Here is a 57,670-nt window from a genome sequence, read left to right as displayed (position 1 = left end):
AGACTTTTTTTGGTCTCAGGAACCCATTATACCCTTAAAAATCATTGAGGATTCCAAAAACTTTCCTTGGAAATACTTAGACACAAATACACAAATACTCCATAAGGCATCAAAATAATAGTATCAACATATGCCATGTAGCATATAGAAAGCTGATGTGCACTCATGAGAGAATTTAAGTGCAAAAAGCAAATAAACTATTAGTATTATTATGAAAATAGAAACAAACTTGAGGTCCTTCTGCAAGTGTTCCTTGGACCGCATTTCTACTAAAGCTAAATTAATACAAGCTTGAAAGCTCAAATATTCTTCTTTTATCCTCTGTGGGTCAAAAATAGTAGGGAGAGAAAATATAGAAAAAAGAAAAATGCAATCTAATTTAGTACTTGTTATTCTTCATTTAACAATTCTAGTTAGCAAAGAAATTATGAATAAAAATCTATTTACATTTTTAAAAAGAAATTTGTTTTTATTATTATGTCTTGATATATCTAAAAATATATGGATTTGAGACATAAAAGTTTTTCACATAAATCATCAGTTACCCCCAACATTTATTTATTGCTTATTAATAAGAAAAAAAATAGTTTAAGTGATATGTGAGCCATATGGTATAGTGCCTGACAGAGTAGTAAACTTTCAAAAAATAACAGCTTTTTCTATTTGTTGTTTGTTGATGCTGTTGTTACTGTTTTAAGTAGTAGTTGTTTCTATCAATCTTCTGTAAGAATTGAATACTAAGACATTAGAGAGAGCTAGCAGGATCATAAATTTTGTTACCTATGAATTTTCCATTTCTTTGAATATACTTTGAATGCACAATCCATTTTAATTAACTGATCTTTAACTGCATCCAGTGAACTTCCAAAAAGCAACAGATCCCACAACAGTCAGAATGCCCAGAAGGAAAGAGAGACACACACAGAATCCAAGGGGTGAAATAAACTGGAGGCTTAAGATCTTTAAGCACAACCACAAGTAATGCCTTTATACATTCCTTATGATGAGTCAGGTTAATCTACTGATGTTAATAATACTTTCTGCTCAAAGTAGCAAAGAGATCTGGAGAAAGTCAGGTGTTTTTCTTTTCTCAAAAAAGTTAGAAATTTCAAAAACTGTTTGAACAATGTGCTACTTAGAATTTAATTTAGAGGGTTTTATTCTTAGAAAGTGAATATAATAATATTATACAAAAAAGAACCTCCAGAAGGTATTTTGGGATATTTTCTGATATGATTCATAATAATTTTTAAAGAAATAATCAAAAGCTATCTGAAGAGGTAGCCCTCCCTATTCCTACATGTTGCCTCTCCTCTGTCCATCACCCCCTGAAATTGCTTTTAAGGCACTTATCAATGATCCACTGATTATTGATTCAAAGGATTTTAACTTCTTCTACCTGACGTCTTTAAGGAACTTGAAACTGTTGCTTCTTTCTCCCTCAAACTCTTCTGTTGGTTTCCATTGATTTTCTTTCACCATTGACTGCATTCCGTCTCTTTTATTAGGTTCTCTCCTTTGGCCCACTCCTAAATATGTGTTCCTCAGACTCCATCTGGGTTCTTGCTTCTCTATCCAACTCATCATCCTTCCTTGAAAAATTTGATTCACTCCTATTGATTTATCCATTGCTTATGGGAAGATAACTCCCAAATATGAATCCTATTCTAACTTTCTATGTTTTAAATCTGTATTTCCGGGGGACAAAAAATGGTGATGGAGGAGTAAGACATGAGGCTCACCTACTCCTACAAATACATTGAAAATACATCTATATGTGGAACTATTTGCACAGAAAATTTGCTGAAAGCTGACAAAAGACCCCAGAACTCTGATAGAGCAAGAAAAACCACAAAACTGGGTAGGACAAAAAAAAGAAAGGAAAAACAAGGATAGAAAAGGAGAAATGAAGTGGGTCAGGACCTGCCTGCCTAGGAGGGAGCTGGAAAGAGGAAAAACTCCCACACACTGGGGAGTTCCCCCAGTGAGACCAGCCAGGACAGATGAAGACTCTTGGAATATTGGAGGCTACATGGGAGAAACTAGAATTGGTAGCACTTAGCCTGGAGGGACTAGAATCTGGAGTGACCACATTTGAGGCTGTAAACTGAGGAAAACCTTGTTGGGCTTGGAGGATAGGCACCATTGTTAGGGGGTGCTGGAGGAAATGGGTGGGATCCATCACTATTATCTCCTGTTAGCGCTCTCAGGCTGCAAGACATCAATGGCTCCAACTCCAGGATCAACCCTCAAGTAGAGACTATTTAGCATGCTGGGGAGCAGCCCACCACCCTTAAGGCTACAGAGAAAGTGGAGCAAGTGGAGGGAACACTTGGAAGAGGCAGAGGGAATTCAGGAATAGCACAGGCCCCATGACCCCAGTCAACAGCCAGGTTGGGGGATATGCTGAAGCTATTGCTGAAACAGTATAAATGATCCTGGGAGTTGCAAGGTGTCTTCTGGGTAGGCAGAGAGCTGTGAAAAGCCCATTTAGTTGGCAAAATTATTTCTGAAACAGCATAAAAAGTGCCAGGAGTTGCAAAAGGCCTGGTGGGTGGGCGGAGAGCTGTAATCTGCCTAGGGGGTGAAAAGTGAATTTGGAAACAGCACAAAGGACCCTGGGAGTTGCAAAAGGCCTGGTGGGCAGGTGGAAAGCCGCAAAAGGCCCAGTAAAGGGGAACGATGAATTTGGAAACAGCATACACTGCCTGGGTGCCACAAAAAGCACAGAGGGTCAGTGGAGTGATCTCAAGAACAGCACAAACTCAGGATCCCTGCCAACCACCAAGCAGCAGACTCTGTGTACACTGCACAGCTAGCCAAAGAAGCTGAGAGGGGTCCACTGGTGCACGTGGTACTTCACAGCAACTACAGGGAGCACTCTGCAATCAGCATGGAAGGGGGAGGGACCACAAGAATGGTGCAGGTCCTATAGCTACAGAGAGAAACTTTCAGCAACAGATAGGGAGCAGCACCCCAACCCTTGGGGCTACAGGGAACATTCCCTAGACTAGCCAAACAAAGGGAGTGACTACAGAAAGGCACCTGCCCCTGCAGCTACAGAGAGCAGTCCTGAGAGCTTCTCTGACAAAGGGAGGGATGCAGGAACACCTGCTGACACTGCCAACAATGGAAAATTATCCTGAGAGCTACCTAGAAGCAGGAGGGGTTGCAGGAGCCAGTGCTGCCTCCCTGCCAAAAGCAATCCCAGGAACCATGAACCACTGTCAACTCTCTCACGGACCCCATTCCTAGCAACCACCCTGCTCCAGGGAAGGTAGCATAATATCACTGCTCCCATCACATGCTCTGAGTACATGCGAGGCACTACCACCCCTGAGAACTCCAAGACTAGGCACCAGCTGCTGCACCTACATACCTGCTGTCAAGGGCACAATAAACATAAAAAGTTAGACATCATGAGATGACAAAGAAATAGTTTTCAGGCAAAGGAATAAGACAATAACACATGAAAAAAACTAAATGAAGAGATATGTGATCTACCTGAAAAAGAATTCAGAGTGATGATAGTAAAGATGATCCAAGATCTTGGAGGCACAGACAGAGAAGTTACAAGAAATGTTTTACAAAGAGCTAGAAGACCTAAATAACAAGCAAACTCAGATGTATAATGCAATATCTAAAATGAAAAACACACTGGAAGGAATCAACAAGATAACAGAGGCAGAAAAATGAATAAGTGAGGTGGAAGACAGAGTGGTGGAAATCACAGACACAAGAAAAAAAAATAAAGGAAAAAAGAATGAAAAGAACTGAGGAGAGTCTAAGAGATCTCTGGGACAACATTAAACATACCAACGTTCAAATCATAGGGGTTCCAGAAGGATAAAAGAGAGAGAAAGGGCCAGAGAAAATAATTGGAAAGCTTACAGCTGAAACTTCCCTAATATGGAAAAGGAAACAGTCTCCTAGGACCCAGAGAATGGCAGAAAAGATTGCAGAATTGATCTGGAGGAGCAAATGGAGGATATTCCAACTCAAGATGCATCTTACAACAGAGAACATATCATGAGTAACTGGCAGAACTTCTTGTTTCTTACTGTTACATAATTAATATGCTACAAATTTGTATCATTCTTTTGTTTGATACAGCACAGGAACCTGTTCAAGGTTACACAATTATGAAACAGCTGTGGCAGAATTTGGACCCAGATAATCTGATTCTAGAGCCCTTGCCTTTAACCAACAAGTTCTATAAATAGATCCTTAATAAATATTCACAGATGAAACTTTTTTTTAAAAAATGTTAAACTTGAACTGGTTTTCCTGTTCTCATTTACAGCATCCCCAGGGTTGACACTTCTGGGGAAGAATAGAACTTCAGTGGGCAAAACTGTTGCAGGGAAGCCAGCTGCACAGATTTTTTGAGCTCCAAAAGGAGATCGCATCACCAAGAATGAATCTCAGGTTAACAGGACAGTGACTGTCCAAAGCACATGCCACTGGATGGGCAACAATATATCTTATGTGGCCTGCTTTGCCTTATATTTGTAGGGGACCAGCAGTCTAACCATAAGTAGGCAGACTTGCAGTAACTGATCTGATTATCAAAATTTCTTCCCAAACAAGAGCCATCATCTATTTATATACTCAGTTATCTCCTCAGGAAATTCTGATTGACTCAAGTTCCTCCGTGTGCTGTTTGTTTATTGCTGGGGCTCTGACTGATGTACATACCATTTTGGAGATGATTAAATGTGAAAAATTATCTGCAGCTGAGAAATAGTGAAACATGTCACTTAGCCTCTCTGTGGCTCAGTTTCATTTCTTGTAAATATGAATAATATCCCTCTTAGAATTATTATGATTAAATAATTGAATGCATGGTGAATACTTAGAAAAGTATCTCACATGTAGTAAGTGCTCAGTAAATATCCTCATTAGTATATTTGAAGCATTGTGATAGGTGCCATGAATAGCACAAAGGTGAATAAAAGACAAAGCACACTTCCAGGCATCTTGGTAATCTTAGTCACAGCTTTAAGTCTAAAGTCAGATATTTTAACCTAAAGCCCAGTATTCTTCTATCAAAACTTCCTTGGTAATCCAAAATATCTGAAAAGAAGACCACTGTACCTTACTGCAAAAGCACTCTTAAAACACTTTTTGAAAATAAATGAAGTATTATTAGTTTTAATTTTTACAGTAATGCAAACTAATAATTAAAATGCATTGTCAAAATGTACTAAGAATTAATAAAAGATAAAAATTAAAGTTGTCTTCAATGTAAAAATGGGAGTTATTCAGAAACAGATCATGGGCATGGAGGGAAGACTTGAGTTTGCCAGGGGGAGGGGGGAGAGGGGGAGGATGACAGGGAGTTGGGGGTTGGTAGGTGCAGACCATTATATTTAGAATGGATGGTTGATGGGCTCCTGCTGTACAGCCCAGGGAACTGTGTCTGGTCTCTTGGGTTAGGAAAAAAAAAAGAAATGGTGTGTATGGGTGGCTGGGTAACCTTGCTATACAGCAGAAATTGAAGGAACATTGTAAATCAACTATAATTTAAAAAAAGTTTTAAAATGGTAGTTATTTATAAATAAATAGATTCTTCAAAATATAAGATAGGGAAGAGATTAGAGAACTAATCTTTATTGAACATCCACTTGGTGAGATGCTAGATTGAGTACTCACAAACTCTTATCAGGGAGAAATGACTACACTCACTGTACAGATGAGGAATCTACCTCTGAAGGGACAGAGCAGAGATTTAAACCCAAAGATGCTATAGTTAACAGAGGGAGCACAGAGAACTATGCCTTTTCTATATCATGCTGCCTCCAGAATACTTTTTTTTAAAAATCCCCTAACATGGCTTAAATAGCACATACCCACTTATCAGGAAATTTACATTTATGTGTGAATTTGTTCTTAGACTCTTTTTTTTTTTCTTTTGCAAATGGTGCAAGAATGCAGTCTAAAAATTATCACAGGTGTCTGTTTTCAAAAAACAAGACTTCTTTAAAGACTTGCTACTCAAAGCACGATCACAGACGAGCAGCAACAGTATCACCTGGAAGCTTGATAGAGATACGTAACATGAAAGGACTATTCTAAAATTGTTAGCTAAGGAAACTAGAAATAAAATAATAAAATCGAGCACTTTAAAAGACACGGAAAATTCTGGTGGAAAGCAATCTAAAATACCCTTCTCATCATGGTTTCCTCTACTTTAGCCCAGTAGTTTTCATGCTTCCCTCCACCACTCCCAACAGACTTGCCAGCTATGAAAAGGAGAAAAATTGTGAACGTTATTCCACCAGCTGAAGACATATTCTGAAGGGAATCCTCTTTTTTTTTTTTTTTTTCCTGTCCTTACCTCTGTGTTTTTCTTCTACCATACCATATACCTAGCTCTGGTCTTTCCTTCCACTCTCTCCCATAAGCACTGTTGAGAAATCCCCTGCTTCTGTACTCTACTGTATTTCTCATGCATGAGGAATTAAAGAAAGATTTCCTGTTTGGAGAGTTGAGGTGATAATGACTGATAATGACTTCCTGGTTTGTGCTTTTATACATTTATTCCTCTCCTGAGAAGCATGTACATTTGGCCCACTATTCATATCAGATCTATTGAGAGTTATATTCCAAATAAGGTTAAAAATGATTCCTCTAAGGCACATAGCATTGTATTCATTTTTATAAATAAGGAAGTAGAGAGTCAGAGAAGTAACTTATTCTAACTTGGTTAATGACAGAGCTGTAGGACTGGGATAGAAATCAAGATCTTTTCATGGGTAGTTTTCCTTCCCCCCGCCCCCGTAAATTTTTTTAAAACTTTTATTGTGTTTGTATTTTGTTTTTTGGCTGCCCTGTAGCATATGGAGCTCCCAGGCCAGGAATTGGATCTGAGCCACAGCCTCGAACTAAGTCACAACTGTGGTAATGCCAGATATTTAACCCATTGTGCCAGGCCAGGGATCAAGCACATGTCCCAGTGCTCCCAAGATGATGCCAATCCCTTTGGGCCACAGCAGGAGCTAGTGTAAATTTTTAAAAATGTTTTTATTATAGTTGATTTACAATGTTCTATCAATTTCTGCTTTACAGCAAACTCGTTATATATATATATTACATATATACACACTCACATTCAGTTTTATACATATACATACATATGCACATACATTCTTTTTTTCACATTATCCTCCATCATGTTCCATCACAAGTGATCAGATATAGTTCCTTGGGCTATACAGCAGGACCTCATTTTTTAACCACTCCAAGTACAATAGTTTGCATCTGCTAACTCCAGACTCCCAGTCCATCCTATTCCCTCCCCCTCCTCCTTGGCAACCACAAGTATGTTCTCTATGTCCATGAGTTTGCTTCTGTTCTGTAGATAGATTAATTCATGCCATATTTTAGATTCCACATATAAGTGATATCGTATGGTATTTGTGTTTCTCTTTCTGACTTACTTCATTTAGTATGAGAGTCTCTAGTTTGACCCACGTTGCTTCAAATGGTATTAGTTTGTTCTTTTTATGGCTGAGTAGTATTCTGTTGTATATATGTACCACATCTTCTTAGCCCATTCATCTTAGATTGTTTCCATGTCTTAGCATTATGAGTAGTGCTGCAATGAACACAGGGGTGTATGTAACTTTTTCAATGAAAGTTTTGTCTGGATATATGCCCAGGAGTGGGATTGCTGGATCATATGTTAGTTCAATATGTAGTTTTCTGAGGTATTCCCATACTGTTTTCCATAGTGGTTTTATCAATTTACATTCCCACCAACAGTGTAAGAGGGTTCCCTTTTCTCCACACTGTCCAAGATTTATTATTGGTAGACTTATTAATGATAACCATTCTGACCAGTGTGAAGTGGTACCTCATTGTAGTTTTCATTTGCATTTCTCTAATAATTAGTGATACTGAGCATTTTTTTCATGTGCCTGTTGGCCAACTATATGTGTTCTTTGGTGAAATGTCTATTGAGATATTTTGACCATTTTTCAATTGGGTTTTTTGGGTTTTTTGCTGTTGTATGAGTTTTTTGTATATTTTAGAGGTTAAGCCCTCATCAGTTCCATCATTTGCAACTATTTCCTCCCATTCCATAGGTTGTCTTTTTTTTTAATGGTTTCTTTTGCTGCAAAAAATCTTGTAAATTTGATTAAGTCCTTCCTCTCTCTCTCTCCCCTTCCCTTTCATTGTATTGTGTGTGTGTGCATGTGTGTATCTATTTGGTTACTTGTGTGGCTTATGAGAGAAATCAAACGTTATCTCTACCTCTAGAAGTGTGCACATTAATTCAGAAAATACTGAGACAGAAAGTAATTAAAAGTAAACTATTGCCTTTGGAATGGATAAGCAATGAGATCTTGCTATGTAGCACTAGGAACTGTATCTAGTCCCTTATGATGGAGCATGATAATGTGAGAAAAAAGAATCTATACATGTATGTGTAACTGGGTCACCATGTTGTACAGTAGAAAATTGACAGAACACTGTAAACCAGCTATAATGATAAAAATAAAAATCATTATTAAAAAAGCGAAACATCCAAAAAGACTATAATACAAAATGGTTCTACTCATACAATTCCCTTCCAAGTATGAGGTTTGTACTGGGGCTAGAGGTCAGTCTGCAACCAGGAATTAAAGCCCAGTTGGGGGGATTTTACTTTGATCTCTGGTGCACACCCAACGTACAAGCCCTGTACCTCTATCTTCCTCCATAGATGGAAGGGGACCAGAGACCAGTTACCAAGATAATGCTGGCTGTTTCTTATCTAAACTTCACCTGACATTTCTCAGGCACCTTCAACCAGCTCCAGCACCACTGCCCCCTTGGTCTTTCTGAATATGGCCCTAGTGGAATATCATCCCTGCCACAGTCTAACAGTGAATGCTACTGCCCATTGCACAAGCCCAGATATTTTCTGGGCCATGCCAGGTCCTCCCTGCTTCCATCACATATGCTTACACACTCTAACACTTTTATACCCTGATGATGATGTTACTCTCTTCTACTTCATAATGTGTACTTAATTTCTTTTTTCCTCTTTATCGTTTGTTTCTGGCTAAGGCATTTTAGGATATGCTGTTTCTGCCACAAAATAGAGGGTAGAGGAGGGAGTAAGCAATCTGCATATTTGATACAGAGTTAACATGTATATTCTGTATGGATGGGGACAGTGAAGGCTGATGAAGTGGATTGGTGGGCAGAAGATTCTGCTTATAAATTCTCCTTACATCTTCTTGGGCAGACAATAATCCTTTCCTTTGAGTTTGTTCTATTAACAAGTGATTAACATTAATTTCAATTTGGTTATGCAAAAGGATGATTAATGAAAATTTCTTATGAAGAAAACATCAGGATCAGATTCTTGTCACCAGACGGGTTATTTCTCAACACATTTGAAGGTGAAAGTTAGATTTTTTTAATTGGTGAATTTTATTACCGTCAATATCCTGGTTGTGATATTATACTAATTTAGCATAATGTTATCATAGGGGTAAACTGGGAATTGTGCACAAGGATCTCTGTGTTATTTTGTACACTTGTATGTGAATCTATAATTATTTAAATAAAAGTTTCAATTAAAAAATTGAAAGTCAGGTCTATATCCTGAATCTTGAAGATGATAAATTTAGGATGATGAAAAGAAAGTTGGTTGCCAACTTAGAGAACTTACTGGACTGATTTCAGAAGCTTAAACACATGGATAGAATAAAATAATCTGAGATATTATTATATACATGATCTGTCTATTAGAAATACCTCTAAATAATTAGGATATTATGTATTTCATCACTACAACTAAATTTTAGGGGAATTCACACCCTTTCAAAAATGTTCTTTAGTGCCTCTTACAGAGATTTAACATTGTATTGGGAAATTAGTGATTGTCATTTCTAAAATCAGTCACTGGAAAAAAATTTTAACAAATCCATCACCTCACATGCTAACTGGTTTAAATTAGTGAACTTCAAGTATACAATACAGTATTAATTAACTATAATCATTGTGCTGTACATTAGATCATTAGATCCCAGAACCTACTCATAACTGAAGGCATGTGCCCTTTGACTAGAATCTCCCCGTTTTCCCCACATTTAAATCCCTGATAATCACCATTCTATTCTCTGTTTCTATAATTTTGACTTTTTTCCCCTTATATTCCACATATAACTGATACTGTGCAACATTCGCTTTTCTCTCTCTGTTCTATTTCACTTAGCATAATACCTTCCAGGTTCATCCCTATTGTCACAAGTGACAGTTATGTCCCCTCTTTTTAAGGCTGATTAATGTTACATTGCATGTATATATCATGTTTTCTTGATCCATTCATCCATTGACACACTCTTAGTTTTTTTCCATAGCTTGGCTATTGTGAATAATGCTTGTGAACATGAAAATACAGGTATCTCTTCAAGATAATAGTTTCATTTCCTTTGGATATATACTTAGGATTACTGATTCATGTGGTAGTTCTAGTTTTAATTTCTTGAGGAATCTTCATACTGTTTTCCATAATGGTTTTACTAGTTTACATTCCCACCAACAGTGTACAAAGCTTTCCTTTTCCCCATATCCTTGCCAGCATTCATTACCTCCTTTCTTTGATAATAGCCATCCTAATAGGTATGAGGTAATATTGTATCATGATTTTGACTTGCATATCCTTGATGATTACTAATATTGAGCACTTTTTACTTTTTATGTACTTGTTGGCCATTTGGACTTCTTTGGAAAGTTATCTATCATGTCCTTTGCCTATTTTTAAACTGGAGCATTTGGTTTGGGGTTTAGGGAGTATTTTTATTTGTTTGTGTGTGAGTGTATATATATATATATATATATATATATATATATATATATATATATTTGCTCTTGGGTTGTATGAGTTCCTTATATATTTTGAGTATTGAACTCTCTTAGATATGGTTTGGAAATATTTCCTTCCATTTCATAGGTTGCTTTTTCATCTTTTCATTGAGGTATAATTAACACATATAACATTTATTAGTTTCATGTTACGACATAATGATATGTTATTTGTCTGTATTATAAAATGATCATCACAACAAATTTAGTTAACACTCATCACCACACATGGTTACAAAATATTTTTCTTGTGATGAGAACTTTTAAGATTTACTCACTTAGCCACATTCAAATGTGCAATACTAGATTACTAACTATAGTCACTGTGCTCTACATTATATCCCCATGACTTATTTATTTTATAATTGTTAGTTTGTACCTTTGGACTCCCATCACCCATTTTATCCACCTCTTACCCCCTGACCACCTCTGGCAACCACTGATGTATTCTCTGTATCTGTGAGGTTGGTTTGGGTTTTGTTTTTGTTTTGTTTAGATTCTACATAAGTCAGTTCATATGGTATTTGTCTTTCTTTTGCTTTCCACTCAGCATAATGCCCCCAAAGCCCATCCATGGTGGTGTCACACATGGAAAGATTTCATGCTTTTCATGGCTAAATTATGTAAAATAGTATGTATTTACACTTTCTTTATCCATGCACCCATCAATGGGCACTTAGATGGTTTCCATGTTTTGGCTACTGTAAATAACCAATCCAGTAAAGCAGAGTAAAGAAAAAATAAAACAGAGTTGAGGGAGAGAACATAGTAAATGAAACACATAAAGTAAGATTATAGAAATATGACCAAATATGTAAGTAATCACAACAAATGTGAATGGTTTAAATTCTCTTATTAAAAGTTAGAATTCTCAAATGAGCTAATAAAAACCAGCTGTATCTTCTTTCTTAAAAATCTATGTTTTTGTTTTCATAAAAGATATGCCTAAAGTAAGGTGTCACAGAAAAGTTAAAAATAGAAGACAATGACACACCAGGCAAATACTAACCAGGGAAGGATGGACTAGACAGCTGAGGAGGGAGCTGTTTGGATTTCCCATCAAAAGACAACTGCCATTCAGCTCCAAGGAGTGCAACTAGCTGATGGGCTCCAGTTGTAACACCCTCAGGCTTCATTTCAGCTTTCTATCTGAGGCCAGACTCTTCCCAGCCTGAAGCATGAAGGTGTATCAAGCTTTGACCATCCTTGCTCTTTAAAAAACTCTTTTTAGAAGTAATCCTTCCTCCAGGGCTTCTCGTTGGTTTGGCCATAACTTTGACAGTCCATGTCATGATCTGGGGATCCCCCCCTTCTATGCTACTTCCTCCCCTCTTTCCTTTCACAAATTTCATTCATCTCAGCATCATGTTCTAAAGACTTGCCCTCTATCCTATTTCGAACCGCTTTAATCTTTCAAAGGTGTAATCTTTCTCCCTCAATTAACCTTTATCTTGACTAACTCCATCTCACCCTCTGCTTCCTAGAGTACCTAATGCATCTGGTCCATTCTCTAGATTTTTCAATTCAGCAGTTCTAAAGTGGATTTGAATAACCTTGAATAATTTTTTTTTTCATTTCCCAATTCTAATATTCAACTATGTTTTGGAAGTGGAATATTTTAATAATTTTAATACACTAATTCACTGTATATGTCAATTTACAGTGTAATTTGACATTTAAAAATATCTTGAAGTCTTTACTATGGTGTCATTTGGCATGGTTTTTTTGACATTATCAAGTTAAGATGTAAAATACTTAAACAGGTATTCTGGAATCTAACTAAGAGTGAGCCTCATCCCAATGAGGGGACAGATGAAGAATTTAGAAAATGTCAAGGTCAGGTTTATGATACCTTGTGCACATTGCTTTGTAAAATTTATATGCAAAAATTTAATGGACTGTTTCCTTGGCCAAGTCAAAATGCTTTGATCAAAATATCATGTGCCAAGTGTCATTATATTAGTTTTATATACAAAATATACTGAAAATCCTTTTAAGGACAAAGGCTAGAGTAAGTAAATGTCTTCAGGGAGACAAACATTAATAAAACAAAATATCTGTCTTACATGTTTCAAACAGAACAATTAAAGAATGAATGGATTTTATTTTAATTTCTACCACATTGAAAATTTTTAATTTGCAGTATCATTTTTCCTACTGGAGTAAACAGACGTATTTTTCATAATTTTTCATAATTAAACATATTTTTCATAATATTAAAAATGATTAACATATACATTCCCAATATTTTATTCCATAGAAAAATAGAGGAAAGGGCATGTCATCCCATGGCTATTCTCTTAGCACATAAACCATATTTTGTAGATATCCCAAGTCCTCAATAATGCATATTTAGCTGGCTACATAGCCAATAAACACTTGTTATTTGATAAATACATCACAATAAAATATACAGCATAAAAATACACACCTCCAGTTTATCATATCTGTAAAACTATTAGGCACCAGACATCAGTACTTCTATAGAGATACAACAAGTTCAGAACAAGTTTATGTCCTCACATTTGTGTCCTCCCTTCTCTCTCTCACACACACACATATACACATACACATATAAACATGAAAGAAAAATATAAATTCAGTTTTATTAAATAGTTAAATTCTTATTATAATCTTATATTAGCTAACATGAGGTTGGCATCCTACAGATATTAAAATAAAAGGAAAAGCACTTCAAAGAGGGTTGGAGGGAACATAAATGATACAATTTGATATATAAATCAATAATAAAAATGCACAAACCCTTTGACCTGGCAATTTCTCTCAAGGAAATTATCTTACAAATATATCCAAGCACATACGAAGAGATATATCCACAAGAAACATTCTATGTAGTATTGTTTATAACAGCAAAATAAACGAAACTTAAACCAAATGTCCACCACTAGGGTTTTGGTTAATTAAGTTAAATTCCATTACACACAATGGAATTTTATGTAACGATTAAGAAAAATGAGGTAGCTCTGCTTGTATTCATATAAAAGATCTCCAAGATATATTAGCTTTCTGTAAGTACAGAATTACAGTATGTTCCTATTTGTGTCTTGACAAGGATATGTGTATGAATGTATACATATACTCTGCACATACAGATATGACATAGGCACATAAGAATTTTCTAGAAAATTACAAAAAAAGTGTTGGTAATTGTTCCTTCTGCAGAGTTATTTGAAGTAACTCAGTTTTCATCATCTACTGTACTGAAGAATTTGAATATTTCATCATGAGTATGTGCTATCTTTGTAATAATATCCATTTTTCACAGGACTGGCTAGTAACAGCTAAAATTCTAAAATTTCAATCGTATAAGGAAATGAATGAAAATCCTCTAGAATGTCTCTGTCTTCTAAGAATCTTTGAAAAACTTGTTTTCAAATAGACCTTCCATTCTAGAACTCTAAGAAAATCAAAACAGGATCCATACTGTATCTTGATTCATTTGTCCTCGTGAGAGATGCCAAAAACATATATAGTATGGAGATTTATCCCATCAACTTCATTTAACACCTGAGATGTCTTCACTCTGTTTGTGGTATCGTAAAGTGGATTATTCTTCTCCGTGTAGCTGGCATAGGGCTGCATTTCATCCTAAGAAAGACCCCAAAGTTAAAATCCATTTTAAAAAGCCAGAAGTCATTAGTTACCTATGTTTTTCTAACAAGTGCCCACAGTTCAGTGTTTACCAATAGCGGTCTCTGGGCTTACGTGAACATAAGAGCAAAACTCTCTAATATTTTATCAAAAGTTATTGATTATTTAAGTTCAGTGTAAGATAATGTAGGTTTTCTGAAAGTAGGGGTGGAGAAGAATGAAGCAACATGAAGTGTTTCAGAGGAGAGAGTCAAAGATTCAGTAAACTACTGTTTATAAGAAATTATAGCACTGGGTTACTTAAGAGGTAAGAGGGAAATGATAATGGTATTGAAAAAGGGGAGTCAAGACTTAGAGATGGTTTAATGGGAGAGGAAATACTAATTCAATTTCTCTAAAGATTACAGTCCAGGAGTTCCCATTGTGGCTCAGCGGTAACAAACCCCACTAGCTAGTATCCATGAGGACATGAGTTCCATCCCTGACCTCTCTCAGTGGGTTAAGGATCCGGCATTGCCATGAGCTATGATGTAGGTCTCAGATACAGCTCTGATCTGGTGTTGCTGTGGCTCTGGTGTAGGCTGTCAGCTACAGCTCCAATTTAATCACTAGCCTGGGAACCTCTATATGCCGTGAGTGCAGCCCTAAAAAGATAGATAGATAGATAGATAGATAGATAGATAGATAGATAGATAAAATTGATGATTAACAAGAAGCTACTATTTCTGTTTTTTAAATAAGTTCATTTGTATCATTTTTTAGATTCCACATATAACTGATATCATATGATATGTCTTTCTCTGCCTGACTTAGTAACACAACATTGTAAGTCAACTACACTCAATATAAAATAAAATTAATAAAATAAAATATGTAATATAAATAAAATACAAAATAAATTTTAGATTTTAAATTAAAAATAAAAAATATTAATATTGATGCAAATTACAAATTACATGATTAGATTTTTCAGACTACATAGCTTAGAAGTTTGGGAATATTCTTTTTAATCTTATCTCACCTCCTCGACAACTGGAGTAGGTTCTGTTTTTTTCAATTTACATTTTCTGCAAAAATAAAAATGAAGTGAATGTCAAAATGTTATTATTCAGATTGAAAATGGAAAAACAAAACAGTATACTATTGATAATTGTGGTTCATTATGACAGAAGTCATAATAAATCAGAAATGAACTGCCAGAAATGAGTGAAGAATGCTGCTTGTTGTTAATACATCCAAATAAGATAATTCTGGATTCTAGAAAGGGAAGTGAAATTATTCAAAGAAGTTTGATGTAATAGAGTACATGTGACACCTCATCTTTGGTACATGGAATGAATTACCGTAATTCTTTTCCCAAATAGAAAATAGCAGACATTGTCTCTCCCAAGATCCTGACCTAACTAGCTTAACTCACATGCTTGCATGTCTAAATAACCTAGAAAAATCCCCCTCATCATCAGAGTGGTCCAAGTCTATTAATTTCAGGACATGCTTGTGATTATAGGAGAATTGATGTTAATATCTTAATTTTGTGTAGCCAATCCCATATTTCTAACTTCTTTCTAACCCAATAAAGCTGGAGAACAGAAAATATCAGTCAGTACCTGCAGCCAAGGATTTTCAAAAGCCAAATGGATCCCACGATGACCAAGATAATAAAAATAGGAGGGATGGCATATAGAATTCTTAAGTACATTCTTTTGTAATTATCAACTGTAAATATAGACACAAAAATATATGATTTAATATAATTCATCACTAAAAAGAAATGAGCTATCAAGCCATGAAATTATGGGGGAAACTTAAAAGTATATTACTATGTGAAAAAAAAGCCAATTTTAAAAGGCTAAATATTGTATGATTCCAAATATATGATATTCCAGAAAAAAAATATTCCTATGGAGTAAAAAATTCAGGGGTTTTTATAGGTTAGGGTGGGAGAAGGGATGAATAGGTGGCCCATAGAGAATTTTTACAGCAGTGAATCTACTCTATATGACACAATAATGGTTAAGTACATGTCACTTATATATTTGTCAAAACTCAAAAAATGTGCACATGATATAAACTCTAATGTAAACTATGGACTTGGAGTGATAATGATGTGTTTAAGTAGGGTCATTGATTATAATGTACCACTGTGGTGTGGAGGATGTAAATAGGCCGTGCAAGTGTAGGGCAAGAGTTATATGGTCTGTACTTTCCACTCAGTATTGCTGTCATCCTAAACTAAGCTAAAAAATAAAGTCTATTTTAAAATTATATGTTCATATGTATTTATATGGCTCAAGAATGTCTCAAACTATATAAATTCATTTCTGTGATTTTATTTAAAAAATTTTTGACCCATTAATAGTTCAAATAGGGAGCTCCTGTCATGGCTCAGAGGTTAACAAACCCAAGTAGTATCCACACGGACGCAAGTTCAATCCCTGGCCTCGCTCAGTGGGTTAAGGATACAGCATCGCTGTGAGCTATGGTGTAGGTCGAAGATACTGTTTGGATCCCATGTTGCTGTGGCTGTAGCGTAGGTTGGAAGCCACAGCTCTGATGCCAGCAGCTGCAGCTCCAATTCAACCCTCAGCCTGGGAACTTCCATATGCCACAGGTGTAGCCCAAAAAAGACCAAAACAAAATGAAAAAAAGTGCAAATAATTGATCTAATAAAATTGCTTTTTCGTTTCAGACTCTTAGGTTTTCAACTAGACATGATCTTGTATCAGCATTTTGTTGCTTTAAAGATTCGTGTGGTGAATTCTTATAGGATGGAGGTGAAATTTTAGATCTCTCTGTTACAGTAATAGAATGTTTTTCATCTCCAATATTCAGAAATAAACAGGGAGTTGTAGGGAAGGTAGTTGGAAAAATCGCCCTAATTCTAAAGTCACTTTTTTCAGGGCATTGAAACTGAAATGAATGCGTGGCAGTAACTTTAAATTACTTATTAACTGCTGGCAGCAATATAAAGCTCAATCTGACAAGAGGACAAGTCAACAACAGATTTGCCAACTCTGAGAGGTTTTCAGACTGTGCTCCTGATGTTTCATGAATGTGGCTGGGGCAGCAGAGGGAGGCTGCCTCCAGTCCCCCACCTTCTTTTAATACTTTGTTTTTTAACACTGGATGTTTATTTGAAAAAGAAAAGTTTGGTTTTACAGTTAAAAACTACAACAGTGTTTTGAAACCCTCTCTTGCATTTGAAGTGCACTAAGCAGAGGTGAAGATCCACCCTGTGAGAAAGACATACCTACACTGGCTGGGAGAGGACTAGACAGTGCCTTCAATTCTGAGATTCTATAAATATGATGTCATACTTAATACTGGGTGGTCGGATTTCTTACATAACCAGCAGAAATACTCTTAGTAAATACTGCTACTATTTACTATTTACTTTAGGAAGGGATCTTAGAAAATGGTAGTTTAAACATATGGGGTTTTCTCTTCTCCTTTCTTAACCCTTACTAAGAACCAGTAGAGAAATTTTGTAAAGACTTGCAAAGACAAAGAACATGGATGAAGACAAGGAGCAGAAATATTTCAACTTGTTTTTAGGTGAAAAATGAACAGAAGAATGGTAAATAATTCATAATGAAATAAATATAAACTTCAGTGAACCCCAGGAAAATTCTCGAGTAGGAAGGACCAAATATAGAGAAAGGGGGATGTGGGGGGTGAAATGTGGGGCTTAAAGTTGGAAGCTTCTTTGAAAGTCTGTATTAAGAACAAATAGGCTCCCACCCTGTGAAGCCAGGTCACCACATCTCTGACCAGCAGAAAACAGGAAGTGTGGCCCGAAGGAGATGAACTGGACAAACTCCAGAGTCAAGGATACAGATATAATGGAGGTTGGAGACAAAAGTGTCAGACCAAAAGGAAGTGTTAAAGGAAAGTCTGACTTGTGGTTGCCAAGGGGTGGGAGTCGGGTAGTGGGATGGACCGGGATTTTAGGGTGAGTCGATGAAAACCATTACATTTAGGATATAACAAGGTCCAACTGTATAGCAAAGGGATCTATATGCAATCTCCTGGACAGACCATAACGGAAAAGAATATAAAAAAGAACATTTATGTATATACGTAATATATATATATATATATATATATACACACACACATATATATATATAATATGTAATATATATAAGTGAATGACTGTGCTATACAGCAGGAACTGGCACAACAATGTAAATCAACTATACTTTAGCAAAAAAATAGTAAATTTTAAAAAGGAAAGTCTGAGTTCTGAATATTCTTTCTCACACATAGCCCCATCCCCTTTCCTCCCTGATCCCAGAACACTGACAGTCAGGATTATCTCGCCAAGACAAGAAACTTGAGAGTTATTTTCTGCAGAACCTAAAAAACCTCAGAGTCAAGACCTTCAAATACATAGAGAAATAAGAAATTTCCAATTAAAAAAAAAATTCGTCCAGGAGTTCCTGTCGTGGCGCAGTGGTTAACGAATCCGACTAGGAACCATGAGGTTGCGGGTTCGATCCCTGCCCTTCCTCGGTGGGTTAACGATCCGGCATTGCAGTGAGCTGTGGTGTAGATTGCAGATGCGGCTCGGATCCCGCGTTGCTGTGGCTCTGGCGTAGGCCAGTGGCTACAGCTCCGATTCTACCCCTAGCCTGGGAACCTCCATATGCTGCGGGAGCGGCCCAAAGAAATAACAAAAAGACAAAAAAAAAAATCATCTGTTTTCACCCTAAGGAACCCAACTAGCTGTCAAGCCCAGTCACAGATAACATAGCTTGGAATCAGCTCCTTAGTGCTCGCTTTTAAGTGAATGAAGAGCCAAAGAGTTAAGGAAAGCCTTGTATGTGGAAGAAAGATTAAAACAAACAAATGTTGGGAAGGCGGAAGGAACTCAGATTAGACAAACATGGCATCAAGCAGAGGATGGAGGGAAAGAAGACGTCCGGGACAATAGCTGTACACAGTAGATCTCATGATCAACCAACCAGGCCAGATTAGAACAAGAGCATGAAAAAACTCAAGGAAGACTGTCTTCAAGAAAAAAATGGAACTGACAGATTACTTAACACATTTGACCATGTGGAAGTCAGTATTAAGAGACATTTTCTTTTTTTTTTTTAGTGTGTTCGAGACAATTAAAAATAAGTACACATATTATTAAGGAAACAGAAAAGGAAAGCAATTAAGGCCAATAAAAAAATTTATTCAAAAATGAAAGTATGAGTTTATTTCTTGATTCAGTACTTAAAACATACATGTTCAAAATCAAGTAAATAGTGGCCATTTAACCAAAATTTGCTATCTTATTGCATGTGAAGGATAAGGAAAGGTAAGAAGGTAAAGTAAAATCTTCATCTACTGTAAGTGGTTACACTATGTCTAAATTTTCTATATTAAGAAATGGCAGTATAACCATGTTGTTTATAAAAATTGAGTCAATTCCCAGAGGAAACACTTGAAGATTTGAAAGTACTTACCTCTGGAGGGTTGTGTGAGAATGGAGAGGTGGGGGTGGAGAGACAGAGAAAGGGCTAATGTTTTCATTATAAAACATGTGGCTCAGCAGTTAGCGAACCTGATTAGCATCCATGAGGACTCGGGTTCGATCCCTGGCCTTGCTCAGTGGGTTAAGGATCCAGCATTGTGGTGAGCTGTGGTGTAGGTCGCAGATGCAGCTTGGATCCAGCGTTGCTGTGGCTCTGGTGTAGGCCAGCAGCTACAGTTCCGATTGGACCCCTAGCCTGGGAACCTCCATATGATGTGGGTGTGGCCCTAAAAGACAAAAAAAAGACCAAAATAATAATAAGAAGAAGAACATTATAAAACAACATAGAGGTTGGCCAACATATGGAGACTGGGGGAGGGTGAACACCTGATCCACTTGAATTTCCCCATTCCTCTCCCTACACATCTCTTCTGTCTGGCAGTTCCTGAGTTATATCCTTTTGTAATAAACCAGTGATCTAGGAAGTAGAAAATTAACTGAACTGGAAGAAGGGGGTCATGGGAACCTACCATCTATAGCAGGTGGATCAGAGGCACAGATAATGACCTGGGTTTGCAACTGGTACATGAAGGGGAGGGAACACTTATAGGACTGAGTCCTCAACCTGTGGAATCTGATGCCATTTCCAGATAGATAGTGTCAGAATGAAGTTGAATCATAGGGCACCCAGCTGGTGTCTGAGAATTGTTTGGTGTAGGGAAGCATTGCCCACCCCCATGTTGCTATTGGTCTAGGAACCTAATTTACCTATAAAAATGATGAGGTTAGGTCTTTACCACAGAAATAACATCTTTTGCCTATGAGTTATATAGATTCCTTTTACATATTCTGAAAGGCCAATTTTAATTATTGATTAAATTGTAATATTTTATTAATTATATAGGCCAAGGTAGTTAAGGCATCAAGATAAAAAGTTGGCTAAAATAACCACTGGTATTATGTAGATATACTATCTGCTGCCCGATTATAAACTTGTGGATAGCAGTAGGATCCTGTTGATTCAAGTTCATCAAAGCTGATAGGCACATGTGGGAGCACAGTAAGTATGTATGCTGGAAAACGATAAAATCTAGGACAAAAAAAAGTCAAATGGCTGGAAACCCTTTAGGGGCTGAGGTAGCAGAGTCTGAGCCATAGTCAGAGGCCAAGGCCAGAATTTTCCTCCACAAGTTTTCTTTTTTTTTAGTTTTTTAATTTTATTTTACTTCATTGTTTGTCTTTTTAGGGCCACACCTTTGTCAAATGGAAGTTCCCAGGCTAGGGGTCTAATCAGAGCTGTAGCTGCTGGGCTATACTACAGTCACAGCAATGCAGGATCCAAGCCACATCTACAACCTACACCACAGCTCATGGCAATGCCAGATTCTTAACCCACAGAGTGAGGCCAGGAATCAAACATGCATCCTCATGGATATTACTTGGGTTCATTACCACTGAGCCAGGATGGGGACTCCCCTCCACAAGGTTTTATTGGAAATAAATCTGTACAATGTACTAATCAACCAGCACAAAAGAGGCTATTAATCTTAAAAGGCTTTGCCCTATCCTAGAGTTGATTTTCCAGAAATTGAGAAATCATGCCTTAAAGAAGATGGAGTTTTCTGCTGACCATCTCATAGAAATGAAATGTATTTGAAAAAAAATCCCTTATATATGGTAAATAATATTTTATGTTCTGTTTTAAAATTTAAATGAGCTATCTCATGCACTTCCTCAACCAAAGGATCTAAAACAAATTAAACTCATTTCTAATGTTGTCATTACGTCAGTGATCCTCCAGAGAAAACAACATCTATATCTGCTTGTTAGAATAATTAAAATCACCTAAAAAGATAATGCCTATCAAAAAAATTCTGATAAATTAACAGGAAATTGTTCTTTTAAAAATGGTGAATATGGAGTTCCTGTTGTGACCCAGCGGTAATGAGCTCGACTAGTATCCATGAGGATGTGGGTTCAATCCCTAGCCTTGCTCAGTGGGTTAAGGAACCAGCGTTGCCATGAACTGCCATATAAGTCACAGACATGGCTTGGATATGGCATTGCTGTGGCTGTGATGTAGGCTGGCAGCTATAGCTCTGATTTGACTCCTAGCCTGGGAACTTCCATATACCAAAGGTGTAGCCCTAAAAAAAGTAAAATACAATGATAAATATATATTATTTCCAGCCAGTAAATTTTATAATAATGAATAACATATATTAAACTCATAAATAAAAAATAATAATGAAATCTATTATTTCCCATGGGTCTAAGATATTTCTTGCATAGAACATAAGATGATATATATGGTATATTTTCTATTTCTCAGCTTAATGAAAATATATAGTAAAAGCATTATAAATAATGTTTAATATGTCTTACCCAATGTAGTTCAGCCTAAGAAAAATAATATATTATCAATAATGCACATATTTTTAGAACCTAAAATTTGTCTGATATAGATATTCAGTTTTTATACTAATTCATTTAACCAGAACCTTTTTAAAAATGTTGCTGGATTGATCCAAAAATGTATTAAGGTCTAATCTGGTTGGCTCCCTGATATACAATTGAAAATTCCTCAGGCTATAACAATTTTATTTCTTCCTTCTTTTATTATTTTAACTTCAAATAAATGGTTAAAAATATAAGGTTTAGGAGTTCCCGTCGTGGCGCAGTGGTTAACGAATCGATGCGGGTTGGATCCTGCCCTTGCTCAGTGGGTTAATGATCCGGCATTGCCATGAGCTGTGGTGTAGGTCCCAGACGCTGCTCGGATCCCGCGTTGCTGTGGTTCTGGTGTAGGCGGGCAGCTACAGCTCTGATTAGACCCCTAGCCTGGGAACCTCCCATATGCCGTGGGAGCGGCCCAAGAAATGGCAAAAAGACAAATATATATATGTATATATATGGTTTATTTCTAGAAGAGATCATAGGCAAAACATTCTCTGACATCAACTGTGCAAACGTTTTCTTAGGTCAGTCTCCCAAGGCAACAGAAATAAAAGCAAAAATAAACCAATGGGACCTAATCAAACTGACAAGCTTTTGCACAGCAAAGGAAACCATTAAAAAAAAACAAAAAGACAACCTAGAGAATGGGAGAAAATAGTTTCAAACGATGCAACTGATAAGGGCTTAATCTCTAAGATATGCAAACAACTTATACAACTCAACAGCAAAAAAAACCAACAACCCAATTGAAAAATCGGCAAAAAACCTGAATACACATTTTTCCAAAGAATATATACAGATGGCCAACAAGCACATGAAAAAAATGCTCAACATCACTAATTATTAGAGAAATGCAAATCAAAACTGCTATGAGGTAACACCTCACACCTTTCAGAATGGTCATCATTAACAAGTCAACAAATAACAAATGCTGGACAAGGTGTGGAGAAAAGGGTACCCTCCTTCACTGTTGGTGGGAATGTAAATTGATAAAACCGCTATGGAAAACAGTATGGAGGTACCTCAGAAAACTAAATATAAAACTACCATATGACCCAGCAATCCCACTCATAGGCATATATCTGGACAAAACTTTCATTGGAAAAGATACATGCACCTGAATGTTCATCGCAGCACTATTCACAATAGCCAAAACGCGGAAACAACCTAAATGTCCATCGACAGGTGAATGGATTAAGAAGATGTAGTATGTATACACAGTGTAATACTACTGAGCCATTAATAAGAACAAAATAATGCCATTTGCAGCAACATGTATGGTAGAGACTCTCATACTAAGTGAAGTAAGTCAGAAAGAGAAAGACAAATACCATATGATACCACTTATATCTAGAATCTAGTATATGGCACAAATGACCCTTTCCACAGAAAAGAAACTCGTGGACTTGAAGAAAAGACCTGTGGTTGCCAAGGGGGAGGGGGAGGAAGTGGGATAGACTGAGAGTCTAGGGTTAATAGATGCAAACTTATTGCATTTGGTCTGGGTAAGCAATGAGATCCTGCTGTACAGCACAGGGAACTATATCCAGTCATTTGTGATGGAACATGATGGAAGATAATGTGAGAAAAAGAATATAAATATGTATGTATGTATGACTGGGTCACTTTACTATACAGTGGAAATTGACAGAACACTGAAAATCAACCATAATGGAAAAAATAAAAATCATCTATTAAAAAATATGAGGTTTATCAACCACAACCGAGAATATGAGAAAGTATGCATATATTTGTATAACTGAGTCACTTCTGCTGAAATTAACACAACATTGTACATCAAGTATATTTCAATACAAAATAAATTAACAAGTAAAACAACATAGATTTCAAACTGTATGACTCATGTTGATTAAAATAATATTTTTAATAATAGGAAGTAAGAGTAGAATGGCAACAGAGAGTAGAGAAAACAAGTCATAATGAATTGAATCATAGATGTTATGAATAGGCATTTAAGAAATGTCACTGGAAGAGCCTGGAAGAGAAAATTCTACCACCCTAAAAATTCATGAGGGTAATTAGGAGTGACTTAATTCTTCTAATAAAAATCATAATTATTTGTTTAAAATTATACTTTATCCTCAATTAAAACCATAGCATTTATTTAAAAGTATACTACATAAGCCAATTTAGTAATTTAGAAGAAAACATAAAAAGTAGAATAAGCTGCATTCCATAATATGGATTTTTACAACAAATTTCTGTCTTCTTCTAGACAAATCTCTATTTTGAGAAGGAAAAGGACATAAAGTATAGGGTAGAAAGGACACCTTTGAATGAAAGTTCTCTGCACACTCTTTTTTCCTTTTTAAAGTAACTCCTCTGAAAGAATGAAAAATCAAACACAAAACTAGAAAAATTACTAACCTTGATTCAGCTCTAAGAAGAGACTCTTGTTGCCAGTCACGTGGGAGACAGTGCAGGACACATTAGGTACATGATGGGCCTTCCAGTAGCACATACTCCGGACAGTCACTGTGCCATTGCCCCAGTGAGGGTTTTGCTCAGTGACACAGTCCCCCTCAGGGGTCCAGGAAATCTGAGCAGCCGGCTTCCCTGCGACCGCCTTGCACACCACAGTTCCATTCTCGCTTTGAACCAGGGTCACCTCAGGGGGTACTGCAGAAATGCAGGCATAATGCTTCAGTCTTAACACATACATGGAACAAGGAATTAGAGAGAGATTTGTTTCACTGCCAAATCTGGTTATCTGCAGTGCCACAGACATGATGTTCCTTACCTAATACTTGGAGGTGATAGCCACGATGGAAATTCCCATTTGGTGCTACCTTTTGACACCTGTAATACCCATCATGAGTGACGGCCACTGGACCAATCTGAAGGGCAGGATTCTGGTCAAGTCTGGAGGACCAGATTATTCTCTCATCAGTACAGTTTCCTGATGTGGTCTCATTTGTATCAGCCCTGTAGGCTCTGAAGCAGGGGGCCTTGTCTCTGAGGACTATTTCCCATGTTGCTACCACCACAGTTGTCCACAGCACAGGAGGGCAATAGAGCTCAGCCGTTGTATCCACCAGTACAGGTAGTGAAATATTAACTGGACACACACACACACACACACACACAGAAGATAACAAAAGAAAAGCTTGGTAAGGGATTTCATGTGTTAAATTTTATCCACAGTATATTACATGAAGTTGTACTAAAACATTACTTTGCTGGTGATCTTATTCCAGAAACATAAGTCTTACATAAGAAATTAACATTCATGAAATACATGTAATAAATTAAATCCATCCAAATGTTAACCAATTTTCCCCTGTATTATGTATCATTAGGAAAAGGCATGCATTGTATGTATGACAAACTTTTTAAAGTATTTTAAAATTAACTCAGGAGATTTAATATGAATAAAAAATAAATGAGTTCCTATCGTGGCTCAGCAGGTTAAGGACCCGATGTTGTCTTGTGAGGATGCAGGTTCAATTCCTGGCCTCACTCAGTGGGTTAAAGATCTGGTATTGCCACAAGCTGTGGAGTATGTGGCAGATGCAGCTCTGACCCCATGTTGCTGTGGCTGTGGACATAGGCCACAGCTGCAGCTCCAATTTGACCCCTAACCCAGGAACTTCCATGTGCCACAACTGCAAACTTAAAAAGTAAAAAAAAAAAAAAAAAAAAAAAAAAAAAAAATTAAAATAAAAAAAGACAAAAACAGTGTTCTAAATCTAATCTTTTGGTTATAGAAAATATGAGGGTTATAAAATTCATGCTCCTCAGGAAATAATATGGACTTATTAGCAATGTAGTTTTCTCCTTATAAGTTTTAATGAAAGTCAAAAAATCAGTGACATGAGAAGTAAATGTTTATCCCTAAGGATGGCACTTCAGACAAATATAAATTGGAAAGTATAAGTACTTTTATTTAAAATAACTAAGATATCTCTCAGGTTAAACAAGTTGGAAATTCTGAGTTTAATTTTTATGCAGAGAACTACAGATCAGGGAAAACAATAGATACTTTTAAAAAGCTATGATATCTTTAGTTGAATCATCCCACAAAAATTGAAAATGGTAATGACAAGAATTGAAAATGGGGACACATATACTGACATGTGTCCCCGATTGACAGGGGTTTGCTGAGATGTGATTAGGTTTATCTATTACAGTTCACCTGTAACAGAGGAGAGTGTGAGTGATTTCATCAGTTTAGCATGAACGGAACCAGTGGTGGTGGGGGGAATTTTTATGTGGCTGAAGCTTATTTTTTCTAAACTCTGCATTTAATATCTCTCCTCTCCTCTTGATGTCACATGCCTCTTCCATGATGTCCTCAAGCCTTTGCATTTCATGGCCAAATATTTTTGTTCACATAACTAGATAAAGAGGGAGGATTTTAAAAGCAAATCAGAGAGAACAGTTGAATTCATGCTCTTGCCACCATGCCAGGTGGCATCCTCTTACAAAGGGAATCTCCAACTTGGACAAGGCTTAGAGACAAGCAAGAATGTGGCATGTTAGAGAATTACTAGAGGTTGGGTGTGAGAAGCATATATGTGCACAAGGGAAAGATGCTCAAGATAAATCCAGGAAGATAAGAGACTGGTGAGGGAGCAAGTTGTGAACGTTCTGTTCTTGGGAATTTGAACTTTAGCTTGTTAGCAGTGAAGACTTTAATATTTTGCCTAATATCTATCCTTAAGATCTGACTATCTTTTAAAAGAAAGTAGCAGCTATTCAAATAAATATGCAATTGAACAGGGGCAGAGTATCCAAAGAAATCCAATGATGAGGATTCCAAGCACTGTTCTATGTCTTTCACCCTCCTCTATTCTATGACCTTCAGTCAATCACCCATCACCTAGAATGATAGTTCTTATGTTACTGCTATTATTTCACCCTTCCTTCATCCTCTTCTTTCTTTTTTTCATATCTGTTGTGATAATCTACCAATGGCCAGTATCTCCTTACTGCTCAGTGGGTTTGGCACTTGTCTACAAGAACATTCTCTATACATGTCTGTGATTAGCTAGGGTGATTTCAACTCCTATTTCACTGAGGAAATAGAGGGTAGATTCTCATCTTTTCTCCCAAACCAACAATGATATCCCATCTTTTCTGCATCTTTGACTATAAATCCCTTTTGGTGCCATCCAACCTTAGGCACACAGACAAATTTGAATTGGCTTTGGGGAATTTCCTTTTTTTTTTTTTTTTTCATACCCTAGTTTAAGTTCTCATCACCATGTACCTGGATTGCTGCAAAATCCTCCTAACTTCTAGCTCTACCTCAAAACTCTTCTCCCTTCAGTTCATACCTTATAATTTTGCAGTGAGTACTTCATTCTATAACACGAATGTGATTCCCTCAACCCCAAAACCCTTCAGACATCTCTCATTGCCTGAAGAATAAATTTAAATGTCTTTGCATTGGCTTTGAAAGTCTTTTTCATATTGGCTCACTTTGCAATTGGGGAGAGAGGCTTTATTTCTTTTTTAAACTTTTATTGAAGTTTAGTTGATTTACAATGTTTTGTTCACTTTTGCAGCTTTACCACCCACTATATTGCCCCCACACTCCAGAAGAAAAAAATCAAGCACAAATCCATTTTCTTGTCTTTTCTCACATTGTTTTCATGATCTGAGGTGCTCTATACAACATCTTTTTCTATTAAAATACATTTTTTTAAAGACCCAATTCACATGCTGCATCCTCTGTGAAGCATATTCTAAGCCTTGGTGCTTAACTACTCCCTCTCTACACTCCTGGTTCTCTTGATGTGAGTGCTTATCTCCTCTGCTTATGTGATAGCTGTGATCCTGTCTGGATCCCCCCACAAAACTGAGCTCCCTGGGGCCTCTCTGACAATCTTGCTCATCTTTATGTTCCCCACAAGGCCTAGGACAGTGCTTCATGGAGAAAGCTCCATAATCTTTCAATGGAATTAAACTGCTTGGGTTCCTTCAGGTCCCCGATCCTATAGCATTCAGATCACCATATTCTTCACCTGGGCACAAGTCTGGCACTTGGTCCAGACCATTAACTATGTTTCTTCAGTACTAGCTTCAAAAAAAGCATATTACCTTCTGCAGGAGGTGTTACAGTGCTCTGTTTTCTGTATGTAGATGAAGTAATTGTTGAAGCTAGAAAATATTCAAAGAAAAGTAAATGAAACCAATTTAGGTAATTAAATAAAATGGAAGCTGTTATTTCCCTACAAAAAGTTACATACAACATGATAATCAATTAATCATAATTAAAATTACACAAAATTCCTTGCAAAACATAAATTGAAAGTTGTTCCATCATGACATAGGAAAACATGCTCACATTTGAAAATACATTTATCAGTTATTAATGAATGATTTTCCATTTATGAAACATGCTATTTTGTACTTAATACTTATTTTGTACAAAGTAACCCCTGCCTTCATCAATTCCCTGGCCACAATGGATTTGTCCATCAAGGGCACCTCACATGAGCTGGTCTGATTATAGAGTCCTCTTTCCATACACCACCCCTGATTAAAAAATTTTGGACCAGTGGTAAGCACCTCACCCAGATGGACAAATAAGAGTATTTCTCAAGAATTTTGGAACCACAGCTGAGAGGGATAGCTCATCACTTTTTCTTCCTTATTTTTCCTACTGTGATGGTGAATTTTATGTGACAACTTGTTGAGGCTGCGGTACCCAGATAGTTGGTCAAACATTATTCTAGATTTTTTTGTGAAGGTATTTTTTATCAGTAGACTTTGAGTAGAGTAAGTTATCCTCTGTAATGTAGGTAGGTTTCATCCCATCAGTTGAAGGCTTTAATAGAAAAAGGCTGGCCTTTCAGGAAAGGGAATTCTGCCAGAAGACTGGCTTCAAACTCAAACTGCAACTCTTCCCTGAGTCTCTTGCCTGCTGACCTATCCTGCAGGTTTTGGACTTGCCAAGCTTCTACGACCATGTGAACCAATTCCTTAAAGTAAATCAATTTATCTATCTACCTAATCTATCTGTTATCTCTCTCTACAGGATGTATGCCAAATACACACATACATCTTTGTTCTATTTCTCTGAGGAACCCTAATACACTTACCTTGGAGAAAAAATGTAAAACTGTACATGCATCAAGTACTTTTCTACTAAAATTATCACTAAAAGATGAGCATTACCCAAACTGTATTTGTCCTGGTGAATCTGTGGCATTATTGAGTTGTTTGATGTAAAAGGACCTTCCGTTCCTGCACTTGAACGTCCTGAAAAGACATGGAGTAAAAAGAGGAATATGCATTAGTATTTCTGACTCCTAACTAAAACCACATTTTTTCACTTTTTTTTCCAGGCTGTTTTGGGGGTGCAGTTGCCAATGAAAACGTAAATCATGCCAGCAAGCAAAAGTCTCAGAAAATGTGTCCCATTATAAACTTTGATTGATCTTCCTACCTGTTTGCCATGTCCTTACTTCAGGCCCAGAGTCCCTCACTACCCTCCTGTATTTATATTCAAGTCAAAGTAGCACTTCTCCCAGGCTTATATACATTGAGTCTATCTCCAATTGTGAAAAAGGTACCAGTGAAGAGGTAGAAGTTTAGTATTGATGTGTTGATTGCATGATGGTATAGAATAAAAGAAGTTTCCTAAACATGTTGAAATCACATTACATAGACAACTGTCTTTTTTTTTTTTTTTTTTTGCCATTTCTTGGGCCACTCTTGCAGCATATGGAGGTTCCCAGGCTAGGGGTCGAATCGGAGCTGTAGCTGCTGGCCTACGCCTGAGCCACAGCAACGCAGGATCCGAGCCGCGTCTGCAACCTACACCACAGCTCATGGCAACGCCAGATCCTTAACCCACTGAGCAAGGGTAGGGATTGAACCCGCAACCTCATGGTTCCTAGTCGGATTCGTTAACCACTGCGCCATGACGGGAACTCCGACAACTATCTTATTAGGTTCAAATTTTATAAGGCTGGAATCCCCACTGTGATGCAGTGGGTTAAGAATCTGACTCTAGCAGCTCAGGTTACTGTGGAAGAGTAGGTTGGCTTCCTGGCCTGGTGCAATAGATTAAAGGATCCAGCATTATTGCAGCTGCAGTGTGGGATGCACTTGTGGCTCAACTTCATTCCCTGACCCAGGAACTTCCATATGCTGTGGTGCAGCCATTTAAAAATATGTATATATATACATAAGGCAAGCTCTGAGAATAAGCAGTTTTTGAGTATCAACTCCTAACAAAGGAGTAGGGAGGTATAGAGACATAATAAACCATACACTCTTCTCTTTACAAGCCTAAGGTCCAGGTGAGAAATTAGCTATGTAAAGAGATTACAACGTAAAGTTTTTAGTGTAATGATAGAAGTATACATAATGTCTAGAAGTTAAAAACAAACAAACAAAAAAGACATGTTTAATTCTAAGAGAGCAGTAGTAAGAGATTAGGAAAAGCTCCCTGCAATAGATGATATTTGAGCTGGGTCACAGAAGATAAGGAGTCTTCCAGGAAGATAGAAGGAAAAAGAAAATCGTACAACAAATGGCATTTAGAAGAAGGCATGACACCATATGGGATTTTCACGGAAATACACGTGGTCATTATGTGAGAAAAATGATCTGCGATTAGAATTGAGGCTGGATATTGGCAGGCTTTAACTGTGGAAAGCACAAAACTCCTAAAATCGTTCACAAGGAAGTGATATACTTCTTTTGCATCTACATTGGGTGTATCTAGCCAGCAAGGAGAAACATTTTAGTTTATTTTTGTGCATGGTGTAAGAGAATGCTGTAGTTTCATTCTTCTATATGTAGCTGTCCAGTTTTCACAGCAGCACTTATTGAAGAGGCTGTCTTTTCTCCATTGTATATTCTTGCATCCTTTGTCATAGATTAGTTGACCATATGTGCATAGGTTTATTTCTTGGCTTTTTGTCCTGTTCCATTGATCTATACATTTGTTTTTGTGTCAGGACCATACTGTTCTGATATCTATAGCTTTGTAGTATGGTCTTAAGTTGAGGAGCTTGATTCCTTCAGCTCTGTTTTTCTTTCTCAAGATTGCTGTGGCAGTTTGGAGGTCTTTGGTATTTCCATACACATTTTTTAAAAATTTTTTTCTAGTTCTGTGAAAAATGCCATTGGTAATTTGATGGGGATTGCACTGAATCTGTAAACTGCCTGAAGACCTAAACATGAGGCCAGATTATTATAAAACTCCTAAAAGAAAACATAGGCAAAATACTCTTTGACATAAATTGCAGCAATATTTTTTTTTGATCTGCCTCCTAGAGTAATAAAAATAAAACAAAAAATAAACCTGTTGTGGCTCAGCAGGTTAAAAACTGGGCATAGGGTCTGTGAGACTGCAGGTTCAATCCTTGGCCTCGTTCAGTGGGATAAGTATCTGGAATTGCTGCCAACTGTGGAGTAGGTTGCAGATGCAGCTCAGATCCAGTGTTGCTATGGCTGTGGCATGGGCCAGCAGCTGCAGTTCTGATTCAACCCCTAGCCCAGGAACTTCCATGTGCTGCAGGTACAACTGTGAAAAAAAGGGGGGGGAAAAAGGGACCCAATTAAACTTTAAAGCTTTTTCACAGCAAAGGAAGTCATTGTAAAACGAAATGACAACCCACAGAATAGGAGAAAATTTTTGCAGATGAAGATACTGACAAGGCATTAATCGCCAAAATATACAAAATACACAAAAATCTCATACAACTTTATATCAAAAAACCAAACAATTCACAATCAAAAATGTGCAGAAGATCTAAATAGACATGTCTCCAAATAAAACAGATCAGATGGCCAAAAGCACATGAAAAAATGCTCAACATCACTAATTATTAGAGAATGCAAAACTACAATGGGATATCACCTCATAGCAATCAGAATAGCCATCATTAAAAAGTCTACACCACAGTCTAAAAAGGCTGTGGTGTAGACCGGCAGCTGTAGCTCCAATTTGAGCCCTAGTGTGGGAACTTCCACATGCTACATGGCAGCCTTAAAAAGCAAAAAAAACAAAAAAAGTCTACAAATGGGAGTTCCTGTTGTAGCTCAGTGGTAACAAACCCAGCTAGTATCCATGAGGACATGGGTTCGATCCCTGGCCTTGCTCAGTGGGTTTAAGTATCTGGCATTGCCACAGGCAGCAATGTGGGTTGCAGACACAGCTTGGATCCTGTGTTAATGTGGCTATAGCATAGGCTGGCAACTGTAACTCTAATATGACCCCTAGCCTGGGAGCTTCCATATGCTGCACATGAGGCCCTAAAATGCAAAAAAGAAAAAAAAACAGGAAAAAAGAGTCTACAAACAATAAATGCTGGAGAAGGTGTAGAGAAAGGGATCCCTCCTATACGGTTGGTGAGAATGTAAGCTGGTACAACCACTGTGAAGAACAATGTAGAGCTTCCTTAAGACTAAATATAGAATTACCATGTGATCCGGCAATCCCACTCTTGGGCATATACCCAAAGAAAACCATAATTCGACAAGGTATGTCCACCCCAATGTTTGTTGCAGCACTATTTACAATAGCCAAGACAAAGAAGCAGTATAAATGCCCATTGACAGAGGACGGGGTAAAGAAGATGTAATATATATTGAATATACATAGAAATAATATGGAGCATTAGTTGGCCATAAAAAGAACAAAATAATGCCATTTTCAGCAACATTTCTGGACCTAGAGATTATCATAGGCAGTGAAGTAAGTCAGACAAGACAAATATCATATGTGATCACTAATATGTGGAATCTAATAAAAATGATACAAAAGAGCATATTCACAATGCAGAAAAAGATTCAAAGATTTCAAAACCAAACTTATGGTTACCAAAGGGGAAACGTTGAAGGGAGGGATAAATTGGGAGGTTGGGATTGACATATACACACCACCATATACAAAATCAATATGTAACAAAGGCCTGCTGTAAACACAGGGAAATCTACTCAATATTCTACAATGGTATATATGGGAAAAGAATCTGAAAGAGAATAGATATGTATATGTATAACTTATTCACTTTGCTGTACACTTGAAGCTACCGCAACATTGTAAGTCAACTATACTCCAATAATTCTTTTTAAAAAAAGAGAAACATTTTAGGATAAAATTCAATGCAAAGTTTTTCTGGAGAAATTTTGGATACACTACCCCTCTTAGCTACCATTTTCTTTAATAAAATATTGTTTTAAAATAATTTTTGAACACTTACACTAGGAACAGATTTTTGGTAGTTTGCATGCTATTCATTTCAGTGTCTCCATATTGACAGGTATTATCATCCTCATTTTATAGGTAAAAAAATTCAGACTCAGTAATAAAGCAGTTTGGCCAAGCCCACCCAGCTTGTAAGTTTCTCCTATTGCCCAATTTTTCTTGTGCAAGTAGTCCTTACTACAGTGAGTAAAAACCAAGGGTTGGAGCCTAAGAAATATACTAGGATAAATACATTACCCAAATTAACCCAAGTCAAGAGACTTGGGGAAGCAAGTCTAAGCCATGTTTCTGTAGAAACACTAAGAGACAAAAGTCTGAAAGAGCATATCAAAAGGCAAGTCCAAAGAATCATGATTATAATGGCATATGGACACAAGCATTATGAATTCTGAAGCTGAATGGGAATAGCTGAGCTAAAGATGAAGATTGGAAACAATTGCCAAAATTCAAGTGCCAAACCCATCACTTCCTTACTAGACTGTAAGCTCCAGGGGGGCAGAGATTTTTAACTACAGTGTTCATTCTGCATCCTTAGAATGCAGAAGAGTGGTTGCACAGCTTTCTGGCTTATGACTGGCTCAAGCTAGGTTAGAAGTACATAGCTCTCTTAGTCATTTAGAAAGAAGCTTAACATCATTCATGGTAAAAGAAATACAAATCAAAACTGTAGAAATGCTGTTGCTCACTTATAGCATTGTCAAAATCCAAAAATTTGACAACATATTCTCTTTACAAAGCTGTGAAAAGACAGGAATGCCAATATATGGCTGGCATGTTAAATGTTATAGCTTCAATAATGGAAAATTTGGAGTTCTCATCGTGGCTCAACAGAAACGAATCTAACTAGTATCCATGAGGTGTGTATTCGATCCCTGGCCTCACTCAGCAGGTTAAGAATTCAGAGTTGCTGTGTCTGTGGTGTAGGCTGGCAGCTGTAGCTCTGATTAGACCCCTAGCCTGGGAACTTGTATATGCCATGGGTGTGGCCCTAAATAGCACAAAAAAAAAAAGGAAGATTTGACAGTAAATAGCAAAGTTACATATGCCATTTTCCTTTTGATCCAACAATATCACTTCTCAGAATCTATCCCAAAGATATGCAGGCAATAAGGCAATAGTGAGAAATATATATACACAAGGCTGATCATTATAATATTGTAATAGTTAAGACTTTTAGAAATAACCCAAATAGCCACCCATAGGGAGCTAGTTTTCTAAATTATGGTACATCCACAAAGTACAATGAAACTCTTGAAAAGGATGACGTATTATGGAATGATCTCCAGGACATATTGTTAAGTGAAAGAAGTAAGATAGATAAAAGTGTATATAATATCAAATTTTGTGACATGCAGCTATAGCAATGCTTACAGAAAAAAAAATATAGTTTTAAATACTAATTACAAAACAAAACAAAAAAATTAAGATCCACCTAAACAGCTAAAAACAAAAGGAAGAAAATAATAAAAGAGCAGAAATCAACAAAATAGAAAATGAGCAAGATAAAAATTAGCAAAATCAAAAGCTGGTTCTTGGAAAAGTTGTTCAATATTTATAAACCAATAGCCCAGATTTATCAAGAAAAAAGCAGAACATAGGAGTTCCCGTCGTGGCCCAGTGATTAATGAATCCGACTAGGAACCATGAGGTTGCGGGTTCAGTCCCTGGCCTTGCTCAGTGGGTTAAGGATCCGGTGTTGCCTTGAGCTGTGGTGTAGGTTGCAGACGCGGCTCGGATCCCGTGTTGCTGTGGCTCTGACATAGGCCGGTGGCTACAGCTCCGATCCGCCCCCTAGCCTGGGAACCTCCATATTTCATGGGAGCGGCCCTAGAAAAGGCAAAAAGACAAAAAAGAAAAAAACATAAACATCTAATATCAGGAAAGAAGGAACATTAACATAGATACTATATTTATGAAAATAGTAAGCAAATATTAACTACTTTATGCTAACCAAAATTAAATAACAGATAAAATGGAGAAATTCACTGGAGACAAAGATTTCAAACTTTGTTTGGAATTAAACTGATAATCTGAAAAACCTAATGTTTATTAAAGAAATTAAATTTGTTGATAAAAATCTTCCCACTGGAGTTCCTATCGTGGCTCAGTGGTAACAAACCTGACTAGTATCCATGAGGATGCAGGTTCAATCCCTGGCCTCACTCAGTGGGTTAAGGATCCAGCATTGCCATGAGCTGTGGCGTAGTTTACAGACATAGCTTGGATCCTGTGTTGTTGCTGTGGTTGTGACCTAGACTGATAATTGCAGCTCCAATTCAACTCTAGCCTGGGAACTTCCATATGCTGTGGGTGTGGCCCTTAAAAAAAAAAGAAAGAAAGAAAGAGAGAGAGAGAAAGAGAGAAAGAAAGAAAAAAATCTTCCCACCAAGTTGGCAACACTGTCAAATATTTTCCCCCTAGGGCTGCAGGCGTGGCATATGGAAGTTCCCAGGCTAGGGGTTGAATCAGAGCTACAGCTGCCGGCCTATGTCACACCCACAGCAATGCCAGATCTGAGCCGCATCTGTGTTGCATTTGTGACCTATACCACAGCTCGTGGCAATGCCGCATCCTCAACCCACTAAATGAGGCTAGGGATCAAACCTGCATCCCCATGGGTACTAATCAGATTTATTTCTGCTGTGCCACAAGGCGAACTCCCTACTGTGTCAAATTTAATCAAGCATTTCATAAAGTAATATCAGATCTACACAAACGTTCCTTCAGAAAATAGACAAGGAGGAAACATTTCTCTTCTCATTTTACAAGGGTAGAATTAACTATACCCAAACCAGGTGAACGCATTATGAATAAGAACAAGACCAGCAGACTTATTTAACATAAAAATTTTCAAAAAATATTAGCAAATCAAATCTAGCGTTTTTAATACAACATGATCATGTAGGGTTTTTCTCAGGAATGCAGTTTGAATACTCAAAAATCAATGAAATTGACCACATTAATAGAATAAGGGGAAAAACATGATTATTTTAGCAGATTTAGAAAAAGCATTTGACAAAACTCAGCACTCATTCATTATTTTTAAAACTCTAGGAATAGAGGTTAATCTCTTCAAACCCTTAAAGAGCATTGAAGAAAATATGACAGCTAACATCATACTTAATGAAATATTTCCCCTCTAAAATTAAGAACGGAGCAAGAATTTCTGCTCTTAGTACTTCTTTTCAATTTTGTAATCCAGGTTCTAGTGATTGCAGTAAGGCAAGGGGAAAAAAGACGTACAGATCAGAAACAAAAACATAAAACTGTCTTTAATTGCAGAAGGTATGATGGTTAGAGATCTACAAAACCACTCCTAGAATTAATTGAATTTAGCAAGGTCATGGTATAAAAACACTAATTATATTTTTAAATAATTGTATTTTATATATAGCAGTGCATAATTAAAAAATAAAAAATTTTAATTAATTCTATTTATAATAATGCAAAAAACTATTGAATAAATTTAACAAAAGATGCACAAGTCTTGTACACTGAAAACCACAAGATATCACTGAGATAAATTAAAGAATACCTGTATAGATGAAGATAAGTATCTTGTTCTTGGATGGAAATATTCAATATTGTTAAGAGGTCAGTTCTCCTCAAATTGGTCCACAGTTTCTACATGGTCTTAATTAAAAGCTTGTAGTATTTTCTGTGAAAACTGAGAAGCTAGTTCTGAAATTTATATAGAAATAAAGAATCTAGACTAGTCAAAGCAATGTTTAATAATGAGTAAGACTGGAAGATTTATACCATCTAATTTTAAACTTTATTCTGAAGCTACAGTAATCAAGGCAGTCTGGCATTGGCTAAAGGATAGGCACACCTTTGTTGATTATCAATAAACCATAAATGTGTGAGTCCATTTCTAGACCCTATTCTGCTCTATTGAAGTATGTCCCTAATCATGAAATAAAATTTGATAAAGTAGACATTATCAAAATTTTAAAATTTTGCTCTTTGAAAAATATCACTAATAAAATGAAAGGTAAACCACAGATTAGAATAAAATATTTGCAATATGTGTATTTAACAAAAAAATGCTATGTAGACTATGTGAAGAACTTTTACAATTCAGTAATTTTAAAAATCAATTTTAAAAACAGGCACATGACTAGAACAGACACTTCACCAAAAAAAGAAAATTCAAACTTCTAATAAATACACAAAAATTTGTTCCACATTAGTAATCATAGAGGAACTACTGATTTAAATCACTGAAAGATAATGATTACACACCTATAAGTATGGCCAAAGTTAAAAAGATTGATAATGTGTAATTGGCAAGAGTGTGAAGCCATTGGAACTCTCATACATTACCAATGGGAATGTAAAAGAGTATAACTACACTAGAAAATTCCTGCATTTTTTTTTCAAAAGTCAAACACATGCCCACATATAACCTCACCATTCCAATCCTAGGTATTGACCCAAGAGAAATAAAAACCTATGTCCACACAAAGATTTGAGCATGAATGTTCATAGCAGGTTTATTCACAATGATCAAAGACTAGAAACAACCCAAATGCCAATCAACAGATAGACAAGTTATCCCTACAATGGAAAACTATTCATCAATGAAAAGGAACACACACAACATGGATGAATCTCAAAATCATTCCCTTGAGTGAAATAAGGCAGACAAAAAAGAGTACATAGTACACACTACACAAAGTACTACTACTAATATAAAATCCTGACTCATCTATGGTAACAAATAGCAGACCAGTGGTTGCTTACAGATGATGGGAATGAAGGCAAGAATAGACTACAAATATACATGGAGGAATATTTGAAGAATAGTGGAAATGTTTTGTATCTTGTTTGTGACGATAATCACAGGTACATAATACAACTGTCAAACCTCATCAAATTGTACCTTTTAAATGGACATAGTTAACTACATAAATTATTCCTCGATTTAATTAAAAATACCAGAAACATCAGGTTTCAGCATACATAATATTAAAACATGCATCTACACAAATGAACACAAGATAAAACACAAATGAAAAGCCCTTGACGCTGAAGATAATTTTTAAAAAAACCTTTTCCATGTAAGTCAAAATCATCAGTAGGAGTAAGATTGTCTTGTGATTTGACTACAAATGAAACCTCTTAGTCACTTTGAACACTCACTTTGAGTTTCCCTTCCCAAGTTGTCATTGTCATATGCCTGAGCAAGTATATACCACCCACACAGTGGACACTGTACAGACATGACTGTGCAAACCTATACTCAAAGGCTTCCTCCAGTGAGTGAAAAAAGGCTCTCAGAAACAGCACATGGTTTTCTGCTGCTGTTAAAACAGTTTTTGTGTATTGTAAAATCCTGAGCTCTACTGACTAAAAATGTTAAAGGTAAGCATTTGTGATATTTAACCATTCCCAGGATAAAAAAAGAAAAAACCCCGATTCAGTAACTATTATTAACCAAAATAGAACATGGATTACACCATTATTTAAATAGTTAACGTAGTTGCTTAGATAATTATTTCTAATGTATGAAGATGGGAAACAAAAAGTTAAAGATTTTCCGCTCTTTCATTTATCTACATGGTTTTGGGAGAATACAAACAAAGCAGTAAGATATTTCATAAAATGAATTTTAAGCTAAAAGAATCCTAAAATTGAAGCAAAACCATAGACTAGAATATTTGGCTATGTTCCAAAAAGATGACTATACAGTTGTAAAAGAGAACAATGTAGAATAGTTTTATTTTTACATTTCTTTTGATATTTTTCTCTAGGACTTGAGGCTTCTATGCTAGTATTGAACTAATTAGAAGTTATTCTTATTGCTTATTATGGACTTTACATCTTTACTTTTCATCTTCATAGTTATTTAACATTTAATGACTTCCTACTTTAACATAAACACAACACAGTATACATTGAAATACATTGAATATATTTTAACACATTGAAATCTGCGAGAATATTCTGATATTTTACATAAAGAAAACCAAATAATATAATTATTTCATTCTTCATTTGGTGTTTCAAGCTTTCAAACGTCAAAACCCTGCAAGTTATTATGAGTACGGATCTAAACCATTTTGGATTAGGCAATGAAGCAATAAAATAACTCTGTGCCATTGTGTTTATTTTAAATGGAAACTTTAATCTTTAGGAGAGATATGCTGCTTCATTTTTACTGGGTTTAAAACCTCAGCGTGTAATGTTCTTAGGATACCATTCACGAGTTATCCCTTACTTATTAAATGAATCTTTCCACAGAAAAGAAAATCATGGACTTGGAGAATAGACTTGTGGTTGCCAAGGGGTCGGGGGGTGGAGTGGGATGGCTGGGGTGCTTGGGGTTAATAGATGTAGGCTATTGCCTTTGGAATGAGTTAGCAATGAGATCCTGCTGTGTAGCTCTGGGAACTATGTCTGGTCACTTATGATGGAGCATGATAATGTGTGAAGAAAGAATGTACACATGTATGTGTAACTGGGTCACCATGCAGTACAGTAGAAAATCAACAGAACACTATAAACCAGCTATAATGGAGAAAAAAAATTGTAAAAAATATGTAAAAAAATTAAAAAAAATAAATGCAACTCTGAGACTGACATCTTAATCACACAAAGACCCAGAAATTCAAATTAAATTGCCAAGAACAAACTTATTTAGCTACACTAAGTATAAAACTTTTTCTAAACACCAGTATGGCAAAGTCCATACAGTATAGAAATCTTTACTATAACTTTCTGGCTCTGGAAAATTTAAAATATCAACCTTAACATTTTAGTTAGTATATGTGTTTTATAAAAGTGCACATTGTGGATATAAATTAGACATAAGACTATTATTTCCCAACAGTCTTTAGATTATGAATGAATTCAAGCAAGAACAGACATTAAATTGCCTCCTTCTATAGAGGTCCTAAAAATAAGATGAACTGTCATCCAAAGAGTCTAATTACATTTCTACCTCTAAGGCAGTGATTTTCACATTGGGAACTAATGGAAGTCCACGATAGCCAGAAAATCCATAAACTTTGTAACTTTGTGGGAAGGAAGCCTGATTTACAATTTTATTTCTGATATATAATTTAAAAGTACTACCATCCTGTAAAAATAATTGAAAGCATTACCCATTTTCTCACAAATTTTGTTATTTTCTGAATAGCAAACAGGATGTTTGGAATAAGAGACTCCTGAAATATTTTTCTCTACTAAAGCTACTTTAAAAACAATGTAGTAATTTTATGAGAAATTTAGGAAGTAAAGGAAAGGGGATTTTTTTCTGTCTTCTAAGATGATGACCAGTCTTTCACTAGTTGTTTTCATTGAGATAGTATCTGAATGACCACCTATCACACTTATTAGAGCTTATGGACTGGTGGAGGGAAGATGGAAGCCACATTAATAATATTTATTTATCCAATTATATTAGCTAGACACTCAATAAATGCCTATTTATAATGGAGTTTTCACTCTAATGAGGACAATACGCATTAACCAAATAATCAAATAATTATGTGGAATTGCAATAGCAATAAATAAAAAGTATATAAAATGTATCTTAAGTAACTTTTCCTGGTGTTGAGGTAGTAGGCAGCCTCTAAGATGATTCCTACTGTTCCTCCTTCCTGATATTCATGTCTTTGTAAAATCCCCTCCTCTTGAGAGTGGGCTGGATTTACTAACAAATAGAATACAGCAGAAGTGATGGAATGTCACCATCAAGATCAAGTTATAAAAAGACTATGCCTTCTGTCCTGGTGTGCTCTCTCACTCAATCTTGTGTCGCTGTGAGAAAATAAATATTTGTTTGGGGGAGATTTATTATGCAGCAATAAGTAATTAACACAGGACCCAATGAACAAGAAGCTGATAATAGAGTGAAAGCGAGAACATTCCAAATAAAAGTACTTTTATATATAGAGAACATGTGTCTGGAGGGACTATAGGGAATATACTAGGATCTGAAGAAAGACCAAGGGTAAAAAAAGATAGTTTCAGCTTTTGCTATTAATCTAGTCTCCCATAAGGATTTCAGAATTTTTTTCCCCTGAGACAAATATATTTTCCTATGAAAGAACAGAAAAGAAAAATAAATGTTTGCCATTTGGGGAATATAAAATATTAACACGTTTTTAAATAGTAAAACTATTTTATTCTTATGTCTCAGCTTAATATTTCAGTTATCATGATCCCTACTTCCAAAAAAGAAAGAAACTGAAGTGAAAAACAAAAGATTTCTTATTTTAAATTATGTTTGTTAATTCTGCACCAGAATTTTTCCAGGGCGAACAAAGCCATTTTGCAAACCTCTGAAATTTTAGGGTAAAAATAATTTATATTAAGGAACTACAATTACAGATGTAAATACAGATTCACCTCAAACATAATATTGAATAAATAAAGGCAGTTATAAAATAATATGCATAGTATGATTCCATTTATGCGCAATACCAAAAAAAAGACAAAATAAATTTTGTTGTTAGGAACTGCAGACACACATGGTAAAATGTAAAGAAAAGCAAAGAATGATTATCCCGCAAAGAGTCCGATTATCCAAAAAAATAATGGCTACCTTTAAAGCAATGGTCAGGGGCTATAACTGGGAAAGGAAGAACTAGCAATAGTCTAGGTATTAACTTACATAGATATTCACTGTATAAATGTTCTTTAAAATGTACAAGCACATGAAAAAATGCTCAACATTACTGATTATTAGAGAAATGCAAATCGAAACTACCACAAGATACCATCTCACACCAGTGAGAATGGCCATCATTAATAAGTCCACAAATAACAAATGATGGAGGGGGTGTGGAGAAAAGGGAACCCTCCTGCACTCTTGGTGGGAATGTAAGCTGGTACAACCACTATGGAGAACGGTATGGAGGTACCTTAGAGATCTATACATAGAATTGCCATATGACCCAGCAATCCCACTGTTGGGCATATAAAAAAGACACATGCACCTGCATGTTCATTGCAGCACTATTCACAATAGCCAAGACATGGAAACAACCCAAATGTCAATTGAGAGATGATTGGATTAGGAAGGTGTGGTGTATATATACACAATGTAATACTACTCAGCGGTAAAAAAAGAATGAAATAATGCCATTTGCAGCAACATGGATGCAACTAGAGACTCTCATCCTGAGTGAAGTAAGTAAGAAAGAGAAAGACAAATACCATGTGATGTCACTTATATCTGGAATCTAATATAGGGCACGAATGAACCTTTCCACAGAAAAGAAAATCATGGACTTGGAGAATAGACTTGTGGTTGCCAAGAGGGAGGAGGAGGGAGCAGGATGGATTGGGAACTTGGGGTTAATAGATGCAGATTATTGCCTTTGGAATGAATTAGCAATGAAATCCTGCTGTGTAGCACTGGGAACTATGTCTAGTCACTTATGGTGGAGCATGATAATGTGTGAAAAAAGAATGTGTGTGAAAAAATATATGTGTGTATAACTGGGTCACCATGCTGTACAGTAGAAAAAAAATGTATTGGGGAAATAACAAATTTTAAAAATTTTAATAAAAAAATTAAAAAAATAAAATGTACACATATCAGACAACCTGCAATATATATTATATATGTCACTATACAAGAAAATTAAAATAAGTACAAAGAAACACAAGAATGCTTACTTTAAAAAATAATTATATCAACTATTGATCCTGGTATCACAACATATATTTTGTGTATTTATAATTTACATTTTTAAACACATTAATTTAGTAGCAGACAACAAAACACCCAATCATGCATTCTATAAACAAAATATTGGGTGGAAACCCAAAGTTTTAGCAGAGACAAAAATGGAATAAAACACAAAGAGTAAGAAAAATCAACTAACAATTAAGGTCTTTCATTTAGTGCCTCTGTAATCTTGCACAGATTACCCTCTGAACCTCAGCTTCTTTATCTACACCTATGGGAGTTTAGGATCTGATAACAGTGGACATTGAAATCTGTTAAGGGGAAGGATGATTATTTATATCATTGATAAATGATAATAAGAGAACTAATTAGCAGCTTGGGGAAAAAAACAGATTTCTATCTCAATTCTAACACAAAAAATGAAAGTCTAAATATTAATTAATTAAAGTACTGGAAGAAAATAGTACTGATTTTTTTTTCCCATAAACAGAAGATAGGGTAACTAACATCTCAGTTTGTCAGGAACTGAGGAGTTTCTTGGTACACAGGCCAAATAAAACCAGAAAAGTCCCAGGTAAACTGGGACAGTCATTACCTTCAGTGAAGAAATCTTTCTAATTCTAATACAAAACATAGAACCCATAAAGAAAAATTTGAGAAATTGAACTGTAGAAAGAATGGCAAAAAAAATTGCATAAAATAATATTGACAAGCACAAACTGTGAAATATTCACCATAGTTATGATTAAACAAAGGCCAATTTCCTCCAAAAAATATATAGAAAACATACAAACCTATTTAAAAAAAAGAAATGAACAACTGAATTTTTTAAGATGGGCAAAAGATATGCATAGGCTAACAAAAGATTAAATTAAGCAATATGTTGAAGGGTGACTTAGCTTGTAATTATAATTATACTTTTCAAATACAACATTGTCATAAAAAACCAAACACCCAGATGGTTTATAAAAAGGAAAAATAATAAATGTTTAAGAAAAATAACAAGCTACAAAACACAAGTTCAATAATGAATTCAGTGAATCAATCAAATGTAGAAAGCAAAAAGGATTATGGTAAATAACAGACTTGATCCTAATTTCCAAAGTAATATAATCACAAAGTCTATATCAGTTATTAAGACACAGCACCAATAAAAGCCATATTGTTGGGCTAATTTTTTTTTTTTTGAGTCAGTTACCATCAAGTAGTCCAAAACTAATTAATGAAGATAGATTTGTCCCCTAGCTTATGGCAGATGTTGTACAGATGTGTATCAGTGATCACAAAGTTCAGTATGTTCAGTGGATGATAGTGAATATAAATGCATATCAAATGTAGAAAGATACAGGCATATGTCCTTTTATTAAGGTTCACTTTACTGAGTTTTTTTTTTTAATTAATTGATGGTTTGTGGCAACCCTGTGTTGTCAGATAATGGTTAGCATTTTTTTAGTAATAAAGTATTTTGAATTAAGGTATGTACATTTTTTAGACATAATGCCACTTAATAGACTACAGTATAGTGCATAACTTTTTTTTTTTTTTCCTTTTTAGGGTCGCACCTGCAGTATATGGAAGTTCCCAGGCTAGAGGTTGAATCAGAGCTACAGCTGCCATCTACACCACAGTCACAGCAATGCCAGATCCAAGCCACATCTGTGATCTATACCACAGTTCACAGCAACGCTAGATCCTTAACCGTTACACTGAGGGAGGCCAGGGATCAAACCCAAATCCTCATGGATGCTAGTCAAATTCATAATCCTCTGAGCCACAGTAGGAACTCAGTGATAACTTTTACATGCACTGGGAAACAAAAAAGTTTGTATGACTCATTTTATTGTGCTATTTACTCTATTGTGATGGTCTGGAACTGAACACACAGTATCTCCAAGGTATGCCTTATGTACTGCTATATTAATTCCAGCATTGTTTTTAATTCCAAGAAGAAAAAAACTAAAAACAACCGAAAAGTTGATCTATAGGGGCTAATTAAGTTATGAAATAATATCTATGAAAGAGTTTTGGAAACTGAGTGAAGATAATTGATACCATTTTTTGATTGTAAAATTCAGACACAATTTTAAATGGTTTATATACATATCATTTAACTTAATCCTCAGAGCAACCCTAGATACTATGTCAAGGGTTTTGGGTAGAAGCTCCAATTTAAAAATATTGGCAACTAATTCAAAATTTTTAAAATATTACACAAGCCAATTAGAAGTGTCTGCAAGCCAGATCCAGCCCATAGGCTGCCAAATTGCTGTCTCTGATGTGGAAATTAGAGACAAGGCCAAAACCAAAATCTTGAAAACATTTAAAATTAGGAATCTGTTAGAGGAGGTGGAGTTAGCAAAAATGATGAAGAAAATTTAAAAGTAAATGCAGTGTCTTGAAGTCAGAAAGATTTCAAGACAGAAATACTCAAGATCAAATTATGTGTGAAAAGTGAAAAGTCTAAAAGTAAGGACTAAGAGGCTCTATAATTTGCTAACAAGAAGGTCGTCAGAGACCTTTAGGAGCTGTAAGAGAGTAGTGTTAGCACAGAGAGGAGCAGAATGGATTGCAAGGGCCAAGCAGAAGCAATTGTCAACAAATGTAGACATGCTCTTTCAGGAATTTTGACCCCGAAAGTATGGGATAATGAGACAGGCTTTGTCCTTTCATGTCAAACCTGAAAGAGATGGGGCAACATCTGTAATTAAGGACCGAGGGAGTATTTACAAAGAGAGGAGAATACAGACAGAAAGAGGGACCCCTGGAAGTTACAAGAATGAAGGAGGCTAACTGGTAAAGGAGGATCCTGGAGGTGGTGGGAGGAGATGAGTCAAAAGCAAAGTGGAGGTTTGCTTCTGAAAAGACTGACACTTGGTTTCTGAGAGAGAAATAGAAAGGGCAAGAGTGGTGACAGATGCAAAAGACATTTTGAAGAAGTTTATGTTGAGGAACATTTTATGAGGATACCTATTCTGCATCAGGTAGCTGTGCAGAACTCTGGGGATGGTAGCATGAATAAGGCAAGGTCTTGGGCCTCAGAAACCTTACCATTTGGGGAAATTGAGGTTCACACTGGAAGAGGGGGTAAATCAAGATGAGCAGCCGACTGCTGGTCTACAGCAGCCTGTAGATCTGGGAAAACAGGCAATGCAGAAAGACCTAGGACAGTGTTCTTTATCCTGGCTATCCATATCACTTGCAAAGATATGTAACAGTCCAGATGCCCAAACTCTGTGCCCTGAAAGGTCTGATTAAGCAGGCTTGAGATAGTGCCACTGTATCTTTAATATTTTAGACACTGAGGGTTACTCTATCTGGCATCTATCTTAAAATTACCAGCTTAGAATAATCTCTGGGGGAACATCTAGGAGAGATTCAATGAAGAGCAGATGGAATGACTTTTAGGGGAACAAAAACAACTAGATTTAATTATTTTGAAGTTACCACTATTTACTATTTACTACATGAACATTTTTTTCTAAAACTGTCAATATCACAAAAATAAATCATCTAAATCAGATATTCCCATGTTATATAATAGATAAACCTTGGGAAAAGATGACATAGTATTTTGTGGTAAAGTGAAAAAAATGGTTAGGACAAAGAAAAGAAATCACTAAATAATTTAAACTACATATGTAGACACCCTGTTTGGAAAAATATCTTTACTGACTCACTGAACATTCTCAAATGGCATCCTTTGAACACACTCAGGCTTCCCTTATGTTGATAGAAAAACAACTAGATGCTGCTTTCTCCTAGCTATGATCCTTTCTCCTTTCTTTGCTGCCATACTTCTCCAATGAGTGGTCTAAACCCACAGCCCACTCCCTCCCAGCCCACTCTCTCCTTGATGTGAGCAATCTTGCGACTCCTACAACCTCCCATTCAAACCACAATTTTGAAGATCACCAACCCCTTTAAAGTCAAACTTTTGGCTTTTTTTCAATGCTTATACTCCTGGTTGCTTGACACATTTTGATGCTTTGACCACTCTCCTCTCCATCTAAAATCTCTTCCTTCGCCTCTACCATCATCCCACACTTCTCCCTGTCTGTCTCCTCTGCCTTCTGCACAAGCCTGCCTGTCTCCTCAGGCACCTTAATGAAAGTATTCCTCAAAGACCTGCCTGTTCCTCTTTCTCTTTACACCTTCTCTCACCATTTTCTCCCACCCCTAGAACTTCAACTGGGCCTCAGCACAATTGGTTTCTCCTTGTTTTACCACTTCAGTCACAGTTTAGCTACCTCTGTCCCTCATACATGTTGTTTGACTCTCTGGAGTGTTTGTTCATCCCCTCGACTCTCTTTGCCTAGCTGTTTCTGCACATCTTCAGCTTAATCATCACTTCCACAGGACAGTCTTTCCTGACCCTCAGACCAGATGACACTTACCAGTTACACATTTCCAGGTCACCCTACATTTCTCTTTACACATTTCATGTTATTTAGCTGTTTGTGATGATTTATTTAATATCTACTTTCCTACCAGATTCTAAGTTCCATGAGAGCAGGATCTACATCTGTCTTGTTCAAGTATCTGCAGCATGAAGCACAGTGTTTGACACATGGCAGACACCCCCTTTACTTATCAACTGACGTAAAAAACTAGCTTTGACTTATTTTTCTTAAATGAGAATCTCAATCCTTAAGCTGCTATTTCTCTCCACTGGAATGCTTGCTGTTATTTCAAATATGTCACATCTAAAATTTTCCCATATATACTTGCCACACCCATTTTCCCCTCTATTTTTGGTGGTATGGAGGTGTTCCAAGCTCAGCTCATCTACTAGAAAGTTGGGTGATATCTTCAGTAATTCCTTAAACAATTCTGGGCTTTATTTACCCATGTATAAAATGAAAGAATTTAATTTGAAAGTTTCTAAAATTCTTCCTGTCTGAAAGCTCTATACTTCTCAATAGTGTCATGTACTTCTTTAGTTCACAAATGAGGAAATTATGGTTTAAAGGCAACAAGTAATTTCATAAAGATGACATAGCTAGCAGTTAAAATTATGTCTCATGACAGACCTTTAAATTTGATACAGAAATATATAAGAACCTAACAATGAGTGAAAGGGGAATGAGATTTTATTGAGGAAAATAAAGAGCAACAAAACATTTGATGCATGAATGTAATTTAGAAAGCCAAAAGGCATTAAATAGGAGTTCCTGCCTTGGAACAGTAGGTTAAGAATCTGACTACAGTGGCTCTGGTCACAGCTTTGGCTTGGATTCAGTCCCTAGTCCAGGAACTTCCATATGGCATGGGTATAGCCATTTAAAAAAATACTTTTAATAATATATTCAATTTCAATATTCAGGACAATACAACCAACCAAATCAATATCAGTTGGTAAAAATGCAATGACATTAAAAAGACATAGACTAGAAGAAAGTTCCACTTCATTTATGGTCAAGTAAGCTTCTGCACATAATAACAACAAATTCTCAACAAAATATAAAAACAGCTATCTGAGACTATTAGAGAGTGGAAAAAGCAAGAAGGTTCTTGAGGCGTATCAAACTCTGAAAGAAGGAAATGGCTTAGGTTTGGGGGTGTAGGTTTCCATATTTATCACTTCTGATCTCAGGGAAGGCTGTAGCTGGCATGACACTGGACAGCTAAAACTCTAGTAGAAACCTGCAGTTTTCTGAAAAACATGGAGATAGATTTCAGGGCTACCTTGGTCTCTTGAAACTGAGAGAGGCAGAGGGCTCTAAATTCTGCATATAAATTGTATCCTCCTCTCTGGCTGACCCCAAGCCCCACATGGCAGGGCACATGTGACGCCAACTAGCTAAAGGTAAAAGCATTGAGATTTAAAATACTGTCCAAGAGAGTTTTGAGTTTGAGTTTAACCAAGTTAAATGTTTTCTGGAGGGAAAAAATCAATAAGGTAGTAAAACAAAATACAGTCTCTGAGATGCAATATTAGCAATCTAAATAAAGCTTAGATTGAGAACCAGCAAAATGTAGCTTACTCTTAGGAGAAAAAAAAAAAAAAACAAAGGAAGATCAACCTCAAACTGACCTACATACTACAGTTATCAGGCAAGGACCATAAAGTAGGTATTAAACTATGCTCAGTGTTTAATAGAGCCTATAAAAGAAAATAGGCTCACAATGAATGAGAAGACAGAAAAATCTCAACATAAAAAAACAAGTTACAAAATAAATGAAAGTTCTAAAATTAAAAATACAGTATCTGAAATAAGATATTTACTGGATGGCCTTAACAGAAGAGTGGAATGAGAGAGGACGTTGTTTATAAACTTAAAACGATTTCAATAGAAATTATCCAATCTGAAGAGCAGAAAGAAAAAAAAAGAAAAAGACTGAAGAAGAAGGAAAAAAAACTGTAACGGCCGCAGGGACCTACAGTGAAGTAGCAGAACTTCTAACATGGAAAATTGGGAGATAAAATATTTGAAGAAATAGTGATTAAAATTTCTCTAGGAGTTTCTGTTGTGGCACAGCAGAAATGAATCTGACTAGTAGCCATGAGGATTTGGGTTCAATCCCTTCTTGCTCAGTGGGTCAGGGATCCAGCATTGCTATGAGCTGTGGTGTAGGCCGGCAGCTGTAGCTCCAATTAGACCCCTAGCCAGGGAACTTCCATATGCTGTGGGTGTGGCCCTAAAAAAAAAATTCTCCAAATTTGCTGAAAAGCGTAAATTTACAGATTCAAGAATCTCAGTAATCCTCAAGCAGGATAAATGTGAAAATAACCATCCATAGACATATTATATGTGGTGAAAACCAACAATAAAGAGAAAATCTTTAAAGCACCTGAAAGTAATAACACTTTAGAGTCAGAGAAACAATGTTTTGTCTGCCAACTTCTCATCAGAGATGGTGAAACAACATTTTTAAAGTGCTTAAAGAAAAATAAAGTCAACCAGAATTCTATATCCAACAAAAATATGCAAGAATAGATATACAAGAAAGAAGCATATTCACATAAAAGGTAACTAAGAGAATTCCTCACCAGTAGACCTACACTGCTAAGATGATAATAGAAATTATTTAGGTTGACGGGAAATAACACCAGACAGAAACTCAGAAACTCAGGAAGGAGTGAAGAGCATTGGAAATGGCAGCTATGGTAGATATAGTCTGTGCACCCAGAATCCTATTCAAGGAATGGCTTTTGTTCCTGCTGCTAGAAGCACTATCAGTAGACAGCCTTCAGTTCTTAGCATCTTCAGAGATCACCTGTTATTTCACCAAGAGTCAGACCTTTCCCAGGGAGCCCACATCCACTGACAGATTTGGAGGTGTAAAGGCCAAGCCAGTTGGTGTCAATGCAGAGCCTCTCTGGAACCACTCTAACCCCAGAGCCCCCCATGGGGTCAAATGAGGGTGTCATGGTTGAGGCTGAAGGTGGACTTCTTCCTCTGCTCCCTTGTCCTTCTTTCCATGTGTTTCTTCCAAGAGTCCTCCCTAACAAATATTCTCTGCTTAAAACTCATTGTTTATGATTTATAACTATAAAAAAGTAATGGTTTGATTCTTAGGTACAATTAGCATCACACAGCCCCAATTTATCTCATAAACACAGATTGGCTCTCTAATCCACCTAGGAATTATCAAATGTGTATTGATGACAAGGGGGAAGAGACAAAGGTATACAGATGGTTACTGCATTTTAAACACTGTGCAGATTGATTTTTCAGATACAACATAAAACCAAGTGACAGCTGAGTTATTTTATTAACTAGCACCATTAACCAAAATACTCATGATCTTTTTGAGAATTTATCTACTGTGGAACTCTCTCATTTGTTCCCATTTCCTTATTTCTTTCCTCAAGCTTTTAGTATTCCTATATCCAACTTACATCTTATCCCTCAATTTCGGAGGAGTTTCTGTCCTTTTATTTAAAGTGAAGCACTCCATCTACACTGCAGATTGTCTCCCTGCCCATCTCTTCTCAGATCTTGCTCCCTGTTATACACAGGCAGAGATAATTATAACTCCTAGGACCCAAATCCAAAAATCTTCAGAGCTAATACTATTATTTTTGTCTCTATGTGTACTCTCTTTGTGCACTCCTCCACTCCATGAATAATTCACAAACTCTGACTTATGCTATACTGCCAAATACTCATAGGAATTTTTGTTATGTTTTTGCCCACTCTATACCGAAGTTACCATCTTCCTCTGAAAAGAAATATCCCTTCTCAACCACCAATGTCTCTCAGTGGTATCATGGGCCTTTCTAAAAATGGAAACTCAAGGGTAGGAGCACTTGACTTTGTTTCAAAATAAATCTTTACCAAGTGCCATTTCCATTAAATGAGATACTGCTGCCACAGTATTCTCGAAAATGTTGTTTTATTATATTATTTTCCTGCCTAGTGTAAGTACTCCAGTTCCTTTGTTTAGTGATCAAGGACCCTTGAAATTCAGCCTTATTTCCGGTGATCATGTAACACACAATCTTTGTTTCATCAAGCTATATTATCAGAATGTTGCCTTTTCTTTCTCTCTCTTTTTCTCCCTCTCTCTCTCTCTTTTTAGCCACTCCCTTGGCATGCAGAAGTTCCCAGGCCAGGGATCAAACCTGTGTCACAGCAGCTACCTGAGCCACCAGTGACAGTGCAGGATCCCTAACATACTGCACCACAAGGGAGCTCCGAACCACCTTGCTTCTGATCATGCTGCAATCTGCTCCACCCAATCTGTACCTCTGCCATTCCCCATTTATCCAAACCTATCATTTAAGCCCCAGCTCAAGACCCATCTCCTCCATAAAGCTTTCAGTCCCTCCAACCCACCATAATTTCTCCCATCTTTGGATTTTTACTAGGTTCATAGGCAATTTCAAGGCTGACTGATTTAAAGTTTTCGGTCTTTCAGCTCATTTAGGATTGCTAGTAATGATTAGGCCCTACTCAAACACACAGACACACAAACACACACATTCACAACTCCATACACACTCAGTACTCTCGAGACTTTGGATTCATTTATTAATTGCTTAAGCACATATGTTTAGAGGGAAACACACCTAAATTTATCATATTGTGTAAATTCACAACTATCACAAATTAGAAAAGGAAGGGCAGACTGAAATTACTGAGGACAAACCCCTTCTTTTTCACAATTGCTTTTAATCTCTTTTTCCATCTTTTGCAAACCTGATAAAGCTACCTATCAACCCTGCCTTATATCTCCTCTTCTTGTTTCTGCCTGCCCCCTACTGGAAGATCATTATAAATGGCCAAAATTAGCCCAAAGAAGAAAAAAAAAAGTGGAATATTCCTATCAGTGACTTTTATACAAGACAGAATCATTTTGATCGGGACATAAAAATATAATTTGAACACAAGAAAAATATTGACAAGAAAACAGGATAAAGGAAGAAAGAAGCAGCAGCCGTGAAGGGAATATGAGGGAAGGGGACTGGAAAGCCTTACTCTAGAGTGGATGATTAGAGCTGTTTTTTCTCTCTCAGGTATTTTCTTAATATATCTTGTCTATCAGTTATCACATTGACTGAATTTATAAGCAAATAAGTTATAAAAAAAGTAAATATATGTATTTTCTAATGACATGTTTTGCCCTGAAGTCATTAGTTCTCTTGCTCCTTTGTGATTATGTCTTGTATAAAAAGTGAATTATTTCTGTTTGGTGGTATTAACAACAAAGCAGTATTAGTAATAAGGACATAAACTCATGTCCCAAGTGCTTGGCATATCATTATTCTGAATTACTTCATGGTGAACTTATCATGCCATATCACTGTATTTTATTTGCTTTTCTGTATCTTTATTCTAAACATTCTGATAACATTGTAATTATACAACCACAGACTTCAAAGATTTAACGTTTATAGTATCTCCTAGTTGTGGTTCGAAATAGTTTTAAAATTCAAACCTCTAAACCATGTTTTAGTCTTGATTTTTTTTTCCTTTATGCAAAAATCATAGTGCAACTTGAGATAAATAGCTCCTTGCCTAGCTGACACTACCTGCCAAGTTGGGTTTTACACAGGTTTCTGTAAAAACTTTCTACAACAAGATCTCAACTGTTGAAAAATTCAGATCACTTGATTTTTTTTTGAGTAGATACTCCATTCAGTTTGTAACTAAACATTGGCTTTAGTGGTGCTTGTTAGTGAAAAGCATAATAGCTAAATAAAGAGGAAAACTTCCTATTCAAATGTTTAGTGATGCTTAGAGATGTATATTATTACTGAGTGTGACTCTGTCATATACTAATAGTGTAGCCTTGGACAAGTCATTTCACCTTGATGCCTCAGTTTTTACCTTTGTAAAATGGAGACATGTCTTCTATGCCTACTTTACTCCTGTGTAGATCAAAGGAGAGAAAGTATGTGAAAATTCTCCATAGAAAAGAACGCTCATACAGTAATACAGTTACTGTATTGAAGGGTGGAAAAGATTGAAGGGTGGAAAAGCAAATATTTTGCTAGAAGACACAATATTTTAAAGTCATTTGTATGAGAAAAAAATAACTTTTCCTCTTTCAATTAACAAACTCTAAAATTTAAAACCAAATGTTTCCCTGCAGCTGCTCCCATTTACTAAAAATGAAACCTGAAAACTACCTCCCACATCAACTCCTCCCAACCCTCTATAGTAAAACCAGGACACCCCCACAATAGCCCCAAGTTCTCCACAACTTCTGCAGGAAACTAGATGTTGAAGAATGTGTCTTTTAACCCAGAAAGTGTCTCTGGCAGCCCCCACACGTTAAAGATAAATACAAAGCTACATTACAAACGTATTTCAAACTTCTGAATATATTATATTTTAAAAAGCACCTGGTCATCAAAGGTGATAAGAAAGCAATAAACTTTCCTAATTTATACTGTTCACAATATGAACATAAATGAGTTGGGATGATTATTCAAGTTTTTTAAGAAAAGGAAATGAAAATAACTTCATTTTCATCAGATGACTTGGATAGTTACTAGAAATTAACTGAGTCTGTCTCCTTTCAAAAAAGGGGGAGGGGGAATAAGGAAGTGCGCAGGGGGGCAAATTATAGAGATATGCACAGTGTAGTAGGAAACTAAGTAAAATAGTTAAACAAAGAGGAAAATAAGAATAACAATAAAGCAAAATAAATCTAGGAGGAAACCACTCCCCCATATTTCTGATTGCGTTGCTCCCTAAGAAAGCAAAGAAAGCTCAGGAAAAGCTGAGACCAGCTTTCTCACCAGTCATTCTCCTGTCACCATCCCAAAGAGAATTCACACTTACCAGCAACTAAGAAGAGAGTCAAACTCAGTAGTAGCTGAAGATCAGAAGTTACCCAAGTGCAGGGCATTTCTGTTTTCTTATTTTCTGACCTTCACTCAACACTGTTCCTCCACACAGGTGTAAAAAGAGCTATGGACATGGTGAGGCTTTCTTTGGTCGACTTCTCCAGGAAGTGCTGGATCCTCTTAGCCCATTAGCAACACGATACTCTTTTCCTCCTACCTCCTTCCTTCAATTCTATGTGTTTCAGCCTGATTAGTAACTTGGAACAGAAGAAACTCTTCTCTGGAACTTGACACAGCAGTAGATTTCCTGTATGAAGCACTGAACCAAAGACGGAGGAAGCAGATTGACTGAGTTATCTTTCAGCTCATTGGTCTTCCTCTCACTTCTGCTGTACATAGATAAACTTTACAGTGAGGCATTGAACATGCCCAAGATAAACCGATTTGCCTAAACTTAATTTAAATAGCAAAACAGGATATTTATCTATATTTGGCCCATCCCTATAAATTTCCCCTATAAATAACTTTTAGAAGCTTTCTCCGAGTTGAAGAGATATCTAGCCTCAGTAATCAAGTTAGTAATAAAAAGATTTTCCCTTAAAATTCTCTTGTGATTACTCTCTATAAGGGAGTAGCATACAACTCAAGAAGCAACCTAAATGTATTACTTTCCTATTACTGCTATAAATTACTACAAACTAAATGGCTTTAAACAACACATAATATTTATTCATAGTTCTAAAGGTGTGAAGTTCAAAACAGATCTTACAGAGCTAATATCAAGTGTTGGTAGGGCTGTGTTTTTCTGGGCACATGGGGAGAATCTGTTCTTTGTCAATTCCAACTTCTAGGAGTCACCTGAGTTCTGTGTCTAATGGCTGCATAATTCCCAATCCTGTTCCTTTGCCACATCTTTTCTGATGGTAACCCTCCTACCTCCCCCTTATAGAGATCTTTGTGATTGTATTGGACCACCCGGATAATCCAGAATAATCTCCCCATCTCAAAATCATTAACTTAATCACATCTGCAAAGTCCCTTTTCCCATGTGAGGCTACAAATTTGCAGGTTTCAGAGGTCAGGGCATGGACATCGTGTCAGGGGAGCATTATTCTGGCTTTCACAGTTCAGTACTTACTTCCATTCACTTTCTTGTTTGAAGAGCTAGCTTGATCATTTGAACTAAATTACAAATAAACACTCATCTTTAGTTGCCACACATCTGAAACTTAACACTTTAAAAAAAAAAAGTCCATGATTTTCTTTTCTGCAGAAAGTTTCCTTTGTGTCGTATATTATATTTCAGATATAAGTGATATCATATGGTATTTGTCTTTCTCTTTCTGACTTACTTCACTCAGGATGAGAGTCTCTAGTTCTATCCATGTTGCTGCAAATGGCATTATTTTGTTCTTTTTTATGGCTGAGTAGTATTCTGTTGTATATATACCACATCTTCCTAATCCAATCATGGACTTGGAGAATAGACTTGTGGTTGCCAAAGGGGAAGGGGAGGGAGTGGGAGGGACTGGGAGCTTGGGATAAATAAATGCAGAATGTTGCCTTCGGGATGGATTAGCAATGGAATCCTGCTGTGTAGCTCTGGGGAACTCTGTCTAGTCACTTATGATGGAACATGTAACATGAGAAAAAAGAATGTATACATGTAAGTGTAACTGGGTCACCATGCTGTACAGTAGAAAAAAGATACATATAAATAAATGATTAAAAAAAACTGCCTTAATGTGACTATTCATATGCATTTAGATTATGTTTGGGAGGAAAAAACTCCTCTGTGCACTAAGAATTTTCTACCCTAAGGCAAAAAAAAAAAAAAAAAAAAAAAACCTCTCCAGGAAGAGGGCAAGGACATTGCACACAGGAAAAAAAGTTAAACAACATGCATTTTTTTTTTCTTTAAGTTAGCAGTTCCATCTTGCCTCTTGCCAAACAGTAAACTATATATATTTTCTTTCTTCCCCTTCTCAAGCTTTCCTTCCAGTGAATCAATTTAAGTGAAATCTGGTGTTTATGGGTATGGACTACTTGAAGAGACTGTGGGTTGAGTCTCTGCTGGGCAATAGTCAAAAGATACTAGGCAATTCTCTTAAGTCTATAACCTATTTTTTCCATTTAATATTATACTGACATGAGCATGTTCTCATGTTATCAAAAATTCTTGATGATTATTTACTTTAATGCTTGTTCCATGATACAGCCAAAACTAAAGCACAGAAGGGTTACATGATCTGCCTGAGGTCCCAAAGTGACTTGGTGACACAGCTGAGAGTAAAATTCATGTTTCATGTTTGCCAGCCCAGTGTTCGTTTCACTCAACTCCTCTGGTTTGAAATATCAGGCAACAACTTTCATAGACAACTTCCATGCATCATCTCAGGTTAGACCACAGTGCACAATCAGCAGTTTAAGAGGCAAATGAGTAGTGTCAAAAACCAGAGAATTCTCAAAGTAGATTTGACAGGATGAGACTTTCTCTTCTCACTGCTTTTTACCTTCCATCTCCAAACTCACTCCCCCAACCTCCCAACTCCCACCTTTATCTCTTATGCAGAACAAGTATTTGGAAGAACAATAAAGAGACCAGGAGTTTGTTAGCATAACCATCCACCAAAGATATGCCATAAACTTTAACAGAATAAGAGAAAAAATGTGCTTCTCTAGTAAATGCATATGTCTGAAAAATCTAAAGGACCCACATACTCTTTAAGTGTACCCCTAGGGCACAAGGATCCAAAAGGCAGAGCAATAGACATAAACAAAATCAAGAGAGAGGTGCTGCTCAAACCAGAAACTCAAATCTTTTATTCCACCAGTTTTCCAACTCCTCTTCAGTACTACCAATTACAGATCAGTGTACGCAAGAGGCAACGTTATGCTGGTTAATGTTGCAGTAGCCAAAACAAAAAGGCCTAGTAAGCTTTAGAAGTTAGAACTGCTTTAAGACATAATGACTCCAAATTTGCACGGATGATTTACTCAGAAAATGATTTATCTGCCTGTAACTGCTTCTGAAGTAAACTTCTTTGTCAGGTGTATTTCTTTGCCTCCAATGTCAGATTCATGCTTCGCCCTAACTGAAGCCAAGTAGGAAGAGGGCGTCTTGCCCTTGAACCTCCTCCCCATTGTATAAAAGCTTTGCATGGATCCTGAATATTTACTGCACAGACT

At 36.4% G+C, this 57,670-nt stretch overlaps 1 protein-coding gene across 1 annotated transcript; it reads right to left on the bottom strand.

Annotated features, from left to right (window-relative positions):
- Positions 1 to 13,444: 13,444 nt before the first annotated feature.
- On the bottom strand, positions 13,445 to 54,875 carry CD200R1 (CD200 receptor 1). The gene is made up of 8 exons (XM_047792504.1): positions 54,477 to 54,875; positions 29,546 to 29,629; positions 28,466 to 28,525; positions 25,161 to 25,478; positions 24,788 to 25,039; positions 16,083 to 16,191; positions 15,497 to 15,542; positions 13,445 to 14,472 (listed from the first exon to the last, which is right to left on the bottom strand). The coding sequence occupies exons 1-8, from the start codon at positions 54,541 to 54,543 to the stop codon at positions 14,320 to 14,322; spliced, it is 1,089 nt and encodes a 362-aa protein (XP_047648460.1). The 5' UTR covers positions 54,544 to 54,875; the 3' UTR covers positions 13,445 to 14,319.
- Between the last annotated feature and the right edge of the window lie 2,795 nt (positions 54,876 to 57,670).

This window comes from Phacochoerus africanus, chromosome 1 (genome assembly GCF_016906955.1).
Source record: "Phacochoerus africanus isolate WHEZ1 chromosome 1, ROS_Pafr_v1, whole genome shotgun sequence".
In the NCBI taxonomy this organism is placed as follows: Eukaryota; Metazoa; Chordata; class Mammalia; order Artiodactyla; family Suidae; genus Phacochoerus; species Phacochoerus africanus.
Note: the sequence above shows the minus strand (reverse complement) of the source record. Positions and strands in the feature narration are given on the sequence as shown.

Bases quoted from the DNA above. Each gene is read 5' to 3' on its own strand.
- CD200R1 (XM_047792504.1), bottom strand. From the start codon at position 54,543: ATGCCCTGCACTTGGGTAACTTCTGATCTTCAGCTACTACTGAGTTTG. The intron at 25,479-28,465 runs GTAATATGCTTT...GTGTGTGTCCAG, and splicing joins TGTAACACCTCCTGCAGAAG to TTAATATTTCACTACCTGTA. The intron at 15,543-16,082 runs GTACTGACTGAT...TTATTTTTGCAG, and splicing joins TTGAAAATCCTTGGCTGCAG to AAAATGTAAATTGAAAAAAA.